The sequence below is a fragment of the Anas acuta genome, chromosome 15, assembly GCF_963932015.1.
Source record: "Anas acuta chromosome 15, bAnaAcu1.1, whole genome shotgun sequence".
In the NCBI taxonomy this organism is placed as follows: Eukaryota; Metazoa; Chordata; class Aves; order Anseriformes; family Anatidae; genus Anas; species Anas acuta.
In genome coordinates this window covers 5,407,920-5,465,472 of record NC_088993.1, presented here as the reverse complement: position 1 = coordinate 5,465,472, position 57,553 = coordinate 5,407,920, and the positions used below count along the sequence as shown (strand labels likewise).

Genomic DNA, 57,553 nt, shown 5'->3' with positions numbered 1-57,553 from the left:
GGCTGTGGGGATTAACACAATTATTTTACCTCTGTGAATGAAAGGACCATGCAGGATCACATCGTTGCTCCAGCAGATGTCAACTTCAAAGCCACCAAATGAGAGGGCCCAGTTCTACCACCACAGTGGCTACAAACGGAGCTGTAGTTTGCTTACAAAAAGATGTTAGCTAAAAAGGTAATTGATTCATTAGGCACTCAAGAAACAGATGACCAAGAGATGATCACCCAAGCTGAAACACAAATTCTTGAAAACAAAATCATGAAACCAGAGGGAAGGAGATGGAAAAAAGAGCATTTTGGAAACTTTGAAACAATTTATTCAGTTGCTCTGTACAAGATTAACAGTTTTCATACCACCCCCACCATCTTCAGCAAGACAGTCCCAACACACACAAAAAAATATAATAGTAAACCGCAGCTCTTACACCCAAAAGGAACTGCCATACTAAGTAAGTGCCATGGGAGCCTCGTCGCCCCACACTGTCACGAAGTGCTGCAAGTTGCCCCGTCAAGGCAGAGGTGCCGGACTCCTGGCTCCCCATCAGCTGTCAGGTCTCTGCGTGGTTCTGCCTTGCTGCGACTCTGCTCAATACCATTCACTCATTCATTATAGCATGTAAAGAAAAAATATCCCACAGAATTTCCACCAAATAAACATTTCCCTGAGGCAAGAGGCTTCGCTAAATTCCTAGAACGAGGGCATTCTGCTCTGGCCACGCACATGGGTGCCTCCCAGCAGAAGCATTCAAGTGAAAGCAAAGAGAGGGAGTAGAACCAGTACCTCGGGTCACTCGCTGAGTCCCTACCCTGCCAGGCGTTTGCGTGCTCTTCCAGATACCATGGGAAGCTGAAGGTGCAAAGCACCTCTCAGGATTAGGCCTTCAACGGGAACAGTGCGACATCCGCTGATCGGAGACCATCAGTAACTGCTGTGCTTAGTTTTAGTAACACAAGTTCTGTCTTTGGCTCTTTTGCTACAACCTAGGTATTTTCTGTAAACAAATTTTGATTCTGAGCTGCATTTTTTTTTTTTTTTTTAAATACAAGCAACGCGCTGATCTTGGGAAATGACTCATCAGCTCAAATTGAGAACAGTCTATCATGGATCTTACCAGAAATGGGGAAAATAAAAGCAGGTATTTGCTGGTATACTCGGTGTCAGCATCCTTCCCCAAAGCCCAGGGAGGAAGGCTGCAAGCTTTCGCTTGAAATACCAGTAAAGTTTATGCAGATCAGTGCCACTACTGCATGTCTCAGATGTGGCTATAGGGGCCTGAGAAAAGAGACTGGGGAGAGCAGAAAACCAAAAGCCATAAAGCTCACTTGGAACCACAGCCCGCCTTTAGCTACGCACAGTTTGAAAGGGTGTGCTCAGGGGAGAAATATTTAGGTCTAAGAGTTAAAAAGATTTAAAAAATAGTAATAAAAATGACACACCCCAACTCCAGATGGTCCCCATTCCTGCAGCTGTGACAAGCACATGATTCTAGTGCAGAAATAATCAAGGAGAGCAATGTTGTTCTCTGGGATTCATTTGAATAGTAGTGACCTTGGTTAATCTAGATCATTCCCTCTGCCCACCAAAGAGATCATAACTGACGACCCTAGGAAAGAATGGCTTTAGGGGAGGGTCTGGAACCCGCTTGCACAAACTCGGATAAGAACTGGTGCTCTTGCTGGATTTGGTACTGTGTTTGCAGTCACCAAGACACCATTGGAGTCCAGACAGTGCAGCTTTTTTTGATGTGCAACCATAAAAAGCTCTATTAAATAGAACAGAATACATCTTAAATACAGAATGATTAAAAAAGGGTTGAGGAGCACACAAAATAGGGCTGAAATGTGTGTTACTAGTCCATTCTTGCTCCACCATAAAAGGCACTGGAATTATGTCTTCCTATACATGTGACATGCTGAGAAGTGTCCCATTCAATCCAATGCATTCGATGGCAATGAAGATAAAACTGAGCAGGAAAAAAGCATCCCTTTGGAGGAAAAAAATCCAAAAAACAAAATATGTAGAAATCTTAATGTCCATGAGTGCATCTAGAAATGTCTCTTTTGAGAGTCCTCATTCTCCTCTAGAGGGGAACATCAGGTGGTTCATCAGATTCACCACACAGGAAACGTTAAGTCTTCCAATTAACTGTAGCACAGCTTTATAGTACAATTGAAAAGTCAAGTCAAATGTCTTCAGAAAGCACTGGCAGCGCTAGAATTATCCAAGTAAATCCAAAGCAGAAGAAAGAAGCACCTTTCATACCCTCCACTGGGAGACCAAGGAGGTAACCGGACTTGGAGGTACTTGGCAGACGCAGACACAGGTGGGTGGAATCCACCAGCACCGGACTTCCTGCAGGAAAGCCGAGCCACCCGAGTTCCCCTGCGTGTTCTAGCTTCGTGCCAGTGCCAGGGAATGCGTGAAGGGCAGCAGCAATAAAACAGTGCTACAAGTGCTTCTCTCATTAGGACATGGCTCAAGGTAGCCCTTGGTGTGGGGCTTCGCTCTGAAAGCCTCTGAGCTAGCTCTGAAAGCCTCTGAGCAAACACACCAGTGAGCTCCTCATTGCAGTTTAGTCTCTCCAGTTGTCACGAGAAAAAGACACAGCCGGTATCCATGACCTGGTCCTCTGGGTTTGATCCTATGTGTGCTCTAGCTCCCCTCCTCGCAGACGTCACAACTTCCGTTGCTGTGCGTTGGACCCTTTGCCGTGAAGCTGAGAAGCATCTGAAAGAAAATAAAAACAAGTGGGAAAGGGGTTTCAGCATCAGCTCCGTGGAGCTGCGTGCAGCCAGGGTGGCAAGATCTCTGCACGGAGAGATCGACTTTCCCTTTGCAGCCCAAAGAATCAGGGGGTGGGAGAATGTGTGTGGAGATATCTGCAGCCTGGGAGCAGCCCTTCCTCCGCACCTAAGCAAGAGTCACAGGAAGCACCAAGGCCTCCTACAGCCTCCCAGCAAAAGCACCACAGCACCGATTCAGATTGCTGTGCTGACTCTCCTGGCAGTCTATGCCTTTCTCTAAAAGCCACGCTACCGTGTCTCCCGTCTAGGGAACTATAAATACAGGGTACTTGCCACCTAGCATCTGAAGTTGATTTGAAATATAACCATTAGTAGACCTTTGCCGTTGTAATGAAGGCCTTAGGTACCCACTGATAGTAACAGGAGTCACAGGAATCTAACCACTGGAGTAAGAGAAAGGAGCAGATGTGAGGGGAAATGAGAAAATGCAGTGAACAGAAAAAAGTAAGGAAGTTTCAGGTATAAGAAGTTCTCCAGGAGCAATTAAAACTACCGTCAGACTATGGTGAACAAATGGGTGTACTGAGATGTGCAGTCAAGCAGCCGTGGCACCAAGCAGAGCAGCAACAGCTTCTTCTCCAGGACAAGGACAGCTCATTCCATGCAAGATCTCAGTCCCAGCACAGGTATTCCTAAAGCAAGCAGTCGGAACCATTGTCACAGCACCAGCACACAGGCACCTCCAGCAGCAAACGCAGCAGCGACACCACACAAGCACACGTTGGATGCTCCCTGCTCAAAGGCTTTTTGATGAATGCTGGTACAAGCGGTCACATAAGACATCAACACTTGCTTGCATTTGTAGCAACCTCGCATCACACCCGCGTCCTTGCAGCTTTCAGAGCGATACAGCCCTGTAATATGTTTTAAGACCATGGTGGCCACTTAAACCTCTACTTTGATCTTCTGCGAGACACCACGGTTGGTAATATTGCCTGAAGGGACAGCACTAATCTCAGTCCTCAACATTTACGTGAAAACACCAGGTGAGGAAGCAGGTCCCTGCAGAAGCTGTCTCAATGGTCGGTTTGCCCCCACTTATTCCTAGTCACACTGCGTGCTTGCAGCTCTCTTGGCCCTAAGCCCTGCCTAAGAGCAGCAGTCCATCAAAAAATTCTTTTGTTTTAAGCCCTATAAACAACAGGGAAGTAACCACTCTAAATTCCCTCAAATAATGAGGCAGGGAACACCTCCCAGCTGACACAGAAAACATTTCACAACCCTGTTTCAAACAGAAATCAATCATCTCACTCTCCTGAAACTAAGTTCACAACCAGGAAGAAGTCCCTCACACCAGCGATTGCTGCTGGTGGCTGCTTCTTCTGCTCCACCATGGTGGAGAGATGGAACAAGTCACATCAGACAAGTTTCAGCAAGAGAAGCAAAGGAGATAACTTTGAACTTTACCCAACGCACAGCAGTCTCTTCTTTCTCCAGCCAGCACATGCTGTCCTCAACAGCCAAGCGCCAGGAGACCGCGTTGCCTCCAGGACTTTATCCCCATGTCTGCTGCTGGCCTCAGGGCCACGGCATTACAGTGGCACATCCTCTCCCTGACCAGACTCACGCTGCCCAATAACACAACCGCACCAGCAGTGGGTACTAAGCCAGCGATGCTGAACGGCACTGAAGAGCCAACAAATACTTGATCGATAAAGCCAAAATAACTGTAGCAACTACCAGCAGCATAAGCAACTCCCCAAACAGACAAGCCCAATCTGGTAGCCCTACACTTCAATTTTCGGAATGCTGAACTTACTGCCCTTCCTTCTCTCCTTCTACTGCAGCACTGCCCTGTTTGCACACTCACAGCCCACCAGGACACAGCAGGCAGGACCCCATTTATGAGCAGAGGCGTTCTTTGGAAATCTCTTTTATGCATTAGCTCTGCGGGCATCAAACTGGGGCGGGAGCAGGCTTAGCTGCAAAATCATCACATCATCACCACCAAGTGAAGCAGTCTGCATTCACACTACAAACCTGTGAGGGAGATGTAGGCAATTAGCTCAGCGCACAGATGCAGGACATTCTGGTCTGACACATTTTATATAGGTCACCAGTGACAAAACTCCACAGAGCCAGAATATTCAATTCTGGGCAGTCCTGGCAGACTGCGCATAAAGAGGCAGAGCTTTAATCCTAGCAGAACAATCCTTTACCACGACGCAAGCAGCAAAGCCAAGCACCTCCAGGAACCAACACTTGCTCTAAGCACTGGGGGCTCCTCGTTTCAGAAGCACACGAGCTTGCACTGGCTGACAACGCAATAAAGGACACCGAGGGCTACGCCTAGCTTTGTACCGTGGGGAGGCCGGAGGTCTCAGCAACGACCACATTGGTCACACAATGAGGGCAACAACTTTGCTTTCACCCCTGAAGTCCTCCTGCTGAGATGCAGGATGACTCACGGCGCAGAAGACAAACAAGACCGTCTGACAAGTTACCTGGCAGACTTTGCGGTAAATGAGTGGACAGGGCAGAATGTGGGAGTGGCGCTGCATGGTGGGGGCTGGAGTGCAAGCCAGCTAGAAGACCTAGAGAGAAAAACAAAGAAAGGAGAGGGGAAAAAAAAGAACAAATACACATCAAAGACAGAAATGAGCAGAGGAGCTGCAGCCGTTAGAGCCTATAGCTTAGTTTCCAGCTGTTGAGACTTCTGGGCTAGCTACAAGGATGTGAGGATGTGCCCAAGGTTCTCCAAATGCAACTGCTAGAGATATAAATGGATGAACTACAGCACAAAGCAACAGCAAGAGAGGTGAGTTCGTCTGCAATGGGTTAACACAGCAGAGCACTGCTTTTCTTGTTACTGGACAGCACAGGCACAAGTAACACACATGCATGAGCAGTACACTCACTGTGGCCAAGGCCATGGTGGAAAGTTCCTGGAGCAGGTCCTGTAACTATTGCATCCTTTGATACTCCTGCTTTCGGGGAGGAGTCTGAAGTGAAGGAGATGACATGAAGAGGGAAGGTATGAATAGGAGAGATAATACCTAAAGGGGTGGAGCTCAGAGCAGCTGGCAGCTTTGGATTGTTGGACTTGTAGGATGGAGACAGTACACTTAAGGAGGAAGAACTCGTTAGCAGCACAGCTCCACTAGTTCCTTTCTGAAAAGCAACAGAAAAGGTCAGTCAGGAGAGGGAAAACCAAGGCATGTCAACATTTATACTTGCAAGAAGCATCTTCACAGCCAGGGCCCGAGAGCTGCCAATTCTCGAGGTCACCTAGAGGCATCCAGGACACTAAAAATCCAGCTGCTGGATGCTATTGTCTTCTACATGTGACCATACTGGATTTGAGCCTGCTGTTCCCTTACTCTGGAGCTATGCCTCCACAGTATGTGGCTTTGAGGCCCATTTAAACATACCCATCGAACTGCTCTCCTCCTTCCACGTGCCACAACAGAATGCAGACACGAGCAGCTGACAACAAAGTAATGCAACTACATTAGGAGTGTCTGCAGATGAGAAACAAGGCCTGTACATCATTAAATGCAGTGGCTGAACAATACAAGTTTGTATAGGCACCCCAGGAGTCTTTCCAAAGACAACATATCCCACTGAACCCAAACATCGCTTCATTGCTTGTGGGGGTAACTGGGGAGCAACAGAAAGTGGACGAAAACAGCTGGGCAGGCACTGTGCGTTTATAGCCCAGTACTGTAGGTTGTTTATTCTATACATCAGTAGTGAAAAGTGTCCATAATACTAAAATCACTTGTGATAATTTAAGTGAGGTCAAATTAGCAGACCTAATTAAAAACAAATTGGTAATTATAATTTTAGTTCACGCAATGGCTTTAGCTCTCATGGCAATTTGCTTTACTGCACTTCCTCCTGGCCTAAACAGGAACATTACTGTCCCCATAACTCACCGTGTCAGGCCAAGAACACTACGCAGCCTGTCCAAAATCTGCTGCCTGGAAGGTACCAGTGCATTCTGATTAGCTGTTACTTTAAGCTGAAAACAAGAGCTTGAATTCTGGAGCACAGACCCATGGCAAAGGCCAGGTCTTCCTAGCCTAAGCAGCCACGGTCCACAGAATCATTCAAGACTTCCAGGAACTTCTTTTGAAGTCCCCAATTCAGGTCTCAAGGTAGGAGGCAGCCTGACGCAGCGCAGTGCCTTTCCTTCCTGACATTAGGCTAGGTCAGCACGTTCTTGCTTACCGGCACAGAGGTAGAAGATGCGGTGCTGCTGACAACAGCTGGCTTTAGGGAGGAGGTCAGCAATTTGGCCACCCCTTGAGTGCCCCCACTAGAATCTCCATTTGAACCTCCAGGAGGTGCCACCAGAGTCAGCTTCTGCGAAACAGACGTCTTCTTCACTGAGGAGCTCGGGGACGGGCGGCTGGACGCCTGGCTTGAGGAAGGGGCCTGCACAGCGGGCAGCAAGCTCCCCGAGGAGCAGCCCTGGTTTGCAGATGCTCCTGATGAGGAGCTGCTGGAAGAAGCCCCATGCTTTGAGAGGGAACCAGAAACAAAGGGTGATTTGTAAGATTGTCCTGAAGAACTAGAGCCACTTGAGTGCTTTCCTGTATAACTGAGAGACGATGAGGAGGAGCCTGGGCCTTTGTGGGAACTGCTGGAGTTTTGGGCACTGCCTGGGGAGGCAGAGGAATGGAAGCTCTGAGCTTTGGTTGATGATTTGACCTGCTGGAGGAGAGAGCGTTGGGGCAATGGGGAGGAGGACTTGGGATTCTGCAGTTTGACGAATGGAGCCGGGGAGGTGAAAGTTTTCTGTGGCTGGTTGCTTGAGTGAAAGACCTTCACCTGAGCACCCGGCACTGGGGTGGAGGTCTGAGGCCCATGGCTTGGTCGGACCAGGCCGTGATGTTTCTGTTTAGCCTGGTGTATATCTGAAAGGATTTTGCTGGGTGAGGCTTGGCAAGAGAGTTCTTTGTAATTAGAGTTTTCTGTCTTTTTGTCTTGAGAGGTTTGGCCCAATGCCAGGGCCTGTTCAGCCAGGAAATTTAGAGGAGACTGGAGAGAGCCAGCAGGGGATGATGTAGGGGCAGGGCTGGCCTTTGGAAATGTCCTCTTCTCCTCTGATGCCGCAAGAGTTGGGATCTTCTCCGGAGGAGCTTTTGGAGCTCCAGAAAGAGTAAAGTCAGGGCTCCCTCCCGCTCTGCTGTTAAGCGCAGCCAGTTCTTTAGAGACTGCTTCGAGGGAGGTAGTAGGATTATGAATTAAGTCTTCATCCAAGGAGTCATCCATGAAGGCAGCAGGAGTACCAGTGCTGCTGGCTGCTTGGGCTGCCCCAAGGGACAGGAGTTCTCTGGTCTGGGCGCTGATGCCCAGACCTCCTGCCTGGCACTCTGATGACAAAGATAAGGTGTTGCTTGAGTGCATTGAAGGAACAGAAATAGAGATCTTTTTATCTGGTTTACAGGAGGGTTCCTGGAACAATACGACAACAGAAAGCAGAGTCAAAACAGAGGCAAGGTTTACAGCTGAAAAGGGAAGGAAAGGTTCCTGATTTTGGGATGGAAGGTGCAGTACCTTTGGGACGAAAGGCACAGTAACTGTGCCTGCTGGTCCCCCACCTCCCTCCCGACTGGTACTCCTGCTGCCATCAACTCTAGCTGCTGTTCCAGTTTTTCCTCACGCCCAGCGCAGACTAGTGCTGTTTAAGAATACAACTTCCTTACACCTGATGCATAGATACACGGCTTAAAACAGGATCTGAGAGGGCAGTCACTCGACTACTGGGAACCATGAGGACCAGAAAACGCAGAACTCACCTTCACCTTCATCTTGGTAGGCGCGATAACTTTTTTCTTCGTCCTGTTTTGAGGGAGAGAAAAGAAACAGGGGCTCACTGAATGCCTGCAGGGAAGCATCCTATTAGGGAGCACACTTGGGCCCTGTTAATGACGATCCACTGAGCCTTTTGCAAAGAACAGAGGCAGCATCTCGGGTTGCTAGGATTCAAAACCATATGACATTTGTTGCTGCTCTAGGAAGCCCCAACTCCCACACAGGGGAATGAATTAGGGAGCGGAGCAGAGTCTCTGAAACGGTAAAGGAGCAGTGAAAGCACTCAACAGACACATCCTGCACCAGCTGCAGGGCCAGGAGCTACTACTGGAGCCCACCACTATACCAGTACCCAGAGAGAAACTGATACACAGGCTATTTTGGAGAAAAGCTACACATTTCTTTTTGGTTCCCAGAAGAAGTCAAGGATGCAAAAGCATCTGCCAAATTCATGGAAAATACATCATTTGGTCTGGTCAGATGCAGTCTCTGGTACAAGACATCCCTGAACAGCTAGAATGACAGGGCTGAGGGAAGGATGACTACATTGTTTCATATTCTTTCTCATACTTCCCCTCATTCCAGTGCCAAGAACAGGACCGTCTGTCAAACAGACATCAACCTAACTCCGTACCATCGTCTGTTATAGACTGCCAGCAAGATCCATGAGACCTTTTGGCATTAAAGCACCTGCCCAGCTGGATTCCGATGGCTCTCTTGATTTGCCACCCATAAGCCTGTTTCTCCCACCTTCACTAGCTTGAGCTCATCATACCCCTCCTTCAACCAGGCAACAAGAAAGAGGGAATCCAGAATCCAGGGAGGACTGACTGAACAGGTAGCAATAATCACAGTGCTGGCAGCACGCTCCTTTTTACCTTGATCTGCCTCCCAAGGCCCAGCACAGAGGCCCGACTCCAGTCTGGTGAACAAGGCCAGGAGGCAACCTGGCTTCAAAGCTCTTATCCTTGAGCCTACTCTAAGGCTCAAGCACCTCAGGAAGGCTGTTGTTGGGAGATGTCACACACAAACAACTACTCTCCCTAGACCTCCCCAGATGAAGCAGCGCCAAACTATTTGATGGGAGCCAAGTGAGTTCAGGTGCTCCTGCATGATCCACCCAGGCCCCAGGGAGTGGAGTTCACCAGTTATCACTCTACAGGAATGCTGCGCGATACTCACAGGACTGATGTGAGGTGTCCGTGTACACGCCTGCTCTCCTTAAACAGTGTCCTAAGAAGGGAAGAGAGCAATGAGAAGTGATATCCAGCAAGACCCAGTAGAGCAGCTGGGATCACTGGAGACAGAGCTGCACAGTACAGCAGGGGACTTAGTGAAATTAAAACCACAGAGAGTAAACAAATATTCATCTGCTTTCCAGGAAAATCCTCTTGAACACCCCCGCTCAATTCCCTCTGGAGGGAGCTATGCTTGTAGGCGCTGGAAGGCCGTTAAGGCGGGCGTTGGAGAATAACTAAGAAAAAAGCTCTGCCAGCCTAAAAAGCTGACAGCCAGCTGGAGAGGCAGTACAAGTGTTCAAGCTGGGTGTTACTGCTGCCAGAGATTATCCAAGAGCTGGCAGATCATCAAAGAGCTCTTCACCAACTTCAAGGGAGAAAGCTTTCCTTTCCCTGCCTCATGTACAGCGATACGGATGAGAAGCCTTCACACTTCACACTGCTGTTGCCTTGGCATCCCCAGCAAACAGTGGAGGTGACTTCTTAAATTAGCACAGCCATTTCTGTAGCAATTGTCTAGCCACGACCAATAAATAGATAGCCACGACCAATAAATAGAACTAACAGCCCAATAAATAGAATCCAAAAACCTTTACTACTGAAGCTAAGTAAACCAGAATCTTATACAAGCACTATTTCTCCTAGAACAGCTGCCACTCAGCTGCTTTCTTAGATGTCAGGGTGAGAAGCTTATAAATACCCCATCAGTACCAACACGTGGAACATGCTTTCCTGGCAGACTATTAACATACTGAATATACAGACTTTTGCCATCCTTTTTCTCTTAAAAAGCACACGTATTTTAACCTTATATTCTATTTGTCACCTTTTAGTGCTAACCAGGAAAACAGAACCACGGCAGGGCCACTCTGAACTCATACACAAAGTTGCTACTCTGTCCATCTTCAGACTCCTCTTGAAGATGAACTTCTGTGCTCACAGTGACAGCAAACCAAGCTGATTAATCCAGAAAAGCGTTTATAATTCTCTTAATGTTGCCAAACCCTCCCCTCCATTTCTGCCTGGATAGCAGACTAGCTTCTGTCTTTAAACCACAGAGTCCCAGGAGTAGAAACCATTGTCCTTTAGCCACTGGAAAGCCACCAGGAAAACCACTTCTCTTCAGTCATTCTGTGGTCAGCTTCACTGGAGGGCTCTCTACACCGAGTCTTGGGGGAACACAAATACACTTAAGAGCAGTTTTACCCACAGCTCCAGGGAAAAGATTTTTTTTTTTTAATTCAAAAAAAGAGATTTTTAAGCTTGCCAAGCCTGGAACCCAAGCTGGCAATATATTCATTAACTAAGGAGTCTGCACCCAGCTCCTAATGCCATCGTTCAGCTCCCGTGCTGAGCGACACACCACAAACATGCACAATGCTGTACTTCATGTGCACATGCAACTGCAGTAAATGGCTATGGATTCTTCCAAATGGAGCTGTAATTTGCTTCTCACACTTACTGCTCTGAAGAGCTGGTACCCATGAAACCCAAAAGCAAATTCAGCAGAGAAAGAAGACCCATCCAGCTGTTTAAGATAAGAGATTCCAGCAGTTGGACTGTACTTGTTTAAAGCCAGTGAGCAAAACGAAGCAGGCCAGAAGCTGATGACAGTCCCAGCAGAATGACTCTGCAATGTGCATGGCTCTCTGCAATCGCCGGCTCAATGGCATGGATGATGGAGGGCATGAAAGAGCAGGAAATAGCAGTAAAGACACAGGATGGGGTAAAGAAAACCACACCCAATTCCTACTTACTCTGTTGACTCTGACGGTCTCCTGAAAGTCCCAAAGTCGCTAAAGCTTTCTGCTTTGCTTTCTTTTGGGAAGGTCTAGGGGAGAATTCCCCAAGGGTCTGAAAAGATCTCTTGTCATACCGATTCAAGAAACCACTGGCCAGTCCACCTCACCTCAGTGCCCGTTCTAACACGAGACTTGTCATACCCGGGGGCATCCACCAGAGGTCAATGCTGGGGCCAAGACCACTCAACAGCGTCGCTAACAGCCTGGACAACAGCAGACTGTACTCACAGTAAGCCTGAGGGCGACACGAAAACAGGGTGGGAGGCATTGGAGGGCACGGTTGCCATTCACAGGGACCTCGACAGGCTGGAGAAAGGGGCCAACACCACCTTGTGAAGTTCGACAAAGACAAACGCAGAGTCCTGCAGCTGGGATGGAATAACCCCAAGCAGCCACACAGGCTTGGGGACAACTGGCAATGCAGCAGCCTTGCAGAAAAGGACCTGGGATCCTTGCAGACAAGCAGAACACAAGCCACTGCTGCACGGGTGTACTGCTGAAAGCTACCTAAATACTGGGAGCAAGAGCACAGCCAACAGTTCAAGTGCTTATTCTCCTCTGTTTAGCACTTGTGAGGTTACACCTGGATACAGTGTCCAGTTTCGGGGTCCCCACAATACAAGAAAGATGTTGACAAACTGGAGACAGTCCAGAGCCACTGAGATGGCTGAGGAACATGTGACATACAAGGAGAGGTTGAGGGAACTGGGTTTGCTCAGCCTGGATAACGCAAAGACCGAGGAGGGATCTAATGGAATCTACTACCTAAAGAGCTTTGGGGACAGGGAGCCACAAAGAAGACGGAGGCACCTTTCTCAGAGGCACGCAGTAAAAGCAAAGAGGGAACAGTCGGTTCAGCACAGCAAGGGGAATTCCGATTAGAAACAAGAAGAGATTCATGAAGAGTGAAGTATCAGAACAGTGGCCCAGAGATGCTGTTGTAATCTCCATCCATGGAGACTTTCAAAACTCAATAGGACGCAGCCCTGAGCAACCTGACCTAACTTTGAAGCTGGCCCTTCTTTGAACAGGGATAGGACTAACCACCTTCAGAGGTCCCTTATGATAAGGAATCCCTGGAGTACAACATGATTCTTGCTCACCTGGCCTGCATCCAGCCTTTTGGCCAAAGGGGCTTCACCTCTCCATCTAGGAAGGTCTTCACATAATCCTCCAGAGACTGAGCCTTATTCTTGTCAAGCTCATAACCATCCAACTTAATCTTCACCAAGTGGCAAAGCAGCTCCCTGAAGAACAGGAAGATTTCAAATACAGTTACTTGGATTAACTTTCCCCAGATGGAGGTCATTCTGCTTATCCAGGGCTAGATGAATATGCTAAGATGTGCCTGGCTTTGCACAAGTATTCTGGATCAGACCGTAGTCAGCTGAGCACAGGATTCGAGTCCGGGCATTCCGAACACCTTGCTAATAAAGCTAACCCTGAACTGCCTCTGGAAGAAAGAGGCAGGGAATGGCACATTTCTCTGTAGGTGTGCACACAGACAGATGTACCAGAGGAAAAAAGCCTTATACTACACCTTCCCACTTCAGTATCTTCAAACAGCAGCGGTGGTAAACGAGTGACAGAATTACAGGTGTCATTTAACTGCTGCAGATCCAAACCCCTCTGCAGAAGTTTCTGCTGAGAGCAATGAGAAGGCAGAAAGTGAAGCCCTCTTTGTTCTAAATGAATCTTTTATGGAGCAGCACCCCAATTTGTTACGGAATAAGATGAAAATGATAACATGATTGATTCTTATTTTATCCTTTGTCACTCTCCCCTTCATCCAGCACTCTGTTCTTTGTCAGACCCTTGGGTGGCAGGGGCAGCAATCCCCATAAGCTTTAACTGTTTTCACAGCCAGAAATCTAACGTTGTTTAAGAGTCTAGTCAGTAGGATTTCAGCAGTTCAGCCAAGTTACTTCTTTTCCCAAAAGATCTGTCCCTCTTTTTGGCCCCCGCACAGAGGCTTAGTGCTTCTCTCGGAGCTGGCCTGTACCTGAAAATGGGTTAGTTTTGGGATGTATTTAAAGTTGAGATTTAGTAACCGCAATAGTGGTTTCCACAAACCTCCAAGGTGACTATTACTAAAAGCCGTTAGTGCTGCTCCTCTGAAACCAAGATACAAATATTAAAATGCATTATTCTGTGCAGCTGGAAGTGAAGCAAGTCACAGGTTGCCTTAATATCTAAATTATGCAAACCTGATTTCATTATTCCATTGAAATTTCTTTCGTGGTCCCATAACACGTTTTCCTCCCTTTTCTTCATCGTCGTCATCATCAGAGCAAACTCGCTCTCGCTCTTTGTCCTTTTCCTCTTCCAGCATTCTAAAACAGATGAGAACAGCGTGGAAGTCATTGTCCTGGCTAATTCAAAACCAGGATAAATCTCTGAACAAGACTGTTCTAGGGTCTTGCTAGTCAATGATAACAAACTCTCAGAAAAGGGCCTAAAAATCTGGCTTATGGTGCAAGCCGAGCTATGTGCTCAATGTTGAGAAACTTCCCAGTACTATGTAGTAGAGACCACAGCTCTGATCCAGCCTGACTGTGCTCAGGCTGCCATCTTCCTAAAAACAGGCCCGGGCAGAAATGAAACACTTCAGCCAAGTTCTGATCCCATCAATGCTGCTGTAGGTGGCATCAGTATAGATAGTGCAAAGAAGACAAAGAGCTTAATGAGGCCAATTATGCCCATCAGCAATTCTTGAATAGAGAACAAAAACAGGTGGTAAACTTCATGAGAGCAGCCTACAGGTCCCAGGGAACCTGCTGAGGAAAGCTACAGATGCTTAACAAGCAAACAGTGAGCTTACTTGGCAAATTTGGCCTGAGTATGGGCTTGGCATTCCTCTTGGTACTTAGTCATCTGCTCTGGCATGACTCGACCAATGGCTTCTTTTAGCTTCTGCAGGGGCTCCTTCAGTCGGCCACCCTAGAGCACATCACAAAGCAGACTGAGGTTCTGCGCTGTGTTTCAGCCACGACACTCAAGCCAGCAGGACAAGACCTTGCCAGTTTGGAACCCACACCACCAGCCGTGGAGCCTGAAGCATGCTCACATGGAGGACAACAGCACATTACACAGAACAATTCTGCTCTGGAGATCAGGGTAACATGCACGTGAGACAAGGCTGCGCTGCCAAATTCACTCACCTGCTCGTAGAGATAAAGCTTACGGGCACGCTTGACTAGAGTGTCCTTACTGCAAGGTAAGAATGCAGCCAGGTGGGCGTACACCCCGGAGCGGATCTGGCTGTTCAGCTCCCGGGTCTGCAGCTCTATGCTGAAGAACAAGACAAACACAACATTAACCAGGGACCTGGCACGGGTCCTCTAAGCAACTGAAATGCAATTGTGGTGCAAGGTGGGAAGCTGAAGGTAGGGAGAGAGGGAGAAAGTACAAGCCAAATTACACGACAGTTCATTATATTTTAGAATCAATGGACTCAAGCTCTTTATCCCAAACTATGCCTTTCTTTGTAGCTTCAGAGTATCTTAAAAAACAACAAAATACGTCAGCAATCTCATTTATTCTGCATTTCATCTTGGCAGCTGAGGAGTGGGAGCATCAGACAGTGAAACGAGGCACACACTGCTTCTGTCAGACACTACTGTGGTCTACCTCTGGATAATGTAGAATCAAACTTTATCCCTCGGGCTTGAACTTACTTCCCAGTGAACAGGCTAGACAGGTCAGTACATGTCAAACCCATCTATGCAGTTATACATAACTTAAGAAACAAGCTTTTTAAGCCACCTCTAAGCATCAGTTGCCAGCGTAAAAACTCCTAACTGATTCTACTGCCAAGTCACACAAATTCTTTTAAATCACTTCTGAAAACAGCTAAAATTATCAGGCTTAAACCAGATTAGGAGTGTTTGCGCAGTCAGCGCTGGAATGCTAAAAGGTGATAATCACCACTTGAAAGGAGAAGCAAACAGACTCAGAAAATTCCTTCCAGCAATTCCCTCCAAATGTCTTGATAAACCTTAAGGAAAATTAAAGCCTCTGTTTAAGCATTACACTGAGATGATCACAAAGCTGTATGCATTCCTCCATCTTCTGCAGGCACTTGAAGAAGAATGAAGCCATTGTCAACAGCTGTGTGAAGCTGCCCTGGCATGCTACAGTTCTACCAAGATAGGAGCAGTAATAGAGTTCCTCCAGTTTGCACAGAATGCCAGTGGAACACAGCAGCCTTATTCCAGTTTAAAAATATTCCATATAGCACAAACAGCAAAGAATATGCCTGACATCTCTGACAGGAGGAGGTTTACTGTTCTTGTATCATGCTGCAATCATAAGTCAAGTGAAAAAAGTGCACAAATATCAAGCATTATCTTGAGAATGAGAGCTATAGAGATATATCCTGCCATCTTCTTCTACCTTAAGTACACACATTTCAACAAAGCCATTCCTCAGAGACATTCGTGTTATCTTAGGCATGCTCTGTGTGGAAGGCCTGTAGGAGGACACCCCCGCACCTCCTGTTAAACCTGCTCCTGACTTTACCAGAAAGCGATGCTCTCCTGACACTCTCCTTTCCCCACACCAGCCCCACTCCTCTTCCCTGGCAGCACTTACTCCAGTATGATGTTGTTGATATCCTGAGTGAAGAATCGCTGTTTGCCTTCTCCTTCTGCAGCTCTGGCAGCCTGGAAAATAGCAAACACCAAGTCATCATCATTTCACATACAGATATAGACAGGCACAAGCGATCAAATGTTTTTTTAAACCACTTCAAAACCACTACAGAACAGGACAGCTTTATTTCACTGAACTCTGCACCAGCTCCCTGCTGGAGGTGGACTAACAGCTGCCCCAGGGGACAGACTGTTGGGAGGTTGTGTCCTTTCCACTTAGGCCTCCTCAGTTCAAGTCCAGCTCCACCACCTGAGCTGGTGCAGCCAGGCCTGCCCACGCACCCTCCCCTTCTGGATTCTCCTGTCTGGATGTGCTGGCGTTGGATACAGGGGGGCTGGCACAATACAGTGAACATTCCTCCACTGAACGGGGCAAAGGAGACTGCTTGGTGGCAGCCGGCTTCCTTGGCATAATTCCCATGGGAAGAAGGGATGGATTTAGGACAGGGTTTTAACTTCTCCCTGGAGCTGTTAGATTAAGTAACACGAGCACAGGGCTTGTCCCTGGAACAAGAAAGATCATCCTGGTCACGTTTAACGAGGGGCGGGGACACTCATCACCAGGCTTTCTGGATCAGTGTGGACACCGAGCCAAGAAACCAACGGAAAGACTAGTAGCCAAAGGGGAAATGTTAGTTCCTATCAACACCATGGAAACTAAAAAAAAATCCTGTTCGGGAAGCTTCCTGAGCTATGACTGCAGCACACACAGCATTGCCCAAAAAATCACACCCATGAAAAATATGTCCAGCGGGAAAATAATTCCGGGAGATGAATGAGATGGTAGAAAGTTGTCACGGAGCTTTCAGCCTGTTGACTGCAGGAGAACTGATGTAAACAAAACTGGGGTTTGCCACAACAAAACACATCGAGTTACTGATCCCTTGCATGGGAAAGGGAACCAGGATAGACAGGTGTGATTTTGAAATCCCCTGATTTAACGCTTCCATAGTCAGGCTGGTAAGCAATGAAATTATGCCCAGAAGGCATGTACATTCCTGCAGCAATCTCTGTCAGGTCACAGGAAGCTGGCGATATCAAAGGAGAAGGCGCAATGCTAAAAAGGCAACCCTCAACATGGAAGTTCCTTTAGGAAGGGGAGGGTTAAAATCAAACCAGTTGAAGCAGAAGAGGAAATGCCTGGAGGCTCTGGATAACCCCTGAGGTGCTCCCACCTGATGGGATGGAAGCTGCAGGCTCTCAGGCAGAGCTGTGGCACCTCCACTCCCACCTGCAATAGAGTTCATGTCCCGAAGTCCTGACTGACCCACAGACTTCAGTTTGTCACTTCTTGCCTTTTGTGCTCGCCCTCTTAACAGAGTCCAGCAACGAAACACAGCAGCAGGAAGCTCTGGGGACAGCCTGCTATCACCCTATCCTGCAGCAACATAATCATTAACTTGGTATCACAGAAGCCTCTGCAATAATCTCCTTTGAGTCAAGTGGAGTTCAGAAGCAGCTGTTTCAGTGTTTCCTGTTAACAGCACAACTAGCAAGTAGCAACATCCACAAAGAGCCCATTCTTTTCATCAGCAGTGCCAATACTTACTTCAATTCCTACTTCTCTTCTGCCTGCTCATCACCACTCTTACCATGCTTAAAATTTCTCAGCAGACCAGTTATCTTTAACAGAAGCTAATCTTCAGTAACAGGAGTTATTAAGCAAGAGATGCTTCAATAACAGGCACTCTAAATTGATCTTCACCAGATGGCAGAACACTGCAGAGCTCTACGAGTACTGTTTAGGGCTTAAAATCAATATTTATAAGGAAGCCTAACAGCAGGAACCAAACAGGTCGGCATTTGTTGACAGGCTGATGGTGACAGAAATCAGAGAACCCCCCAGTCAGAAAGTGTACTTCTGTGGCATGCCAGCAGAGGGATCCCTGACCAGCTCCTAACGCTCCCCGCTCCTCCAGAACTGCTTTCTGAGGCAGGTTACAGCATTTTTGGAGCAGATGGGTGGTCCCACAGAAGTCCAGCTGCAAGAGGAGCTACAGGCAAAGATGCTCACCCTTCTTAATGCTTTCCACTCCCTCAGCAGTGCTGCAACGCTGGGAAGTTAAAGAAGGGGAAAGAACCCAGACTGTCAGCAAGGAGACTCCAGCCCGCAAGCTGCCAGCAGTACCGGTGCCTCACCGAAGGCATCCATTTGCATTATAGGGAGAAGAGTTTTAGCAAATCCTCCAGCCCCCTCTGCAGGGCTGTCCTCACACTGCACAGCAGGTAACGCTTTCCAGCTGCACCCATTTTACACAGAGAACTCTGCACGCCCCTTCAGAAATGCTGCCCTGCTCATCACAACACATAAAAACCATTACGGTGGGATTTATCCCTCAGCCCCATTGGTTCACGTTTTAAGTCCATTCACGTCAACCTTTGGAACTACCTACTGCATCAACCCATACTTAACCAAGGGAGGTAAAGAAACCACAGTGACAGCTGGAATCCTGAGCGTGGTGAATTCAGACTACACCAAGGCTGAGGACCAGCGCTTTGCCTCTGTCTGACACGCCGGCGTTCAGGAAAGTGCCTTGGCCATAAAAGCAAACCGAGTGACAGAAAGCTGGGCTCCTGCCTGGCCCCACCGGGGCGTGCTCTGAGCCTGGGTGCAGAACCCAGCAGAGCTGCCCCCCGCCAGCAGCCAGGCGGTGATGTGCTGTACCTGAGCCAGCTCTTTGATGCGTTTCTCCAAAGGGGCTGGCAGTCCTTCCGGGAGGGAGGGCGGTTGCTTGAAATCCTGCTCTAAGCCTGTCCCAGCAGGATCGCTCCCGTCCTCCACGTCGTGAAAGGGACTTCCCTCGGGGGACTCGCTGAAGAGTCGCTCCAGGTCGAGGTCAGTCAAGGAGTCCATGGCCGTGGCTGCCTGCAGGAGGTCGCTTTCACTGGCATGGCCGAAGAGCGACAGCAAGGGGTCAGGCATTGCCTCTGCCTCTCTTGGGGTTGGAGGCTCTGCTGGTGGAGTCACCGCTTTCTGTTCCTCGTCTTTTTTCTTCTGAGCTTCCTTCTCTTTCTGAAACTTCTTCAGCATCTCCTTGACGCTGAGAGCTCCGGAGTATTTCTTCTTCTTCTTCTCCTTACTTGCATTTAATGCTGTAAAGCTGCAAAGAAGGGAAGAGGAGAATTAAGAGAGAAATAAATAAGATCAAGAGGAACAGACAAGGATACTTTCATCCCAGTTCAGCCACATGCACCAATGCTTTGGGAAGTCTTAGCCCTTCACCAATTACACCAGGAAAAATAAACTATTTCCTCTTCAGGCCATACCTAAGAGTTAAGGATAAGACTGGAGGCCTGAAGCCTCACTGGGTATCACGTGCCCAACAGGACAAAGTATTTTCATTCATTCCATCACATCTCTCTTCTTCAGTAACTTATCCACCAGGTGTTCACTTAGCCAGTTTCATCAGACTTAATTTTCAGTTCCTCGTCTGTAACCTGTTAAGCTTTCTGAATGCACTTGTCTCAACTGCTGTATCAGGTTTAGTCACTATCATCTATGAAACAATAATTAGGGAACAAAGATTTATGCTATTTAATGTAACTGCCCTCAAGCACATTATGCTGTAGGGGAGGAAACAGTAGTCGGAAACTACTCAGGGGTCGGAAACTAGCTGGGGACTCGGGATGCAAGTACTGCTGCTGTTCTGCACACTTCCCTGCCTCTCAATTTGACAGTAGTTTCAAGCTCTATGTTCCATGTTTAAGGCACACAGCTGCTTCAGGGCTGCAAACCACTCTCTCCATCCATTACCCCCACTCTACGGATCCCAAAGTAAAACTCTTCTCAACTGTGCAAGCTGAATTTGAAGGGAAACAAAGATTCAAGCAACAGGCTCACGACACAGCAGCGCTCACACCAGGGACAGGAATGCCTCAGCACGAGACTCACTGATGAACAAGCCCTCTCTCACTGCAGAGCTGATGGAGCTCAGAACTTCCCCAGCTGGTTATGTTCTTATTTAGCCATGTGCACTGTTCCAGAAAGGATGAATTGGAAACGCACAAACAACTAGTGCAGAGGAACCAAAGCAGGAGTGTGACAGCAGCTTGAAGCTTCTCGTCTCTGCTTGAAATAGGGCAGCAAATTCCCTTTCCTTGTTCCTAATTAGCAAATCATACGCTGACTGCTCTGTGTCAGACATGGTTTGGTGCTGCCAGAAAGCAAATCCATGCAGGAAGAAGGGAATCCAAAAGAACAGTTACGGGAAGAAGGAAAAAAATAGGAGGAAAATGTAGCAGAAGACACAAAGGCAGCAGACAAATTGAAACAGAGGCCAGGCAGACCTGAGCAAGTACAGACCAGAAGAACAGTCACTCCTTGAGATGAGAAACACCTCTCAGGTTTATAGCCCTCAAGGAGAGAAACTACAGAAAATCTAATCCCTCATCCGAGAAATACTCTGGGCAGGAGTACAAACTATTGGCCAGCAATAGCAGCAGCAGACAACTTTCCTTCCTGCTCTTGCCATCCACGGCCTTCTGACCTCTCTCCATGCTGGCCTGACACTCACACAGCTCTGAGCTCACACACTTCCTTCCTGCCTTCCCAACTCAGTCCCAATATTCATTACCCCCAGCGCTCTCCCACATCTGTTCCCACCAGCAGTGCCCAACCCGAGCTCCAAGAAAGCAGAGCCCTTCAGCTCCATGCCCCCTTGCTCTGACAGTCCCGTTGCAGAGCCGTGCTCCTTCCCAGCCAGGAGCTGCCTTCTCCTGACACATGAAGCACCTGCAGCTCACCCATCGGCTGAACAGCTCACAGCCAAGCTGCCCCCAAACAACACGCGCTGCTGCAGCGCAACAAACACCACCTGTAACCCCGAAGCAAGGCGTCAGGCAGCAGGTGTTCCCTGTTCCTCCTTACCCGGCTTTTGGGAACTTGGACTTTTTTGATTTCTTTTCCTTGTCATAAGAATCGTCTTTCTTCTTCTTCTTCATTTTTTCACCTCCATCTTTCAATTTCCGTTTCTGGAAAAGATTAAAACCGAGTCAGAATCAGAGTGTCTCCTGCTCATGGGATTAGAGCAGCAGCCCCAATCTTTGGGCCCTTTGCCAGTAGGGTGAGAACAGCTCCTTCCCCACCACACACAGTAACCCAAACCAAATACACGAATCAACACAGTTCTGGCACATTCCATCTTCAACATTTCACAGTGCACCCAGCTCTTATGCTAGAGATCCTGTCAATAAAGGTGAAGGGATCCCAAGTGCTCCCCGTCTCCCCTTCCAACCACGTCAGTTCAGCCCTGTGAAAGCCTTGCTGTTTCTAAACGACACTGCCACAGAACAAAAGCGCTGGTTTCCCAGGGAAGCCCCCAGCACTCCTCAGATGAGAAATGCAAAGCGTCTCATCATTCCCCCAGCGACAAGCCCCTCTGGGGTGCCAAGAGGCCACTATCATTTCTGCTCTGGGAACCAGGAAACTCCATCAGTAGCCTCATGCACGCCAGAAAAGCTTCATTTTACCATCAAATATGTGGACAGAAGGCGATTATGAAATGCTCATCTATGAGGCTGCAGCTCCCTGCATATTCTGTCCACACCAATTCACAAGTCTCTCTCTGCTTTGAAAGAGAACGCTCTTCATGCAGCAAACCCACTGAGCTCTACCAGACGGAATACTCCTAGAAAGCTGGCTTGCTGACCTTGGGAGATTTCTTCTTTTTCTCTTTAACATACTCGTCTTCAGATTCAGATGCTTGCCGAAACTGCAGCGTTCCTGAGTTGATGTAGAATCCTCCGTATTTTGTAGTCAGAGAAGCCGGAACAAGCTCATCGTACTGGAAATGAGAGAGAACAATCTATTGGCACTGTAAACTTGTGTTCACAGAATCTCTTTTGTTCTGTACTTGAGCTGCTTGGAGGATGGAGTGGGACTTGTGCCCCCCGAGGAGCAGGTCGGGCTGCGGACACCCAAGCTAACTAGCGTTCTCCTGTCATGCAGTTGCCCCAGGAGTCCTCGTTACCCAGCCCTGGCACACTCCCTGCTCGCACTGAGCTCATGTTCTCCCAGGTGCCCGCCCAGCCCCCCAGGCAGCTGTTTCACCACCCCCACACCTGCCCGAGTACTCACTGCTTCAGAATTATCAATGAAGGAGTCGGATTCGTCGTATCCATACCCCATATCAATCAAGTCCTGAATACGGTCCTTTCTACGTCTCTTGCCACCCTAAACAATAAGAGATGGATGGTATGCTCATCTGCTGTTCTAATCACCGCGGGGACAGCCCTGCTATAGCAGACTGACATTCTCTCCAGTTTAGAAAAGAGAACGAGCTCTTTTACTAAACCAGCACTGACCCACTTCACACTCTAATCTAAGGATACAATTAAGTTTTAGGCCTTATCACGAATATCAGAAACAGTGCATCCAAACGAAACAAAATGCTGGCCCAACACAGAAGCCAGCTTTGTGCCAGCAGACTTTATGTTACTTTGGGTCTGCTCCCCTGGAAGCTCTCTGCCAGCACAGAGGCTGACAGTTCTTCATACCTGCTGCAGAGCCAGGCAAACTCTGCGCTACGAGCAGCGAGCACGCACACAGCATGCTCCAGCCACACTAACAGACTGCACAAAGACAGGAACGTAAGAGCTAGCGACTGCTGATTTCTGTTAAAGCAATTTTGGCCAAGAACTGAACAGCGTTACCCACCCTAAGGGATAGCATAATATAAAGAGGAACGTACATATTTTTCTTCAAACTTCCTAGCAAGAGCCTCTGCTTTATGCCTCTCCTTTTCATCATCATTGAAGGGATCAGCAGGGTCCTTCCTCTGCAGAAAGAGAGACAAAACCATCAGAATCCAGCCTGTCACCCAAACCCATTAGACGTGCATTAAAAGCATCACGACTGGAACACGCAGGCAAAAGCTCAGAGCAATCAGCCTTCAGTACAGTATCCTCAGAGGCTTCTCCTCAGAATCAGGCACTTAGAAACACACACACCAAACTCTACCGGACAAGAAAAGAAAAAGCAAGTTTCTCGGAGAAAACGATAACCCATGAAAGTGTAACTAAGGGTCTCTTCTCTCAACTTGGGCTTTTACAGAAGAGAAAGGAGAGGATGACGAGACAGTACCCTGCCACTCATCTCCAGATTCTGTGTAAATCCCTCTGTTTGTTTTTCTTTATTTAATTACTGCCGTTCACCAACCAACAAACAGACCTGGGGGCATCTCCCTTCCCTCTCCCACCCGCTCTCAAGCTCACATGAATGAGCTTTAGCAGGCAGAAATGAGAGGAGCTTATCCTTACCCCGTTCTTTACGGGATGAGATTTCTGCAGTTCCTGGCTGTGCCTGTGACACCCACAAGCATTCAGGACCTCGCTGCAGTCTCTGTGCTTTGGGTGCCCTCTTGATTAGTCCTGTACCTGTCCCTGCTTCCCCTGTCTCTCGGGAAAACAGCACAAACCCTCAACTGACTGCCAGCCAGAACTGAATAGCAGCAGGAAAAATGAGCAGAGCCTAATAAACTCTCCCGAGCATCACCACGCTGCCGCCAGAAGTGGCAGTGAGAGTTCTGAAAGACTGAGGAAAACACAACTCCCCCACGTCAGTGGAAAAAACAATGTTCTCTTCTTAACTACACAACACAGAAAAACATCCATAACACAGCACTGTTGGGTGCTGTTGGATGTTTGCATTCCGCTGCACCTGAGAAATGACCCCCAGGGGGCAAGCAGAGCTGTCAGGCAGCACCTGAGAGCACCACGGCCATCAAACGCAAACGGTTGCCAAGCGCCGCAGGGAAAGCATTCACGTGCAGTAAAGCCAAGTCCCCAGAAAGGAGACAGCCCCGTGCTGCACAAATATCCCTCTTTTTGATGCTTTTTGTAAGATATCCTTAGCTTCCCGTAACCAGGTACCAAAACCACTTTAGATCAACCAAGCAACCTCAAACCCAACCAGCACAACACGCCACACTCTGCTGCCAGCACATCAGCTTTCTGATGTGCAGAACCAGTGCAGAGAGAGGAACAGGACAGCTGTCTGATAACAGAAACCCGCAGCTGGATCCCAGCTCCGTGGCCTGCATGGTGTCTGACCGCTGAGCTGTCATTTCAGCTCTCAGCACCCCCCCGGTAACACACCACCACCTCTGACAGCAGCGCTAAGAGAAGAACACCGCAAAAGTCCCCAAAACCTTCAGATACAACCTCAGCTTTGCCACACGCCGTGCAGACACTCACCTTTTCTCCTGCAGAGCCACCCTTGCCTTTCGCTCGGAAACTCTTGACGAGATCCGGGTAGAAGAACTCCGGACAGCGCTTGTTGTCCGGCTCGAAGAGAGTCAGCGTGATCCGCACAGACGTGGGCTGCTGCTCCGCATCCTGGGGCTGCTCCGAGTCGTCCTTCCTGGGCTTCTTCAGGAAGCTGCCGCTCAGCGGGCCGTGCAGCGTGGTGAAGGGCACCCTGTGGGGCTCCGTCATGGCTCCGGCCGCCCCTCAGCACCTCTCAGGGCGTCGTTCCCATGGCAACGGCCCAACCGTTGCCCCAGCTGCACACGCACATCGGGATTCCACCAGCGGGGCAGGAAGGGGCAGAGCGAGCCGGGAGAAACTGGGACTGCCGGAGGCTGGCACCGCCACAACACCGCAGGGCTCTGAGGGGACAAAGCGGGGTCAGGGCCAGGGGAAGGCAGCGCGGCCCCCTCACAGCCCCCTCACAGCCCCCTCACGGCCCCCCCACCCCCAGCTCCACCTCAGCGCCGCCCGCGGCCCAGCTCCGCGCCGCGTCCCGGGCCGGGCCCCGTTCCCAGCCCCGTTACTCCCCGTTACCCGAGCGCAGCCGCAGCGCCTCAGCGCCGAGCCCGGGCCCTGGCAGCGCCTCAGGGCTGCGCCTCACGGAGCCCCCCCCGGAGCCCCCGCTCCCCGCTCACCGCCGCTGCCGCCGCCGGCCCCGCTGCTACGTCACAGGCGCGGGGGGCGCTGCCTCGCGCAGAAGCCGGCCGGCGTCACAAAGCCGCGCGCCGCGCGCCCCAACCAATCAGCGCCGCGCCCGCGGTCACGCCTCGGGGGGGAGAGGCACGTGACGGGGGCGGGCCTATCGCCGCCCTGCCCGCCTCCCTACCTCCCGGCAGCCCCCGCGGGGGGGTCAGAGAGCAAGATGGCGGCGGGGGTGGCGGAGCTCCTCGCAGTCGGCTCCGTGTTGCCGTGCCTGCGGCCCTGCGCCGTCCGCTGCTTCCTCCGCCACCGGGAGAGGTGCCCGGCGCTGTGCCCGGTTCTGGGGCCGCTCAGCCACAGCCACCATCGCAGGGTCACCCTCACGCCGCAGCGGCTGCTCCCCTGCTCGCAGAGGTGGTCAGCCCCTCAGCCAGGTTAGCTCCAGCAGCCGAACTCCCTCGCGCAGGTTCCCTTACGGCCACCTTACGGTCACCTGCCCAAGTGGTTGCAGCGGCTTGGCAAACCGGGGTGCCTTCCCCGTTAGCTGCCTCACCTGCACATCTCCAGGGTACGGGAGAATTGCCCCTAGCAGCACGTTTCTGCCAGTGAAAGTGGAGCTGTGTGGCACAGGGAACAATCCCTGCTGGCACCGGCCTGGGGCTTCCCCCTCCAGATCCCCTGGCGAACAGCTAGTGGAGGAGATGAGGGGATTCTCCAGAGTTTATTGAGTTTATTATTTAAAAAAGTAAAAATGGATGACTTATGGGAACAAACAATCTCTAAGCAGTAAATTACTGCTTGGAGAAGGCCCTGAAGGCAGGAGGAGCTCTGCCAGACAGTCAGGCAGCTGAGCAGAGCTGAGCTCAGAACGTCTCAGCCCACACGCAGCAAAGCCCCGGGAGCCTCAGTCCTTCAGTTTGCACCACGGCTGTTCCGCAGCACAACACACCAACACTGTCCCTGCCCTTACGCTCTGACAGGAGGCTCAGCGGGCTTGGAGCGTAAAGAAACAGGCGGTGGTGTGAAAATCGAATGGAACAGAAAGAAAAGATGGGACTCAGGAGCACAGAGCAGAGGAGCGCATTCACATGGGTGGCTCTGAGGCTCTCCTGCAGCAGGTCCTAACGTCGCCTCCTGATGCTCACAGGAGCCTGGCTGAGTCCTCGGAGCTTCTTCCTCCTCCAGAGGCCACTTGCGCCCTGCAGGCAGGGGACACGTGAGGTGAGGAGGGTCACCGAGCTGGGTCAGCCTTGGTCAGCAGCCCCTGCACTGATCCCACGGCAGCTCAGTTCTTTAAAACCCTTTGGTGAGGAACCTCGCGGATGCAGGTGAGGACAGGGATCACATCACCCCACAGTGACCAGCACAGCTCTCCCCGTGGCCAGAAGCGTGCATCCTGCGCCAAGCAAGGACAGGAACAGGGCCCAGCTTCTGCCTTCCATCAGTAAATCACCTTGAGCCTGGGGTTTTAGGATGCCATAGCAAGCAGAGCAGCTACACTAACTACTTAGTGCAGCAGATAGGAGAAAAAAAAAAAAAAAGAAATGGGTACTATTGCAGTCAGCTGAAGTACTGAGTTCCAGTCAGAGAGCAGCTCCCGGAACCCTCCACACACACAGAAGAGAAACCCCACAGCGACACCACAGCAGAGCCCCCAGTTAGCACCACACAGACAGAGGCTGGGGAGGGGAGCTGTGGGGGGAAGGTTTCACCCTGACCAATTTCACTGAGCCTGCTGAGCCGCTCACGCCACACAGTGCTTCTTGCCACCCCGCAGCCCTCCTCCTTCCAGCTCCGCGGCTGCTCGTGCGGTGGGTCAGGCCACCTATGTGTAGGAGCTGCCAGTTTCCAGCAGTTCTCTCTTCTGTAATAAATTATTTATGTGCTGCAAGTGGCTGTCAGTCTGGGGTTCACCTTGTTTTTACGTTAGCAACTGAAATTCTGCCTCCAGGTTTCCCCTTTCTTTCAGGGGGATAGGTCCTGTGAAGCAGGTTTGGAATCGGACAGCGGGGAGCAGGAACCTAACAGGAGGGTTGGATAAAAACTTCATTACCGCAGGCCAGGCTGAGCTGCAGCCACCAGAGGTCACCACGGCCGCGTAAAGGCGCCCAGAGGGAGCTCAGGTCTACCCACAGGCTTCCGTTGGGAGCATTTGGACGGGAGAAACTCGCGCCGTGGTTTTTAGGGTCCTAATTGGGGTTATGTGATCCACGCCGCTGGGCAAGCATCGCAGCATCCTTTTCTATGTGACACGTAAAGGATTCACTTAATTATCCCACGGTAATTCCCGGTTTTACCCACAGGAGGTCACACTTTGCCGGGCTTATCAGCTTTGGATGCAACCAGCCCTGTGCAAACAGCATCCCTGCGGGACCAGCAAAGCCAGAGCTTCAGTAGCCCAGCTCAGGGTTTGGCCAATCCCTTCTGCACGTCCTGGACCCCTCTGACAGTGCTCCAGCCACTCTCCTACCCCCTGTAAGGGTGCCAGCCCCTCTCCAAAGCTGTTGCACACCCGCAGGGACAGCTTTCCCACCTGATGGCCCATTCCACCTCCTCAGTGCTTCCTTGCTTTTTTATTCTCATTTCCCTTTTCCCCATCCGGCCACCCAGTCCCTCTGTTGTCCCTTACAGAAAGACTCCATCACATCCATGCATGCCTAGACCGTAACCCTAGCATGGCTTCATAAGAAAATGAGGCATGTCCAACTGCATGCATTGCTGTTCAGATACATTCCAGCAAAATGAGTGGTGATGTGGAAGAGCATCGCCATGCAAATAAATGGTTCAGCATCACCTCACCCATTTTTAGGCTGCAGAAACACAAAAGAAAAACACAATCAAGACACAAACCCATAGGAAACCAGGTTCCACTGAACGCTGTACTCGTGGGACTATTCATTCTGCACCACGTGAAAGTTCTCCAAAACTCAGGGGAGTTGTTGACTGGCAGCCCTATAACTCAGTATCTCTCATTAATCCCCAGAAAGCCTTTGCAGGCTCATTGCCCTTGGTGCAGCCACTGGATCTTGCTCTTTATTTGAGTTGCTGCAGTGCTTGGAGCCTGAGCATTCCTTGGTTTCTGTAAAAGCTGCCTGCAATGAACATCTTTCTCCAGGAACAAAAGTAGATGCACTCAAATATGTTCCCCATCAGCATCCAGCCAGTCGAGCGTGGTTTTCACCCACTCTCACATAGCCACAGACAGCACAACAGCTTGGGAACAGGGCACTGAAGGTTATTCACATGGCCGTGCAGTCTCCACGGCTTTAAGGCAGCTCACGGCACCCACCCTGCCCACACCATCTGCCATTTCTTCACCGTCCACCGCTCCCCAGGCTGCTCTCCCCTTCACGCACACAGCGCTCCCCTTCTGACAGATCTCCCTGCGCTGACCTCAGCTCTGTGCCGGGCTCTGTCTGCTGGAATCCAGCCCCCTGTGGCACCTGGGGGACCGGAACAGTAAAACTATCAGGTAACGCACAGACTTTGGTGACAAAAGTGTCCTCATTGCGCTCCTAAAATCTCTCTGAAATCGCCACGGAACATCAGCAGATAAATCTGAAGAGAGCCTCCGATAACTTCTGCTTTTTGAGCGCTGAGAGCAATTTTTTGTCTAAAGGTTCAGCTCAAATCACCGTTTGTGCTTCAGCAGAGAAATTCCTCACGCCCGGTGCATTTCCCTGTGCCGTGCTTCTCCAAAGCCTGCCGGTCCCCAGCCGGGTGCACGCCAGGAGCACACCTCCCTCTGCCTGCCTCAGTTTCCCCCAAAAAGCACGGGAACACCAGCACTGCTTCACCTCAGAGGGGTGCTCTGAGCCCGCACACAGACTGCACGGGACACGTGCTGCTGTGAAAGATGCCATAAATACTGGGGACAGATGGAAGGTTTTCATCCTCCCACAAGATCTCCCCACACGTCGCTGTCCCCACAGCTCTGGGGGCTCCCCTTGGTGCCTGACATTTTGCTGTCCCCTCCGGGCCTTCCTCGCGGCCCCTCGTGCCTCCCGTCAGGCTGGAACCCTCTCGGGGAAGGGCTTTGTTATCTGTTTGGCAAGAGCCTGCGTTACACGCCGGGTACATTTACAACGCCGTATAAAAGATTAAAACTTTATTGGCCACTGAGGCGTGCCCAGTTAATAATCTTTAACATGGCGGCTGTTCACCCGCCACACACAGCACGCAGCCACCGAGCTGAGCCCAACAACCACCGCAGCCACCCTGCGGCTTAGCACCGAGCCGGTTCTGCCCCGGCCACCGCAGGCTCTGTAGGAAACCCCCCGGCCCGGGGCCGAGCCCGCAGCGCCCCGCTCGGAGCCCCGGGGCCGCGCCCCCTCAGGGCCGCCTCAGGGCGGTGCCGCCGCCTCGCGCCCCGCGCCCGGCACGTGCCCGCCTCACCGCCCGCCCGGCGGCGCGCATGCGCGCGCGGCCCCCGCGGAGGCGGCCGGGCTGTGCGCGTGCGCGCGGCGCCCCCCGCCGTGCCCGCGGCCGTGCAGGCTGGGGGCGCGTGCGCGGGGCCTGGCGGGAGCCGCGGCGCTGAGGGCGGTGAGGGCGGCGGCAGCGGGGGTGGGGGGGGGCGCGTCCTGCCCGGTGCCAGCCCCGAGCCCGAGCACCGGCGGGTCCCGGGAGGGTCCGGGCGGGTCCGGGAGGGGGCTGGCGCTGCCCTGGGCGTGCTGAGGGCCGGGCGGGCCGTGGGGGTGGCAGCGCTGTGCGGCGGAGCCCCCCGGGTGTGGGGGCGGTGGGTGTGCGCCTGAGGGGCGCGGAGCCCTGAGGGGAGCGGAGCCCCGGGGTCCCGCTGCCGGGTCTGGGTGTCCCCGGGGGCTGCCCCAGCAGTGACCTTCTCACCGCTTTATTTTCGTGCTCATCTTCAGCGAGGGGCTGCCTGTGTGCTGGGGGTGGCTGCGGGGATGCCGGGGCTGGCAACGTTTCCCACTTGGCCCCGAGCTCGAGGCCCCCCCCATAACCTGGCTCAGCCCCCCCGTGCCGGCCCACGGGCACACAGCGGGCTCAGCCTGCGGCCGCTGCTCCAGGCCTGGCGGTGTCAGAGGCACCGGGAGGGCCGGGGGCCTGTGGGTGTGATGTGGGGACAGGGGGGGCTCTGTATGGAAACACTGCCCCAAAGCTGGGCTTGTGTCCGGCTCTGTAAGGAAGCTGGGGCATCCAAAAGCTTGTGTGGCTTAACAACAAGCCGGGTAGGATTGTCAGAGTGTCTGGGAACACTCCGGATGAAAACAACACAGATCACATCTAGGTGTCACCGGAAAAAATAATTTCTTGTTAGAATCTCCTTCGTTACACAGCCACTAGTAGTTAGGTGGTGTTGCCATAGGCATCTATCTTACGATGGTTGCTTTGCAGGAGCAGCACTGAGAACTTGGTTTGAAGGGCTCCAGCCACATTTTATACCAGCTCTTTGTTGCTTCCAAGCAATGCGTTATACTTCTGTCCTTTGTAATTTGTAAAATAGCTGTGGATAATATTGCACGATAGCTAGCTACTGACAGCCTTTGTACTGAATGGCTTTTCTTTCATTAATATTTGAAAAATCGCAGGTGTTTGTGCAGATAGTTTGAACACTAGGGGAAGAGCCTTCTGCTTCTCTTTCTTGCTGTTAATAATTAAATGTTGCCAAGTAAAGTTTGTAACAAGCTATCTGTGGACTTTCCACATTCAGGTGCCTCTGCTCATCCTAACTCTCCTATTGTAGCCCTTTGTTTCTCCCCTTGGTTTTGTTTCTTCATTCTGTTAATTTGAAACCTTGAAAAAGCCTCCCCCATCCCCTGATCAGCTGTGTCATTTGGGTTGTTAAAGTAACCTGAAAGCAGTTACACCTGCACTGAAATTTTTGTATCCAGAAATTCAAGGCAGGCAAGCGTTAAAGCAAACCAGTCCACGCTGCTTGTGTCTCTTGCTGCCTCCAACATCAAGGTTATTGCGATCTGATAATACTGCCCTGGCATTTGTTTAGGTAAGGGCCTCTGCTTCGGTGCTGAAGCTGAATGGAGTTAATAACAGGCAAATTAGTGGCAAGAGACTGTAGATTTTGGTCCTTGGTGTTGTAGCTCTTTAAATAGCTTTCTGCTCCACCCCTGAGGTTGGGGGGCTGTTAGAGCTGCTTGTGTTGGGCTGTGTGGGGACGTGCTCCGAGGTAGGTGGGGGTATGGTAACGCTTGGAGTAGGTGAGCTGTGATCGTGGCCTGAAAGAAGCGTTGCTGGTCTCCACTTATGGCTTTGATTTGTGACTGAGAATTAAAGAGCTAAAACTTGTTTTGGAAGTCTGATGTGTTCATCTGGGGATGCCTTTATTTGCAGGTATAAGTGGGATATTTGGATACGTTTGCATAGCACCTAGCTTGGGGACGAGGGCTTGCAGTGGAGTTCATCTAAGTAACGCTGGTCATCAGCCATTTAGTTCCCTTGTACCTGACCAGGCAGTCACGCGACCTGTCTGATATAAAAATAGGCAGAGCTAATTGCACTATATTAATGATTGACTTGCTTGGACTCCATGTGTATGGGTGGGAGGACGTGCTGGAGGCGTCCAGTTGTGGAATCAGCTGTTTCTCTGAACTAACAGATAGAAGCGCTCTTATCTGCGTTGTTCATGCACTTAGGCTTCACCATATCTCATTTATTCTCCTCTTGCTTAAACTTCTTGGGTCAAAGGACAGCTACCTGAGCTTCCAAATGTTGCAAAAGGCCAGGCGTTGTTGATTCCCACTGTCTCAGGGAAGGAGTTTGGCAGCCTGGCTGTTTTATCGTGCTTGGTATGGACACGGCTCTGTTCTGTTACCAAACAGGTGTAACATCTGTGTGGCTACACCAGCACTGGGTTATTTTGTTAGAGTTTTCAAGGAGAAAACAACTGAAGGAAGAAATAACTCACGTGAAAAGATGCTCTCATGACCTGATTTTGCAGTCATTAAAACTGTTATTTCAAAATCTGCTAGGCTGGATGTGATTCATTAGTAAAGAAAACTAATGTTTATCAGATTAATTCCAACTCTCTTACCTAATAGGACAAGAGCCTGGTCTAGTGACCGCTATCAGCTTACTAAGCTGATTTGAACCTTTGCACTACGTATCTCCAGAACATAGTTATTTTAGTTTCAGAACTGGGGATCTTAAACCTAAAAAGATAAATACTGCAAGCTGTAGAGCTGGTGTTCTCAAGTCCCCTGCCTATGCAGAAACTACTGATGTCCTATGAGGAGAGATGCTCTTCAGAGATTACAGGAAGGACACCAAATTCTGTGTTAAACAGGCAATTTCATAGATCAAAACACTGGGGAGCACTGCGGGAGAGCTGGGGCAGAGGAGAACCAGCAATAAACCACAAAGGGAACATTGGCTAAAAATATTTATTACAAAGGTGCCACAAGCAGTAATCCTGCTTGTGGTTTGAGAGACTGAAATGAATTGTTTATGCTGTAAGCACTTTAATAGTATGGTTAATTAGCCGCTGCTCTCTAATGTGAGGGTATTTGCCCCCTTGTTCTCCATACTACAAAGGCAAATATGAAGGTTGGAAGCCATGCAGAAGTGCAGGCAGATTGCTTTTGTAGTTACAGAGGTCATCAGTGTACCTGATGCGTGTGAGTGCTGCCTGTCACATTCTTTTTAAACGGTCTAATTTTATTATTATTTTTTTCTCGTCATCAACAGAGCTGGCAGAAGGGAGCAAGTCAGAAGATCTACACGAAGATAAGTTTTGCAGTAAGGATTAATAAAATTCCTTCAGTCTGGGGGAAGGAGGGGTTTACGGGTGCTGTTTGTCTTTTTTGTTTGTTTTTGTTATAATATCTCACTGTATAGAGGGAATGTTTGCTTTCTAATGTAATTCCCCAAGGAGACAAGATTCCTGCTTTACATCTCAGTATGCCTGTAAGCCCTCTCCTCCAGCTGAGAGACGAGCATCTGTGGATCCGTGCAGTGACATTTGGCAGAGCAGACATCAGATACTTTAAGTTCCTTTAAGTTTACTCAGGATAAGCATGTGGATAAGGAACACCATCTACTGCAAGGCGACTAAAAACTCAGCAACCAGTCTGTGGTTATGAATGCTGTTTATTTTTGATAAAAATACGGTAGCAGTAGCTTGGGATTGTGCAGTGATTGCTTTTACAGTATAAAATGCTGTTTCTGTACCTTTGCTGCTTCAGGACAAGTGTTGATGCTACTCTTAGGATTTTCGTAGGGCGTAATTCTTGAAAGACTACAGAAATAAGAGCAATATATTGCTTTATTTTAAGTTCCTTGGAATGTAGTTGTTGGCATTCTGCCTGAGCTTAGATCCTCCTTTAATTCTAAAGTGTATTTGGAGCTGGTTTGGTGTTGGTGTCTAAGTTTTCTCTTGTGTGCAGGATAATCTACCTTTTGTTTCCGAAGAGGGGCAATCCATCACCAGGGTACTAGATTATTGAAGCTTTTATTTTGGGCAGTCTTGGGAAGAGGAAGAAGATACAGAGGTTTACAGAGCTGGGAGAGAATAGATTCTTTATAAATTGACAGCTTTAACTTTGTAGTTTTCACAATGCTTATGTTACTGTAAATCAGCTCTTGTTTTCCAAGAGGAAACCTCTATGCTTTTTGCACTTAGTGCAGAAGATAATAACATAGTCTGATACGATAAGGATTTCCTATTCCATTTTCAGCTGCCAGCTGAAATCGTGGGGCTGCAAAATTTACCCTGGAATAAACAAGTTCTGTTGATAGCTGCTGGTATGCATGGCGTGCGCCTCCCTGCTTGCTTACTACAGAGGCAAAGAAGACATGCAGCAATTTCTATAAATGCAGAGTAAGAGTTGTAGCATCACGGAATGGTTTGTGGTGGAAGGGACAATCACAGAATCAAGATCATCTCATTCCAGTCTCCCTGCCATGGGAGCCACTAGACCAGGTTGCCCAAAGTTCTTTAGCTTGAGTGTATAATCCCATCCCTAGGCAGGTATAAAGGATCAAGTGCCTTGAATATTCACAGAGCTAATAAATCATAATCACTTTAAATCACGTCTTGCTATATGAGACTTCTTATTTTCACTGGGGTGATATTGGTAGTTATTGACATGGGAGATTACACAGCAGAAGAGGTAACTTGTAGGGACTTGTGTGTTCGATTAGCCCAGGGTTGCTCGTTCAGCTGCCCATCGTCTACCTTTGGTTTGCTTTAAGCACTCTGACTGCTGGACTAAAGCTTTGCATGTTCATATATTGCACTGGGAGATCTTAAATCAATTTAAACACATTCTATCATTTAAATTGATAGAAAAGTTACATTCTTGTAAGTTTCCACACTGATATTTGTACTGCTTTGATTAAATTAGTTTTGTTTTGTTTTAAAGATAACATTAGGAGTTGGGTCATTGACCTATTACCTTGATAGACTTAAAATGCATACTTCATATTTTGAAACTTCTGGTTTCAAAGTAAACATTTTAAATGAGTAACACTTAATTCGTTGTATAAAATAGATATGCTGCTTAAATTCTGTGTTTTGTTTTGTTTGTTTTTTTTTAATGGAAAATTCTCCCCTAGATGGTCCTCATGTCTGTAACGACATAGGCAGGACAAGCTCCTTGCCTATACGTTTGATAACATTTGCTATCCAGTACCCTCTTACGATGCTCTGTTCTTTAGCATTTTGCCCCCTTTGTGGAACCATTAATCTTTTTTTCTGTTCCTTTTTTTTTCCACCAGATTTTTTTTTTCAGATCTTTGTGTTATTTGTTTTGGGAGTGTTTGGGTTTTCTACCTCTGTGGTATCTTATAATAAGTACAGCTCATGGAATCAACAGTGATTGAGTATTAGAAGTGCTCGTGTTGTCCCAGCACAGGAGATGGGAATGAGGGGTTGCTGTTTTCTGTTGAAATGTTTGTAGATATACGGCCTAGACATTCTCTTAAATATAAACTACTGTCATTTATTTATCAGACCAGAATAGATCGTCTTGTTTCTGAACTTTTTATTGTAATAAAATACATGATTGATTAATCAGAGATAATTAAAAGTCCCTGTTTAAGAAGACAATGTTACCTGTGTTTTCATTAATAAATGAAAGCACGAGATTCTCAGGCAAACCTTCAGTGACTGTGCTTCATATGCAATGGTGATGTCCACAGAGAAATCATTGAGATGCTTAAAATGATTTGCTTGGCAGCTCTTACCAGTGCTGTCAGACACTATCAGGTCTTCAGCAGTTTCTAAGGGAAGTCAGAAGTGAGTACTCATTTTGTGTCAACAGGTTTCTAGCCTTTGTCCCTAAAGAGCATGAAAAACAATGGGGAGCAAATATCTCAGCCCCTATTATGACTGATAAACTAGTGCTAGAGCATTATCCAGAAGCAGGAGCCCAGCTTATTCTGTGGACAGTGCCTAGGGCAATCCATAAAGAGATCGAACTGCATTTAACCTCATCAAAGCAATCCATCGAGCTCTTGTGTACTCCACTAAAGAGGATTGTCAATTCAGAATGCATCAGCATGGTCCAAATTGCTTTCCTACGCATGATGAGCTAGCTGTGTTTTGCTTGTTCTGGTGCTAAATGGAGTGCTTAATTTTTAGCTCTGATATCGTCCCAAATGGTTTGTGGAATGGGAAGTAATTGAAGCTGTAAATGTCACAGGGGATGGCACTGTGATGTCTGGTCTTGTTTCCAGATCCATGTAGCAGAGATGTCAAGGGATGCTGCTGTAAGCTTGGGCTCGGAGAAAACTGCAGGATGCACCGAAGTACTGGGGAGGAAAGAGTGCCTGTTGGTCAGCATTACTTCCTTGCTGCATTGCTTTGTTCTTCTATCAGATTCATTGGTATATAAAGCAAAAATCTCAGATGTGATTCAGTATTGCGCAAGGATGGGAAATCATCTACTTAGAGTTTGGGGTTTAATTTCCTTAAACTGGAGTGAGAACTAATGGCTAGAAATTTCAAGGAAGAAGATTCATCTGTTCATGTGCCTTCTGCATGGGTCACTTCAATGAAAGGAAGTGGACTTGAGCCTTTTCTCTAGCAGCATCACTACAGCATAAACAGGAGACAATGCGCTGCAGCTCCAGGAGGTTAGCAGTAGTCTTTTGTTGTACAGCAAAAGAAAATACTTGCTTTCTGTTAGCACATTATAAAAACACGTGCCAAAATATCAGCTGTCGTTATCTAGCTGTTCTGTACAGTGCGTAGCAAAGAGCTGTATCAGAGGGGTTTGAAAAGTGATCCTCATTAAAATCAACAACTGCGCATGGGTAAGTTGAAAAATGTTATCAAAGTTTAGGTTTCGTGTTATACAGTAACTACACTGGGTGCATGTGAAGTATCCTAACAAGCTGTTAATCTGTCGTACAACTTTCAGAAGGCAAAATTGTAAGGCTATTTAAATAGGATAAGGATCAAGGTTTTCCTGATTATAATTTTTTAAGGAACTTTCCTGTGTTTATTAAAATCAGTACCAAGTAGTTTAATCTCGGGTTTTAATCAAAGCTGGAATTTTTAAAATCCAGCATTTAAAAAAAAGTTTAGAATATAAATATTGCACTAACGTGGATATATGTACTCTGGGTTTGGAAGAAATATTGGTACTCCACATTAGTTCTAGTTCAGGTATTTCAGTTTGCTGATTCTTGCATTTGGGAAAGAATCAAAAAATTGTTTATGCAAGTTATGTATTTGATTATAATTGATTGTTTTATTATACAAATCAAAAATTAATTATTTTAATGAGCTGGAAGTAGAATTGGTTAGTTTTCTGACTGAAATATTGAAATACATCTTGCAAAACTTACTAGGTTGCTTTTGTAATGAAACTTATTAAAGTTGTCCCTAGCCATGTTAGCTTTAGCAGTGTTGTGACCTTATATTCCCTTCGATTAAAGGAAGTCATAATTCAAATTGTTTATTTTCTGACTTATGCATTTTTAGATGCTTTCATAGATCATTTTTTTCAAAGGCAGTATCAGACTTTTGACTGCCACAATTTGCTCATTGCTCTATAAAATTCAGTGCGGTTTTCAGACATCTTCTGAAAGTAGCCTACACAACAGTGGGAAGAATTAAGGGGTGGAATGGAAAAATGTGGCTGGACTGGCAAGCTTATTTCTTAAAAATGTAGTCATTGTCTTGAAATTGTGCCAGTTCCAGTTCAATGGTCACTGCCTGGTTTTGAATTATAATGATGATTTGCTTCATAGTTTTAAACTTAACCTCGGAAAATCTTCTGTCTGTACTGCAGCCAGTTTTGGTGTATTTTCAATATGCTTTTTTCTACTTCTCACTTGTTTTTAATTTGCAGTTAACTGAAGAGCGAGAAGCTCCACAATACACCAATAGATCCAACAATCTCAAACTTGTGTGGTGGTTGCTGCTAAAAAAAAAAAAGGGTGGTGTTCTGTGCTAATTCTTACTGTTTTGTAGAAGTCAGTCAAATTAGAAAGGAGAATGGGGACATCTCCTTAAAGGAGGTGCATGGAACTGTCAAGCTTTGCCATTGTCATGAGTAATGGAATTGGCTTTGCTAACTTTTAAAACCCTATTACAATTTTGTCTTAAGAAGTATTTGAAAGCATTCCAGTTCTCTGCAGTTGAGGCGCTGTTATCTGGAGATCCAGGCAGAGGATACTGCTGCAACGTGGTGCTAACTTTCCTAAAGTTACTTTACCAAGAGGGAAGGAGTTGTGTTGTAATAAGGAGATATAAATGAGTCTCAGTACCTGCGAGAAGTGGATGGGACACAGCCCCTGACCAGCTTGCTCTTTGCTACTGGAAATGAGACAGCTTTTGCCTGCTTTTACGATTAACTCAGAGTTAAACTTTGCTCTTTATGTGGTTGCCAGAAGAGAAAACTTGTACAGAGGGACGGATGGAGGAAGATTCAGAAGGAGTGGGAGGAGGAAATGACAAAGGCAGGCTAGAAGTTTTCTGAAATTTCTTGGGCTCTTCTCCTTTGGCAAGTAAATACTCCCAGTTCGAGGCCTGCTGGCTTGCAGTAGCTTTTGACACAGTGTCAGGAGCTATGCACCATTACGCTGAAGCACACTAATTCTGTTGGTTTTGCAAGCAGTTAAGATCTGGTCATGCTTTAGCGGCCTCGACAATGCCTGTTTGCTTTCCTGTCATTTTTTTTTTTCTTGCAGCATTTCGAGCTCTGAGAAGCACAAGCAGCCCGACCTACTTGCACAGCTGGAAGATTTCTCTCAGCCAGTGTGCTCCAAAGTTCTGTCAGATTTCCATCCCCTAGCCACTGACTTCAGTGAGCTTGCTGAGGAGCATGCACTCACTAAATCAGTTAGTTTCTGGAGAAACTTTCAGAGGGAAAGATGACATGCAAGCTTTAAGCATGCCTGTGACTCTGAATGATAGAAAATAGCTATGAATTCATATGAATATGTGATATGAAGTGTGTGAATGATAGGAAAAAAAAGAGTAAGGAGAGAGAAGAAAATTTATAGGGAAAAGGACAGAAAAGTTGTAACTCTGAATATCTTGTAAGTTCTCTCATGAGATGGACATTTCAATTAACCCTCCCTAATGTAGACGTAAGTGGTTCCCAAAAAGTGATGGCAGAAGGGGGAAGCTGTTTCATAGTGAAGACTCCAGCACATACAGGATCGTAATGGTTTCCATGCTGAAGTGACCATGAATTGTGTGGTTCAACTTCCTGTACTTTGCTCCCTCCTGAATAGAAATATAATTTTTCTCCACAAGGGTATTGTAGAATTTCTATTAAAGGTAAGTCTCCGTTGTGTTTCCCAGGTGGAGAATGACAGAAGAATGTTAACTTAACAGACCTACGTCGACTCTGCAGTGGCTGGTATCCCACCGTTACTCCTTTGCTGATCCCAAAGACGTGCTCACAAGGAAGCACTGTTCCTACACACCATAATACAGCCTGCTTTCAGGTCTGAAGTGGGGACAACATGCTGCCTCCTTTAACTGCAGTCTGAGCATTAACTTCATATGTGGAAGAACACAACAAAAAGAAGAGGTGAGCATTTCTTTATTGTTCTTATGTTCTCCAGTGTAATAGATGACTCCCCCAAAAAAACTGTTTTTATAAAATCTGAAAAAAATATTTGGAGGGAAGGAGCCATCCAAAAGGCTTCCCTGTGTTGCTGACAAGCTTATTAAAGAGAAATTAAATTTTGGAGTTTCAGCATGTGGTTCCAAAAAGAAAAAAATCTTAATTCATTTTTAGCCACAATTTAAAACTATCTAGGTTAAATGTATGGCTGTCCAAGCAAATGCTCATTGTATGTTCTGAACTTGAACCAAAATGTTTGTTTTATCCTCCTGTAGTGAAGTAGGAAGGATGAGTCGTCTGTCTTGATGGTGTGTCTGCCGTGAGTTTCAAATCCTTTTAATGCACTTGCTATAAAAAAGCCCATGGTCTGTGCTAGTAAATGTCAAGGTCTATGCATCGTCCAGTCTGTTGATACAGGAATGACTAAAGGTTTTCTGGAAGCATTTCAGTAACTGTTTTTGTTGCTTTGACCTTTGCACGTAGTGCCATAATTGTACAAATCAGCTTCAAAGCCCTGTTGCATTTTATAGGGCTCAGCTGCCTTTGCGGAGTCTGCAGCGTCAGTGGGGGTGTGCTCCTTAGCTTTAACCCAGCACTGAGGGAGCACTGACAGAGATGTTCCTGCAGCAGACTAACTTGTTGTCTGCTGTCACTGGTGTGTTTCAGTGGAAAACTAGAAGGGGAGATGCAGTGAATTAAAGCTAATTCATGGATGGGCATTAGTGGATGCTGTCTGCTGGGGCACAGGTGTGCTTTGAAGCTGGAGTCAGCTGGTAGATCATGTTAACATGTGGTTTGAGGAACCAGAGGCTAGAACCTGATCTTTTAGCTCTCACTGCTCTTATTATAGGCTAGTGTGTTTTTAAAATGGTCTAATGTTGGTGATAGCAGGCCCTCTAGAGGGTGACTTGATCACAGAAATGCATACAAAATCAGAACCAGAAGTCCAGTGCAGTGCTCACGAGGATTAAGAATCACTTTCATGAAGCTGTTTTAAGCTGATGTGAGCCTGTACTGCCATCAGAAAGGGTGGTTCTGCCTTGTCACCTTTGCACTGGCACTAACGTTGACCTAGGTAACCCTACAGCTGCACATCTTGCTTACCAAATGGCAAGGAAGAATTGTACATCAACAAACCAGTCTCTGTGACTGTGTGACCACATGAGAGCCAGTACCAGCATAAAGGAGCAACTAGGAGCACGTGGTTGTGTCTAGCAGGAGGTCAGCGTCTCCTTTTACTGGCTGCACAGTCTTGGAACGGTTTACACTGCTTGCGAAACTGCACAATTTTAGTATAAATAACTGTTGCTTCCCCAGAGAATTAGGAATAGAGACTGCAAACTGGACAAGCTGTGGATATTTCTGAGTGGGATGTTTCTCTCTGTAAGTAAGAAGTTAATTTAAACTTTAGTTAGGAAGTTGAGTTAGGAAGTCTACTTCATGTGCAGATGTGCTCAGAATCAGTCTGTGGGCTGGCCGTTGATAACAACTTTGATATGAGTTACTGACAAGTACGTAATGAGAATGGAAGTGACGTTTGGCTTAAAAATAAAAAATGCTTATATACTTTTTGCTTTAGAGAACAGCTTTGGCAGTGCGGGAACAAGTTGCATGTATATATGTGTGTTCCTAAAGAAAATGCGAGATCATCTGTTACTCAAACTTTTTTTTTTTTTACTTCTTTCAGGAAAATCTGCAAGACATTTAATGATGAAATAGTCTCAGTTCTCATGATTTTTCTCATACGCTTCTCCTCAAGCCATGGATGAATACAGCTGCTTTGTGGATTGGGACAAAATGGATGTTACTGTCCAGAGCCAGGATGCAAAGGACCTAACCTGCACGGAGTTCCAGGAACTCAAGCAGCTGGCCCGACAAGGCTACTGGGCCAAGAACCATTCTCTGAGAGCCAAAGTGTACCACAAGCTAATTAGCAACATCCCGTGCCGCACAGTGACCCCGGACGCAAATGTTTACCGTGACATTGTTGTGAAGATTGTCGGAAAACGTAACAGTAACTCCCTGCCACTACCAGAGTTTGTTGACGACAGCCTCGTCCCTACGTACTGCTTGAATGCTGAAGGCATCGGGGCAGTCAGGAAGATTATTTTGTGCATTGCAAACCAGTTCCCAGACATATCGTTTTGCCCAGCGCTGCCGTCTGTGATAGCTTTGCTCCTTCACTACAGCAAGGATGAGGCAGAGTGTTTTGAACAGGTTTGCCGCATCCTTGCTTGCAACGACCCTTCTAAGCGGCTCATCGATCAGACGTTCCTAGCCTTTGAATCCTCGTGCATGACTTTCGGGGACCTGGTTAACAAGTACTGTCAGGCAGCACACAAGCTGATGGTGGCAGTGTCTGAGGACGTGTTAGAGGTGTACTCTGACTGGCAGCGGTGGCTCTTCGGAGAGCTGCCCATGGTGTACATTGCTCGGGTCTTCGATGTGTTTCTGGTGGAGGGCTACAAAGTTCTCTATCGTGTTGCGCTGGCTATTCTGAAATTCTTTCACAAAGTCAGAGCTGGGCAGCCCATGGAGTCTGACAGCGTACAGCAGGATATTCGGGCTTTTGTGAGAGACATCGCGAAGTCAGTGTCTCCAGAGAGGCTTCTGGAAAAAGCCTTTGCTATCCGCCTTTTCTCACGGAAGGAGATCCAGCTGCTGCAGATGGCCAACGAGAAGGCTTTGCAGCAGAAGGGCATCACAGTCAAACAGAAAAGGTAGGGGTCTCCCCACAGGTAGTCCGAGTGATCTCCACAAACCTGAGATCCTGAGCTTTTCTCAGTCTGATGAACAGTCCGCTAGTCTTACGTGCCTGGTGGAGGAGGAGAAGAGCTCTGCTGGTGCATGCTGATACCTCTGCTGACTTTTTCTGTGGGAACTTGGTTAGAAATAGTCAGGAGCCCAAAAATTAAACGTTGCTGGGACTGAACTGAGAAGTGTGATGAATTCATAATTACCTTTTACAGGTATATATTGATTGCAAATATTGCGAATTTCAAAAGTGTCTCACAGGCTGATTTTAAACCAAAAGACATTTTATTAAAGCTGGAAAAACACTGGTAACTCACTGGGAAGAAAAGTACCCAAACAAATACGATGATGGTTAAGATGAGATTATTAGTATAAAACATGAATTTCGTGCCATCCAGCACTGTGAACTCAGGTGCTTCTTTACTGCAAATAGGCAAACACAGTCTGAGGTGGGAATGTTTTCCTCACCTAGGGAGTTTATTTTATAATAGTGGAGAAATAACTAAGTCTTGTTTTACTTTTACTAAAAGTACATTTAGTAAAAGTATTTTTACTTTTAAAAGTAGTTTGACCACAAACCTTCTGAAAATCAAGGCCATAGTAACCATAGGTAGGAGATGGCTAGTTTTGTGATGGGTACACGTGCTATTTGAAATTAATTATTTTGAAAGAACAACGAAAAAGGGAAGTGAGGATACTAATCCAAAAGATGATTGCATTATCTCTTTTTCAGAAACAAGAGGAGGAAAAGCCTGCTGGGAGCAATGGACCAATGAAATCTTGGTCCATTATAATAGGTAGCCTTAATAAAAGCTTAGCGAAGAGACCTCTGCATGTGTGTGTCTTACAGCCAGTTATGTTGCTGAGTAAGTCACAGTAGTTGCAAGCGGGTGTGTTCTGTGGTATTGAAATAGCCTTACCCAATTCTAGCCTACAAGATAACTTATGCATTAGCTGAACTTCTTACATGTACATTGTATGCAGAAAGTTATCTCCATGAACCCTGCAGTCTTTTCCAAGGGTTTGTTTTTAGATTTACAATTTGGTTTACAGCTGGCTTGTGCTTTACCTTGCTTTTCTCTTGGAAGAGACTGTTCTGCCAGCCTCAAATGTGCCAAGGCGCTGAGCCCCTGGAAGGTCACGTTGGGTAGAATTCTGATCATTGCATTCAGGACTTGCAACAAGCAGTATGAACTCCTGCAGTTTGTGCATATTACCTTTCATTTGTGTACTGAGGTTCAGAAGAGCTGTAATATCCTTTCTGAATATATTAGTATATTCTTCAGCAACAGAGTGAGAATTAAACAGAAAATCCAGCTACACTGAATGTTGTAGAGGCATTCTCACTCAGAACAGTGGTGCCTTCAAAGCAAAATGTAGTAAATTCATACCCAAATAAGTCCGGGAGGAATTACCTCAGCAGGCAGAGTTGCTAATGAAAAACTTTTATCATCTTTACTTTTTCAAACATACTTCTTCTTCTCCATTATCTGGGTACTGCTGTGAACTAAGCTCTATTTGGATCCTGGTGTACACAGATGTAGTTGCTGGAGAAGAGCTTTTCTCCACTGCTCAATAAGATGAAAGTTTTCTTGTCCAGATAGATGTGTTTGGCCTGTGCAAGTAGTTAATGAATTATTTTACAATCAAATAACTGAGCAGGCAGCAAAAGGGGAAAAAAAAAAAAAAAAAAAAAAAAAGTGGAAGATAGAAAATATTTTAACCTAACCTGTCATTTTTTTTCCTTTTGCTTGGTGATTCAAATCAAACTGTGCTTTGTTTCTTTCCAGGCTCCTTACATTCACTTTGCCATGGATGTAGAAAATCACTGATCTGTTCTATCTTTTTTTTGTCTTTCCTTTTACGTTCTTCTTCTGTCAATTGCATACCCACTGCACCCCTCCTGTTTGCAGTGTGGCATCTCCAAAAAGGTAGGCTCAAACACTCAAATCTTTGCACTTTGCTCGCTTCTTCTGTCTTTGATTGGCTGCTAATTTTTTTTCTAATCTTGTCACTATTGCTAATGCTGGGGCAAGAGAAGCAAGGCAGCAATTACAGCATCAGATTGCTGCATAACATCTACTGAATACACTCTTGCAAAGTTAGTTCAAAGCACCTGCAGAGTCCTAAGATCGGAGTGTGGGGGAGGAATGGATACAGCTCGTCAACACAGCATTTTTGTACAGCAGTACAAGTCCGTATTTTTCAGGACAGAGAAGCTTGATGTTAATGATGGGATTTAAATTATCTCTATGCTGGAAGAAAAATTGGGTGTTCTGTTAGCTTTGTTTAAAAAAAAGGCAACATCCTCAGAGTTATAAGGTACTGTTCCGTGTCCAAGCCTGGTATGTGCTGTTGCAGTTCACGTAAGGCGTGCTCAATTATTTCCTACTTTGCAAGCTTTCCGCAACTAATTGGAAAGCTGTTGGACTGAACCCAATTTGGCACACTCCTACAAGTGACTTGCTTCAATTTATACTACATTGTATTTACTTTTATGTGGGTAGCTTTTTGAAAGAGGCAAGATGACTTTTTGCTTGTGGGTCAAGAAGGTCAGAGTTACTCAGCCATACAGCATTAGTGGTTAACTCAGTCATTCATCAAGTCTTGGCCTGGAAAGCATTTCTTAAAGAACAAAAACTAGTGGATTGTAAATATCCGATAAGCAGAGAACAAATAGACTGCCCTGTGATTAGTACCACAGATGTGTGGGTCTCAATTAATGCTTTTGAGACAATTTTTTTTGGCCTTGTTGCAGGTGCCATGGGTTAACTTTAGTGAGAGATGCACACTAACATTTGTACTAATTTATAAAAGCCAATTGGAATTAATTTCCTCGTGTTTTCATGTCTGAAAGATTACCTTAAGAGGAAACTTGTCCAAGTGTGTTTCATATCACATACAGTGGGTTGAGGATTTTGTCTCTGAAAAATCATCTGTTTTTTAATTCTAGCCAAGGAAATCTTCAAAGTTCATATATTATTTTACCTTAGTTACAGGATTCTGGAAACAGCAGAAAGCCTCGATTTCTGCCAGGAAGCACGGAGTTTGGATCTGAGGGGACTGATGTAGGTGCAGGGTGTCTGTTAACGCCGGTCTCAACACAGGATTATGTTTCAGTCCTACACACCTGCAGCAGCCACTTTTGCCTGTGAAGTATATCGCTTACAGCACACGTTCATGTCCTAACTGAAATTATGGTGGCTTTTAAAGGTTATGCAGACCCAGTAAGTTTTGACCCAAAACAAAGTAGAGCAGGGAGAAGTAATTTGGTGACTCACAGTGTGGCGTGTGATATTTGTAAGTTATCTTGGAAAACACACAAGACGTGGCTGCTGTGACAGCTGCTACCACACAAAGGCAACACTGGCTTTATCTTCAGGAGCTCTGAAGTCTCGGAGGCGCTTTGTGTTAATGATATAGCTGCAAAAATAATGTTCCTTCTAAAGCTGCAAATCAGCTGGTTTATTAAACACTTAAATGTTGTTAGTTTCTAATCCTTTACTTTCTTTCATGATAATAAAAACTGAACGTGTCTTTCTAATGCCAGCAATTAATAGAAAGTTGCCATGCAGATCCCAATAAGCTAACGTGAAGAATTGAGGAAAATACTGATGAGGGGTAACACCTCAATGGGTGATGCACATCTCAGTGCAGTGCCAGGCCAAATTCAATGTTCTCTCAGGCAGTGGCATTTTTGTTTTGTCTTGTTTTTGCTGGGTAATCCTGAAAGGCGTGTGGTGTTGGTGAAGGCTAAACCTGATTTTCAGCAGCTGGTACAGACCAGAGCCTCTTTTTACTTAGCCAACTTGAAAATCAGCTACCCTCTGAAGTGATGGTTCTCAGCATTGTTAACAAATATTTTAAGTTTAACAGAAATACTGCCAAAGAATGAAAGAACAAACACAGGCTAGTTACTTGTATCTCCAGTTGCAATTTGCTGAAAAGCATCAAAAAAATGAAGCAGCACAGGGTTTGGTTTTGAGGAGACCGATGGAGCTGAGGGCCGTGTAATGGCACTGGTGTCAACACGGGACAGGGCGTCCAGTCTAGGCACCTACAACTGTGATGTGACTGGGCAATAAGTCGTTGTATTTCAAGTACTTAAGTAAAGCAATACTCTAGGTTCCTGTTATAGAACGGTGACATGAAATAGAAAATGATTTGCGGTGATAGTCAGGAGCCAGCCTGGAGTACATTCAAATGGCCAGGTGACTGTTCAGGGCTTTTTAGCAAATCAGAAGGATCTGTTCGTGGAAAAGCTGTAGGAAGACACGGGGTAGGTACTGACAGTGATGTGCTGCTATGCATACCCCTGCAATACAGGGTTGGAGGGGGGTGTGGGCAGGAAAGTCACCGGCTTATAGAAGCCAGGAGAAGGAGCAGAGGTGAAAGGCAGGCACACTGCAGTTGAGACCCTTTTAGGAACCAGCACTTAGGTTTGTTGCCCAAATAGATCTATGTAAATGTGGAAAATATACTGGCTAAGCACAGGAATAATTACGAGAGTTGTTATTTGATGTTATACAAAGTTTTAAGCAAACTTACTAATTTGCTACTAAGTCTTAGCCTGTTTATAATCATTATTTTTTCCTCCAGAAATGCATTGTAATAAACTAATTAACAGCCCTGCATGTTTTTTTAATTCCTTGAATGTGGGAAAAATCTTAATTTCTGATGAACTAAAACCAAGGCTTTGTTTCTCAGATCTGTTCATAGTGCCACCAGTCTTTAGCTGCAGACCAGACAGGACCAGGAGGGCTGAGACCAAAAGTAAGGTTCTGAAGATGTGGGTTCAAGTCTTGAGCTGAGACCTAAAGTATTACTCTGAAGGTGTGGGTTCAGGTCTCTGCTCAGACTTTGCAGCAGACCAGTTGATCTCTCCTGTGCCTCAGTTTGCTTTGTTTAAAACCATAAATAATATCCTAGTCACAGTAATACACTGTAAGTTTTAAAACCCACTAGTACTCATAGGCTGTTTAAGTAGGCATCCATACAAGTTTCTGACCAACTAAACAGTGCAGGGCAAGAATGCAAGTAGTGACTTAGTTCATGTTGTTAAGGGAAATGCTAGGTTTTTAAATGATCTAAGAAGTCATCTCATGAGAAATGTTGTTGCTAAGGCAGCTATGCTAAATTTCCATAAGCATTTCCCAATTTCTCCTGGCAAGCACTGCTTTAAAGTACGGTGCAAATGCTGATTTCTTGGTACTACAAAGGAAAAAAAAAAAATAAAATATATATATGCGTGTGTAATTTTGGGAGCAGCCAAGATATCCAGATATGTGCAGATATGCAGAATTGATGTCCTCTTTATGTTCCACAAAGAGAGAAAATAAATGCAGAACTGTCAAAAAAAAAAAAAAAAAAAAAGGCAAGTACTTGCAACTCTTCCACAAACTGAACCCTTGCAAACTAAAACTTATTTCAACTAATTGCTCTTCAATAACTTAATATCTTGTGTGAGTTTATATGTCACTTCTACCATGTACTTGACCATCACACTTTTATTTTAAAAGACTTTAACATCAGTCATGGATGCAGTAACACTTGTTTAATCCCCAGGCTCTGAGTTCGTGTGCTTATTTAATCTAAGAAATGAAGGCTGGTTAAGATGTTATTATTTTTCTTACCTTAAAGTGTTTAAAGGCTAAGAATCAGTTTTCACAATTGTATCAGGCCTCTTGGAGAGGAAGCGGGGAGGTTGATTTCTGGTGTGAGCTGCTGGCATTCCCTTACTTTGTGTGTTCAGATTCCATCTGCAACCATGAGGCTAGGAGCTTCTTCGCTTCTTAATGAAGTGGAAGTCATTCGTAATGAAATGTTTCCAATTGGTGGAACTTCAATCCAAGCCACATATTTAAAGCTTTTACAAAGTTGTTTACCATGATAATAGTGATTTCTCTAAGATTTCTGAGGGTCTTAGGGATTCCCTGATTCCACAATACAGGCAGCACCTTAGAGGGGAAAAAAACAAAGTGCTACGTGTTTATTTCAGACCCTGACTATAGGGATTTTGGTGCTAGTATTTAAGTGTAGAGATGAATTAAATAGCAAAAGTAATTTGTTCATAATTTAAGGTCATGGTCAAGCTAGCAGGCTCACGTCATGTCCTTTATATATACAGATGCAGGCAACGACAGCCATGCAGAAGTATTGCTCAAAATATTCCAGTAAAACCAGATCACTAGGTCTCAAGGATTATGTTAAGCTGCTGGAGTTTATGTTCTTCACCATATTGTGGCCTTCTGGTCCCATGGGCTGGAGCTTTGGACAGTGGCATACCTGCTAGGGTCGTTAGGTGTTCAGCTCTTTGCTTCTTGCCATTGAGTAATCAGAAACTGTTGGTTTTATTAAATTATTGTTTCTCAATGTTTTATATTGTGTTTCTCAGACAGAATGTGCACTTGGCAGTCCATGCTGAGAACTTCAAGTCTGAAATCGTCAGTGTGAAGGAGATGCGAGATATCTGGTCATGGATCCCAGAGCGCTTTGCACTTTGCCAGCCCCTCTTGCTCTTCACCACCTTGGAACATGGCTGTAGTCTGAGCAGGTAATTTTAACTTTCCCCACTCCTCTCTACTGTAGAGCAAAAAAGAGAAACCAATGAACTGTTCACTGAATTGACATACAAGCAGAACTTGACGTCAGAACTTGATCTAAAAAATAGTATGTGATGGAATGTAAATGTAACAAATTCCTGTTGGCTTCAGCATTTGACCAGGATATTTCGTTTGCCAGAATGTGGAGAGCCATTTCAAGCTGTCAGCAACCAACTGGAAAAATCAAACACACATCAGTTGAGAATGTACTGCTCTGAGAGTGGTTCATTCCTTACTGGTTATAAATTGTTTAACTTTTTTGATGGATCTGTTTGAATATGCTTGTCCAGAGGGAAATAAAGGAATTGGAAACTGGAGGTTCCTCTACAGTTTCCATTTAATCTGTTTGTTATAATTAAAGAGAGATAAAATAGACATGAGTTCTGTTCACAATTGACACTCAAGACTATGATCATAGAGCTCTTAATCATGACAACATCTCAAATTGAGATACCAAGGTGGGGTGCTGACATAGCGCTGTGTGTCCAGGAGGAAAAGTAAAAGCAAGCAAAGAGAATGCATCATAAATATTTGCTATGAGAACAGAAGGCTACTGTATTACAACCATCTGTCCTCAGAACACAACTTCCTTTCTTTTTTTCTTTCTGTTGCCTAATGTAAAATAGTATAAAATGCTGCTGTTGTGATAGGTAGTCAGATAGTCATTCTGCAGAGGCATAAGTAGAGAAGAAAGAACTGCTTGATAATGTTTGCATTCAACTGTTATTTGCAATGGACTGTGGAAAGCATTTGAAGCAATACGCATAGGCTTCAGCTATCTCTCTTTGCCAGGCCATCAGTTGAAGGAGGAGGTGGTGTGTATTGTTAAAGTGGAAATGAACTGCAGTTGATAATGGTAGTTGAGTGCTTATTCTTTTTTTTGTGTTCTGCACTTCAGGTTCTATTCTCACAGCGAGGGACATGAACCAACTCTTCTTCTCATCAAGACCACAGCAAAGGAGGTGAGTGAGGTAAAACACAACTGATGAAATTAGGTTTTGGTCAATTGTGCAAGGTTATTGCAACACAGAACAGTTTATAATGAAATGGAGAGGCAAAGGACGTGGTATTGCTTTTTGTTTGTTTTTAAACGGTGCATGCTTTAATTTTTCCCACTTCCTGGTTATGGGACTATAAATTCTTGGTTAAGTCTTGCACCCTAGGTCTCAGTCAGTTATTCTAAGTAATGTGGGATGAGGTACTACAGTAACTCACTGAGATCTCAGACTCAGTTACAGAATCTGAAGGAGTGGCTGCAGAGGTGTGTTCAACTCATGGTTCATATGGGATATATTCATTTTTTCAGGATATGAGGAGAGAAAGTAGCAGCTTTTAAATGCTATGAATAATACCAGACTAAGATGATCAGAGGGCTGGAGCACCTCTTCTGTGAAGAAAGGCTGAGAGAGCCAGGGATGCTCAGCCTGGAGAAGAGAAGGTTTCAGGGGGACCTCATTGCGGCCTTTCAATACTTAAAGGGCTCTTATAAAGAGGATGGAGAAGGACTCTTGGGTATATGATGATAGGACAAGGGGGAATGCTCTTAAACTAAAAGAGGACAGATTTAGACTAAATGTTAGGAGGAAGTTCTTCACTGCTAGGGCAGTGAGGCACTGAACAGGCTGCCCAGAGCAGCTGTGGGTGCCCCATCCCTGGAGGTGTTCGAGGCCAGGCTGGATGGGGCCTTGGCCAACCTGATCTAGTGGGTGGCATCCCTGCCATGGCAGGGGGTTGGAGTTAGGTGATCTTTAAGGCCCCTTCCAACCCCAGCCATTCTACATAATCACAGAATGGCCGAGGTGGGAAGGGATCTCTGAAAGGACCTCCAGTCCAACACCCCTGCCAAGCGGGATCACATCCAGGCGGGTTTTTAATATCTCTAGAGAAGGAGCCTGCACAGCCTCTCTGGGCAACCTGTCCCAGCACTCTGTCACTCTCCCAGTACAGAAGTGCCCCCTCATATTCAGCTGGAACCTCCTGTGCTTCAGTTCGTGCCCATTGCCTCTTGTCCTCTTGCTGGGCACAACTGAAAAGAGACCGGCTCCATCCTCTTGACACCCTCCCCTCAGATATTTATACACACTGATGAGGTTTCCCCTCAGTCTTCTCTTCTGGGCTAAACAGGCCCAGTTTTCTCAGCCACTCCTCTGAGCTTTGTATTGTCAGCAAACTTGCTGAAGACATGATGTGAAAACAAAAGCATTAGCTTTATCTCAAGCTTTAAAAAATTAAGTAAAAAAAAAATGCATAAAACAAGAAAGCTTCACAGAACCTCAGTGACCACACTCAAGTACCCTGTGTAATGAATGTCTGTTCTCTCATCTACCATGCTGGACTTCTAAATGTTCTGTGTATAATGTCAAGTTATTAATACAATATGGAGGATTATATTTCTGCTTATGTTCCTGCAGGATAACTACCCATTAAAAATCTCCTGTTCTACTCTTTTTCACATCTACCTAATGCTACAGGTTATTTTGTAGTTCTGTATACTGTTCCTGGCAGTGCCAGACTTACTGACATGCCGATGGCTTATATGATCCCCATTATGTCTAAAGGGAAGAAGGAAAGTACATAAGGCGTTATTTTGCTTCTTGTCTTGGAGTACATTACAAAGCCTAGCTTTAAGTGATGCTTTTTTCATAGTACAGTTAGTTTCTTACTCCTTAAAAAAAAAAAAAAAAGGCGCACACAGTTCAAACAAAAAAAGGAGAGAAGTGGCAGGTCTTTTGGTTGGCGTTTTTTTTTTTTTGTATGTTTGCTTTTGCCAAGGGACACGTTATTTTTATTCCAATCTTTCTTTGCATTTTGGAAAGAGGAAAACTAGTCTGCTGTTTTTGCTAGCTCTCATGCATTCCATTATAGCAGATCAAACGGCATTCTAGGCTTTTTGTTTACTTCATGCATGTGCTTTTATCTATATAACAGAATTATTTTTCAAATACTTTTGTCGTAGGAGTTGTGTTTGTAATGCTGGTGGAAGGTAAACAGCAAGTGTACCTTGAAACGATTCTGTTTAACTGTAGTTCTGAAAACTTGCAGTATTGCTTTCATCTCATTCTTAGAGATTCATTGCTTGGTCTGCCTCCACGTGGCAGTGATGCTTGTTGCTGGTAGTGAGAAATTCTTCCAGTGTGAACAAGGGAGTCCACAGAACTCAGCCACAGAGGGCTGTTTTTCTTTATCAGAAGCTAGCGAGCTCCATGTTGTTCAAATAGGCTAGTTTAGAATTGACCTAACTAGACTGATTTTAACCTGCAGTTTGAAATGGAGAGAGAGAGACCAAGACTACTATTTGCCAGCAAAAAAAAAAAATCAGCCAGAGTTACTCATACTGTAACTTGTGGTGATACTGTTGCTTTGGGTGCCAAAATGAAGCAGAAATTAGGATTTACAAATCCGGAGTGATTTGTGTTTTGGTAGCTGGGATTATGTTAGAACACTTTTCCTTTAAGGCCTATGAGATGTAAAATAATTCATGAAACAGTTGGTATTTGAAGGGTACTCTGTAGATTAAAGCATTTTAAATCTATATATAAGTACTTGTGCTGTCTTAATCCACTGTTCTAGAAAGTTTTAAAATTAAACTAAATAGAACCTTCAGTTCTGGACTCTGAAATGTAGGTGTCGATTGGTTTAACATGCTCCTTCAATGGAAAACCTCCTGCCCTTGCTCTTTGCACTAGGTCTGCGGTGCTTATCTGTCAACTGACTGGAGCGAGCGGAGACGAGGTGGGAACAAGCTGAGTTTCTTTGGAACTGGGGAGTGCTTTGTATTTAGGGTGAGTAAAATGTTGTTGCTACACAGCAGCATGGCAAAACACTGTACTGGTATAAATAACTCGTGCTTTCCTTCCAGCTGAAGGGGCTGGATTACATGCCCTGCTAGTTTCTAAGTCGACTGAGCTCTTAATGTTGCGTGGAGAAAGTTTTACTTCTTGGTTTTGTGGTAAGACGTTTATTTCCCCATGCACAGAGTATTTTCTAACAAGATATATTAAGGTAATATGGGAACCACTGCATCATTTCTTCAATCACTTAAAAAGCAAAAGTATAAAGAAAAATGACATCTGACCTAAAACACAGTTTGGTCCAATCTTCGCTTTGGTGCAGGTAGACTCTAAGGGGCTTGAATGTTGTTTTCTCTGCAGAACTTTCAGCATGGTGAATGTTCATTAATTTAAAGTTCTGCTTTTCTCTTCACCTAAACAGCTGCAACCAGAAGTAGAGCGCTATGAGTGGGTAATCATAAAACACCCAGAACTGGCCACAAGTGGTTCTGAACCAGAAAATCATGTCTCACCAGCTTCCAGCACCCTTTCATCCCGTAGTCTTCCATCAGACCCATCAGATCGCCTTTCTCCCTTCTTATCAGCTCGGCACTTCAACTTGCCTTCCAAAACAGCCTCCATGTTCATGGCTGGCAGCAGTGAATGCATCATTATAGGTAAGTCAGTATGAAAACTCAAGCATATATCTGACCAGTTCTTCCTGTCAGGTTTAGATAAGAGTATCAGCTATGTTTACCACATCTGCATTTCAGTATTGCTACAGTTAGAGAGAAGTGGCCAAAGCCCGATGTCATTACCCAACCAAACTTTCCATGGGAAAACTTAAACGCTGTTCATTTTAGAGTAAGATCTTTGATATTAAGTCATAGTTTTAAGCACAGCCATACCTTCATCCTGCCTAGTGATGAGAAATAGTTCTTGAAGAGGATCTTAGTTTATGCTGAGGCTTTTGAATCACAAGGTGAAGTATAAAACATGTTCATTCTTCTGGAATTTTATTGGATCTGTGATGCTGCTGACTTTGGCAAAAGCCTGCTTTGTAAGGTTGTCACCTAAGGGAGTTTACAAGCAACAGGTACAGCTGTAGTTTTTCTTTTCCCAAAGAGCTTCACTTGGCACTTGTTGAGAGAGCGACTAGTCCAGTGATTTCATCTGTATCATCAAATGTCTGCCAATTTCCCACTTAGCAACACGTGCTGTAATCGACCACAAGTTGGGCTGCTTAAGTATCAGCTAGGCTAGTGGGAACTTGAGTAATTTGTAACTGAATTGGAAATCACTTATATTGATGTATCACAGATAATTGAGAAATCTTTACTGTTCACTATAGGTAGTAATAAGAGAAATACAAGCTTGGGCAGTAGATACATAAAAATGAACAACTCCAGGTGTAGGCAAGGCTTTCAACCCTTTTGATTCTTCGGATGGTTTCTGTAATGATTCTTATACGGTTGCCCTATAAGCAGTAGGGAAATCCTTCTTTTTGTTTTCCTAACACATTCCTGTTTAAATCTGTTTCACTTTACTGCATCTCTGACTACAAGCTCTGTGAATATTGACATAGATCCATGGATAATCAAAATCCTGTTCACTTTGATGTGTTTTCTAATGATTAAGAATACCAAGCCAATGCTGTTGCCTATGGATCTTGTTCTCCTCCCAGCTTTTTTTTTATTGCTAAGTTTCTGCAGTTTTTCTTCACTGAAATAAAATATGCAGTTAATAGCTTTCACGATTCTCCAGCAATGAAAAACAAGCCTTAAAGGCAGGCAGTTGAGTCAGTATTCTTGTTCTTACTGAATTGCATGAATTAAAAAAAAAAAAGAAGAAAAAACACTATTCTGATATTGTCATTCAAAAGCTATGCATTTGATCATAGCTGTTATACCTGAAAATAGCAAGTAAATCCCATTTAAAGCTTCCAATACTTAAGTTGTTTTCTTGTATAGCGGTTTCACATCCTAAGAAATGGAAAGACAGCTTTAAATTCGTCCTTGTCTCTTCACAGGAGGTGGTGATGGCCAGGCTCTTTATCTGGATGCAGACCTGAACCATGGAAGAACCAGCCACTGCAATACTTTCAATAATCAGCCATTGTGTTCTGAAAGCTTCCAGATCTCTGTCTTGGAGGTGTGGGGCTTCAGGGATACCATGAATGGCTGACATGACTATCACTATTCAGACAGTTTTTCAGTTGTCTTAGGATTTCCAGGACAAATTCTAATGCAGGAACCTCGTTAGAACATAATTACCTGTGGGCACAGTGTTCCTTAATAATTACTAAGCAGTGCACTTGAATGCAGGGCTTAGTTGTTTACTTTTATTTAAGGCAGGTTAAAGTGAAGTGATGTTCCTGATTAACTCCTTAGCTCATTACCTCTCGATACCAGATCTGGCTGGATTCAGGCGTTGATATTAGGTAAAAGTGAAAATGGAATGATTTCAAACCGTCCTAAATGTATACAAGTCAATATCGCAGGACAATTTTGCTGTTCAATGCAATTCCTTAGAGATACTGAGCTGCCTGAGGTGTACTGTAGAGCTGTGTGCCACTGGGAAAAATATCTGGCTTGAGCCAGTAATATCAAATGTCCTTTCATAGGAATATTGGAGACCTCAGATTTGACAAAAGGTATAAAAAAAAAAAAGTTCATAAAGGTGTGACAGAAGTTCATAAAATCATTGCCCTGCTGTAAACAGACATTGTGCAGACAAATCATGAGCTATTATCAGCACCATTTCATGAGAAAGTTATGAAAGTCCTTAATTCTCAAAGGAACTGTGATTACTAGTTACCTTCCTCCTTGTACCTGAGCCCTTGATACATTCCAGCTGCATCTGTTTGAGGAGGCTGCCTCTGAAGAAGGCACCCAGACAGGACAATCATATCTCAGAGGCTGGATTCTTGTTTACACTTCTATTCCATATCAGTATAATAATTTCAGTCTGACTTGCGTTTAAGGCAGCTGAAAGCCTGAGATTATGTGCAGTGCTTAGACACTTCCATTTCTTTGTCTTTTGTGAAAGCTGAAATGAAGCTTTAAATCTGAGAATAATTGTGCTGATATCACTAAATGTTTGGGGAATTAAACATTGGCGTGCAGAAGGTTACTGCACTCTTCTGATGTTAAATGGAGGAATGTGGGAGGGGAATCTTCTATGTAACACTGTTCTGGGAGTGAACGAGTTTCCCAGGAGAACTCTAGGTGCCACTGTTTTGCCATATCATGAGTCTTCCCTGTGATGAGATTCTGAACAAGGTAATGTTCTTCTGCCATCTGTGCTTGGGTCAAGGGTGGTTGATGCAAAAAAGTTTTTGCTTATTCCTGAGAATTCAAGTGTGCAGTTCTGTTCTGCAAGCACACCTCACACTCTGTGATATCCGGAGGCAACTGCTGACTGCCTTTATCTAACACTGCCTGTATGTACTGCAGAGCCTCTCCCACATGAAGCACAAGTACATAAATACCAGTGGATAGTCCAGAGCGTGCCACAGGGTGTTCTCAAAACTTCCATCAGAGATTCACTAGTAAGGTGATTTACTGCTATGGGTGAAATGAAGGGAAAAGAGAAGTGAGTTTCTTTTTCAGCTGTTCAATCTATTGGAGTGGGGAAAATGTTCTTACTACTTAATCTTGAAGTTCATTAAAGGGAAAAACTTAAAAGTTGTAGTGGTAAAATCTCAGCTGGGCTCATCAGAATCATGTTAATACTCAGAGGCCACAGGTCAGTCAGGGTGATGATGTTGGCTTGCTTATCGTGTCAGCAATGAAATATGTGTCTTGGTAGATTGTTGCCACTTGTGAAGTCAATGAAAAAAATTAGCAAAAATGTGAGTTTCTTCTTATGGTGCCATTTTGATTTTTTTCAAAATAACCCCTTGAAATACTATATTGCATATACAAATTTACAACATCTCTTGCACTGAGTATATCTGCTATTAGATTATTTCATACTGCTTGAGAGTAAGCGTGGGTCCTCTTTCCCATTTAGCACTCAGTGAGTTGTGCCCAGCCATTGATTCACGTGCTGCTTGCTCTTTTCTGGGTTTCCTGTAAGCTTGGTTGAACTGGAAGGGTTGATGCAATCAGTAATACTTAGAGGTATTGATGGGAAGGGGCTTGAACTTCTGGCTTCTTACAAACATAAACATTGACTGATGCTGCCTTATTACTTCTTTTTCAAAGCTGGCAGTATCATGTTGCACTCAGTAATATCCCACAAACTTCCTCTGACAAAATAAAACACTTGGAAAATGTACCACGTTTGGTAGGATTTCTTGAGTGTAGGTGGGATTTCTTAGCTTTGTCCGTATCAACTCCCTTTTCAGCCCGCCTGTGAAGTGCCCTTGCATGAAAATAATAGTTTTCAACTTGTCAAGTTTTTGGAAATTCCCTGGAGCTGTGTTTTGGCAGGATTTGTGTGACTTCAGTATTACACCCCAAATGAGTAGCTTTTATGTGCAAAATCTCTCCTGCAGCTGGTGGTGGTGATGTGACTTTTCTCCCTCTGTTCTTGCTGGATGCAACCATGTCAGTAAAACCCGAGTGCTGTACCATGTCTTAAGTGAAACATTGTTCCTTTCCCTGCTCTGTTCTTAGTGCACTGATGTTTGGGTGTTTGAAACCAGAAATTAAAAAAGTAGTGGGTCAGAAATTTGTCATAGCATATTAGTGTGAGAATTCAGGGACTGATGCTAAAAGTCAGTGAGATTCAGACATCTGAGTCTCGAGTCCTTGTCAAAAGTCAGTCAGTTCTAGGACTCCCTTATATCAAATGAGAACAGCTAATTCGGTACCAAGTGATCCCCCTCCTGCTGCCTGGTGATACTCTTATCAATCTTAAACCATTGCTGCAATGTGTGCTTCTTTAGTCCTTGTAGCCATCTCCTCTTGCGGACATCCCGGAACACTGCTGCATTGTTCTGAATTTGAATAACCTAAATAAACAAGAGGCTGCAATAATCTAGCAAGAGGAATTATACAAAGCTGTGTCATCTTCACACATTCCTTTGGTCCAGTAAAAATGAATGTTTCTTTTCAAGTGCAGATCCTCGTGTGTGGTTTTCATTGTTTGTGAGACTTCTCAGAGGAATAGCCCTGGGACTCGACTTACCAGTAGCAAAGAGGCTTGCTTTTTCTGTATAGTTAATGGTTGTTGCTGACCAAGTGTGTATCAAAGCCAGGTAATTAAGCCAACAGTTTGTATGTTACATGCAAAACTCCAGAGGTGGACTGCAAACAAACTGCTCTTGA

At 46.0% G+C, this 57,553-nt stretch overlaps 2 protein-coding genes across 15 annotated transcripts; one reads left to right on the top strand and one right to left on the bottom strand.

Annotated features, from left to right (window-relative positions):
* Positions 1–296: 296 nt before the first annotated feature.
* UBN1 (ubinuclein 1) lies at positions 297–25,169 on the bottom strand. 7 transcript variants are annotated; one of them, XM_068698807.1, is made up of 18 exons: positions 25,145–25,169; positions 24,456–24,868; positions 22,952–23,038; positions 22,339–22,434; positions 21,911–22,045; positions 21,130–21,233; positions 18,928–19,363; positions 16,204–16,274; positions 14,772–14,901; positions 14,432–14,550; positions 13,818–13,943; positions 12,714–12,857; positions 9,753–9,803; positions 8,555–8,597; positions 6,981–8,210; positions 5,666–5,918; positions 5,252–5,341; positions 297–2,730 (listed from the first exon to the last, which is right to left on the bottom strand). In XM_068698807.1, exons 2-18 carry the CDS (start codon positions 24,693–24,695, stop codon positions 2,678–2,680), a joined length of 3,408 nt encoding a protein of 1,135 aa, XP_068554908.1. In that variant the 5' UTR covers positions 24,696–24,868; positions 25,145–25,169; the 3' UTR covers positions 297–2,677. The 7 variants fall into 7 exon arrangements, with proteins under 7 accessions (XP_068554908.1, XP_068554907.1, XP_068554911.1 ...); XM_068698806.1 differs by lacking the exon at positions 25,145–25,169 and adding an exon at positions 25,044–25,068; XM_068698810.1 differs by lacking the exon at positions 25,145–25,169 and adding an exon at positions 25,044–25,068 and having other exon boundaries at positions 5,804–5,918.
* A 4,377-nt stretch (positions 25,170–29,546) lies between these two features.
* On the top strand, positions 29,547–57,346 carry TBC1D24 (TBC1 domain family member 24). 8 transcript variants are annotated; one of them, XM_068698862.1, is made up of 11 exons: positions 29,547–29,690; positions 32,811–32,861; positions 38,884–39,115; positions 39,427–39,470; positions 40,839–41,871; positions 43,819–43,836; positions 48,300–48,458; positions 49,406–49,469; positions 52,194–52,289; positions 52,720–52,954; positions 54,307–57,346. In XM_068698862.1, the coding sequence occupies exons 5-11, from the start codon at positions 40,913–40,915 to the stop codon at positions 54,459–54,461; spliced, it is 1,686 nt and encodes a 561-aa protein (XP_068554963.1). In that variant the 5' UTR covers positions 29,547–29,690; positions 32,811–32,861; positions 38,884–39,115; positions 39,427–39,470; positions 40,839–40,912; the 3' UTR covers positions 54,462–57,346. The 8 variants fall into 8 exon arrangements, with proteins under 8 accessions (XP_068554963.1, XP_068554968.1, XP_068554965.1 ...); XM_068698864.1 differs by lacking the exon at positions 39,427–39,470 and adding an exon at positions 35,802–36,380 and having other exon boundaries at positions 29,548–29,690; XM_068698860.1 differs by lacking the exon at positions 39,427–39,470 and having other exon boundaries at positions 29,548–29,690.
* The last annotated feature ends 207 nt before the right edge of the window (positions 57,347–57,553 follow it).

What these genes read in the sequence shown, in the direction of transcription:
- UBN1 (XM_068698807.1), bottom strand. Translation starts at nt 24,695, where the DNA reads ATGACGGAGCCCCACAGGGTGCCCTTCACCACGCTGCACGGCCCGCTG. An exon ending in GCATCAAAGAGCTGGCTCAG is followed by an intron (nt 16,275 to 18,927) that starts GTACAGCACATC and finishes GCTATTTTCCAG; the next exon opens with GCTGCCAGAGCTGCAGAAGG. An exon ending in CATCTTCTACCTCTGTGCCG is followed by an intron (nt 5,919 to 6,980) that starts GTAAGCAAGAAC and finishes GTTGCTTTTCAG; the next exon opens with AAAGGAACTAGTGGAGCTGT.
- TBC1D24 (XM_068698867.1), top strand. Translation starts at nt 40,913, where the DNA reads ATGGATGAATACAGCTGCTTTGTGGATTGGGACAAAATGGATGTTACT. An exon ending in CATGGCTGTAGTCTGAGCAG is followed by an intron (nt 48,459 to 49,405) that starts GTAATTTTAACT and finishes TCTGCACTTCAG; the next exon opens with GTTCTATTCTCACAGCGAGG. An exon ending in GGGAGTGCTTTGTATTTAGG is followed by an intron (nt 52,290 to 52,719) that starts GTGAGTAAAATG and finishes TCACCTAAACAG; the next exon opens with CTGCAACCAGAAGTAGAGCG.